The sequence below is a fragment of the Peromyscus maniculatus genome, chromosome 1, assembly GCF_049852395.1.
Source record: "Peromyscus maniculatus bairdii isolate BWxNUB_F1_BW_parent chromosome 1, HU_Pman_BW_mat_3.1, whole genome shotgun sequence".
NCBI classification, from domain to species: Eukaryota; Metazoa; Chordata; class Mammalia; order Rodentia; family Cricetidae; genus Peromyscus; species Peromyscus maniculatus.
Window position 1 is genome coordinate 4,414,998 of NC_134852.1, and position 71,397 is coordinate 4,486,394.

Genomic DNA, 71,397 nt, shown 5'->3' on the forward strand with positions numbered 1-71,397 from the left:
CAAAATTCAGTGTTTCCTGTGCCTTGCTACAATTTTAATCATTTTTAGTATGTTGGAGATTCCATGCCCGCATGTACATATGTACAGAAAATGTACCCTAGGTTTTTCCAAAAATCATATCAGGGCATTGGAACCCCTGGAAATGGAGTTCTGGGTTGTGGTAATGTACCACCTGGGTTCTAGGATTCCCAGGTTCTCTGCAAAAAAAAGCAAGTGCTCTAAGCCATGGGGTTATCTCCCAGTCCCCAGGTGTTCTGTCACTTGGGTTTTCTTTCTGCTTCTTATGTTGTTCTTTTCCTTGTCCTCTGTAGACACACTGGACTTGGTCACCTGGTGATCCTCCTGCCTCAGCTCATGGAAGTGCTAATCCCAGGCAAGAGTAACTGCCCCCAGCAGTTATTCTTTGAAGAGGCCATTTTCTTTTCTTTTCTTTTCTTTTTTAAGATTTATTTATTTATTATGTACACAGAAGGGGGCACCAGATCTCATTACAGATGGTTGTGAGCTACCATGTGGGTCCTGGGAATTGAACTCAGGACCTCTGGAAGAACAGCCAGTGCTCCTAACCTCTGAGCCATCTCCCAAGCCCCAAAGAGGGCATTTTCTATGGTGGGAGCTTTGAATCAAGGCCTCACACTAGCCCCTCATGTTTGGTTCTGGCCAAGTCTGGTCCCAAACTCACCATTTCCCTGCCTGCAATCGAACCATCTTGTGTGAGCCCTGGCCACGTATCTTTAATAAAATCCAAGTGTCTTTCCCATTCTCCTTGTTTGGGGTTGTCATTGGGTGTGGGGAGGGACAGGGGGCAGGGAGAAAAAGGCCCAGCCAAAGCCCATCAGCTGCTGAAGTTCTGGGTCAGTTAACCATTGTGACTGTGGAAAGTGGAGGCAGGATTCTTTTCTAACAACAGGTCAGAACACTCTGCACCCACAAGAGGGTGCTGCACTTCTTGGTCAGAAGTGGCCCATAGGAGTCCCCAGTGCAAGTGAACACAAGCCAATGAGGCCAATGGGGTTATTAATAGGATGCTAAAATATCGATTAGTTTTAAGTGTGGGGTCTTTTTTGTTTGATGAGCTTGTGCCATGTCCAGTTCTAGTGCCCTGGATACTATGGATCTTGAATTACAGTGAGCACCTCATTTAGGTGCTGGGAACTGAACTCGGGTCTCTGCAGCAGCCCTGTGCACTGTTCTGCAGTGACTTTCATCTTGGGAGATAAAACATTCACATCTTTTGATAGTATGTGCTTGGATATAGTGCTAACATGTGCCACCGCCGCCGGATTAAAATCTTTTTAGAATATGGATTAGCCAATAGAAAAATGTCTGCCGGGCTGTGGTGGCACACCCCTTTAATCCCAGCACTTAGGAGGCAGAGGCAGGAGGATCTTTGTGAGTTCAAGGCCAGCCTGGTCTACAGAACGAGATCCAGGAAATGTGCAAAGCTACATAAAAACCCTACCTTGAAAAACAAAAACAAAACAAAAAAAAGTCTGCTGTAAATCAAACAGTGAAGGGGAAGATGAACAGGACCCTCACTTCCATAACTTAAGTAAAACATAGCTCTCTGAACAGATGAAATTAGGTTTCTTCTGTATCATAGAATCTAATCAATATTTATATGTATAATTCAGCTATCATTTGGCTTAACAGGGCTTAGTGGGAAATGTTATCATTTATACTATTTTCCTTTTTTTTTTTTTAATGCCAAATGCCATTTATTGAAGGAAAGAGGAGGTCTTAAATACATATATACTATTTTCTACAGAGGAATTTTTTTTTTTTTTTTTTTTTTTTTTGGTTTTTCAAGACAGAGTTTCTCTGTGTAGTTTTGGTTCTTGTCCTGGACTCACTCTGTAGACCAGGCTGGCCTTGAACTCACAGAAATCCGCCTGGATCTGCCTCAGGAGTGCTGGGATTAAACTGTGTGCCACCACCGCACAGCCATAGAAAATATTTTACTGTTTAAAATAACACTGGACTTTTAAATTATAACCAGTTTTTATGTTTAAAAAAAAAAAAAAAAAAAAAAAGTCCTCAGGAGGAAAAAACACTGGAAAGCCGAACTCTGAAGTCAAGGTCTGTGGCCTGTCTGCTGTCCAAAAGCAGTTTTAGGATACCCACCCAAAGCTTCATGCTGAGATCTTGTCTCAAAAACCAAAATTATTCAAGGGCAGGAGGAAGAGGGATTGGTGGTAGAGACTGGGGAAATAAGGCTGCGAGGTAGCTCAGCAATGTAGCCTATGTTTAGCACATTGCCATCTCTGGGGTTCTGAATTCACACGAAACAGAAGGTTTACAAAGGTTTTGGGTCTCAGGGTGGAGGGAGGGAGAGGTTCCTGCCTCAGTGGGAGGCCTTGGTTTCTGAGACTATGCCTGCCAATAACAAGGTTCCTGAAGTACCATACTAAGATGGAAAATTGAACCAGCCTGCACCATCCAGGCCAGTTAGAAGTATTAGCTAACTCTGAGGTATGCCACGGTGAGGCTGGAGGGTCATGAGAGGAAAAATCATCCGGCTTGGGGCAGGAGAGATGGCTCAGTGACTGCTCTTCCAGAGGTCCTGAGTTCAATGCCCAGCAACCACATGGTGGCTCACAACCATCTAACATGAGATCTGATGTCCTCTTCTGGCCTGTAGACATACATGCGGGGATACATGCAAGCAGAACATTGTATACATAATAAATAAATAAATCTTAAAAAGAAAGAAAGAAAGAAAGAAAGAAAGAAAGAAAGAAAGAAAGAAAGAAAGAAAGAAAGAAAGAAAGAAAGAAAGAAAGAAAAGTCATTCGGTTTTAACTTACACGGTGAGACCGCATGTCAAAATAAAATTGAAGACTAAAGTTACTGCCACACTCTTGCATAGAATTCAGGAAGCTGAGTGTCCAGATCCGGTCCCAAAAGTGGTTGTAAGGGGTTGGAGATTTAGCTCAGTGGTAGAACGCTTCCCTAGCAAGCAAAAAAAGAAAAAAAAAAAAAAAGCGGTTGTAAAGGACTGTGCTGTTTAGACTCGGACTTAACAAAAAATGTGTTTGTCATTTCCAGATGCTGGAGTTCTGAAGGACAAGATCTCAGCCAGGAGCACTCAGCCTTGGAGGCGCTTGCTGTTGTCAGGACCCACAAGTGCTGTCCCAGCTGAGCGTCCCTGACTGGGGCAGGACTTCCAGGGACACGGAGACGGGCGCCCCCTGCTGTCACTTCAGGACAACACCGATAATGCGGCCTCTGAGGCAGGAGACTGCTTGGAGTCTGGATCCACTGAAGCCATGGGGCTGGGTACAGAGCTCAGTGGTGGCCATGCACAAGGTCCAGGAGTCTTTACCGAGGACCATTTTCAATAAGCCATGCATGGGATGGAGCCAGGATTCCTGGCTGGGCAGCGGTGTTCTCTCAGCGAAGGCTCTAACCGGCCCGGCCCTAAAGCAGGAGTGTTTCGACCTGCAAGAGAGGGTTTCGACCTTGACCTTCAGTGTAAACCATTTGTCTGGATCACCAGGGGAGCCTGGCTCTGCCTGGGCTCCTGAGGCTCAGCTTCTCCAGGAGTCTTCTCCCGCAGGAGCTGCTTTCTCCTCTGATCCGGTTCTGCCCACTGGGGCCCGGGCCTGTGGGGTCCTGTGAACCTGCATTGTGCTACATCCTGGGAGTGCAGGGGTGCTGGTGTGTTTGAGGGGTGGGGTGGCTCAGTTCCTCACCTCTTCTGAAGGCTGTTGTCTGCCTGGTCCTCTGCTTGGGAAGGAGCTTGGCTCAGGCTGTGATTTCAAGCAGGGAGGATGTTTCTGTTGGTTTGGGAAACACCTCTGAGGCTTGGACTTCACAATCTGAGGCAAAATGTCATTCTTCAAGATCTCTGAATACTCTTTTTTATTCCTGTATTAAGTTCTTCATCAAGTAGTGATATCCACAACTGCAAATGCGCATTTGAGAAAGAAGAACTTGGAAGGTTTCCAGGACAACCCCACACCACCTCCCTGAAAAAGTAAGAGCCTAAACAGGAAGCCATCAAAGAAAGTGTGAAAGATAACCCCCCACCCCCTCCCCCACCCCAAGTTGCTTATCAATCAAGATACCTGGGTTCAATTCCTGGCACCCTCATGGTGTCTCACAACTGTTTATGGGTTCTATGGGACCCAACATTCTCACACAGAGATATATACAGAAAAAAAAACAATGCCTGCATGCACGCCCGGGCCCGCGGGAGTGCACGCACGCGCACACACACACACACACACACACACACACACACACACACACACACACACAAGGGTATTAGCCGGGCGGTGGTGGCGCACGCCTTTAATCCCAGCACTCAGGAGGCAGAGGCAGGCAGATCTCTATGAGTTCAAAGCCAGCCTGGTCTACAGAGCAAGATCCAGGACAGGCACCAAAGCTATGCAGAGAAACCCTGTCTCAAAAAAAAAACAAGCAAACAAAAAAAGATATTAAAGTGTAGCTCTCCAATCAATTGCTTCAGGTGGGCGAGCTAAGGGAAGGACTCAGTTCTATTTAAGAGGCAGTCCACTGAGAGTTGGACCACCAGCCAGAGAGAATATAGATCACACAATCTGGATTTCTTTGGTTTGGTTTGGTTTTTCAGGGTTTCTTTTTGGTTTTGTTTTGTTTTTTTGTTTGTTTGTTTGTTTGTTTGTTTGTTTTTAGTTTTTTCAAGACAGGGTTTCTCTGTGTAGCAGCTCTAGCTGTCCTGGAAATCACTTTGTAGGCGAGGCTAGCCTCAAACTCACTGATATTTGCCTGCCTCTGCTTCTGGAGTATTGGGATTAAATCAAATCGTGTGCCACATGCCCGGCCTTGACTTTTTTTTTTGTTATCAGGGTGGGGTGTGGGGGGTTGAGACAGGGTTTCTCTATGTAGCAGCCCTGGCTGTCCTGGAACTCGCTTTGTAGACCTCAAACTCAAAGAGATCCGCATGCCTCTGCCTCCCAAGTGCTGGGATTAAAGGTGAGCATCACCGCTGCCTGGCTTGTATTTTATATTATTAATTTTTTTGATGCTTTATTGGAGTCTGGGGGGCGGGGACTGACATGGAAGAACTGGGAACTGTGATGTATGATGTCATAGTCCCAAAGAATCAATAAAATATTATGTTGAAAAAACAAAATATGGGGCTGGAGAGATGGCTCAGCGGTTAGGAGCACTGACTGCTCTTCCAGAGGTCCTGAGTTCAATTCCCAGTAACCACATGGTGGCTCACAACCATCTGTAATGAGATCTGGTGCTCTCTTCTGGCGTCCAAGCATATAGGCAGGCCGAATACTGTATACATAATAAATAAATAAATATTTAAAAAAAAAAAGAAAGAAAAGAAAAAACAAAATATGTGGGCTATTCCTGTCAGGACACACCTTTCCTCACAGGACCCAGGGAAGGAGGGAGGCAGAGACAGGTAGAACTCTGAGGTCAAGCCCTGTCTGGTCTCCAAGAATAATTTTAGGCTTCCCACCTTCAGCTTCAGGTTGACATCCCCTCTCAAAAACCCAAAATGTCATTTTGGAAGAAAAGAATATCTCAGTGGTAGAAAATGGGAGACTTTCCCCCATTTGGGGTTATCCCTCAGCAATAAAGCCTATCTATAACATGGCATCTCCAGGGGTCACAGTTCACACCCAACACCAACATTGACAAAGGATTTAGATCTCAGGATGGAAGGAGGGAGAGCATGCAGCCTCAGAAGGGACTTTGGTCACAGAATCTCCCCAGGTTAGGGCAACTCTGTCTGCCAATGACAAGGTTTCTGAAGTGCTATTTTGAGAAGGTAAATTGTACCAGCCTACACCATCCAGGCCAGTAAAAAATATCAGGTGATTACAGGGTGTGCTACTGCGAGGCTTGAGGGCTATGAGGTGAAAGTCACCTCGTTAATATCTACATTGAGAACCGAGTCAAAATAAAAGAGCACAGAAAAGCTTATGCCGGAATCATGCCTTGAGTTCAGTGAGCTCTGGGTTCAAGCTTCTGTTCCAGAAGTGATTATAAAGATCTACGCTCTTAGCTGGTGTGTGGTGCTGCACGCCTTTAATCCTAGCGCTCAGGAGGCAGAGGCAGGTAGATCTTGTGTTTTAACTCCAGGCTGGTCTACAAAGCAAATTCCAGGATAGCCAGGGCTGTTACACAGAGACACAGTGTCCTGAAGAAAGTGGGAGAAAAAAAAAAATGACTTAACAAAACTTTGCTTGGCATTTCCAGGTGCTGGAGTCATGTGGATCAAGAGCTCAACCAGGAACACTCGCCCTTGCTGGAACTTTCTGTTATCAGGGCCCGGAAGTGCTGACCCAGCTGAGTGCCTCTGACTGCAGGAAAACTGCCAGGAATGTGGAGACGTGCGCCACCTGCCGGCCCTCCAGGACATTGCTTGTGCAACAGCCTCAGGCAGGAGGCCGCCTTGGGGATACTGCCCACATGTCTGGGGTGCAGTCTACATCCAAGGAAGCCATGGAGCAGGGCGTGCTTATGGGGTGTTTGTGGGGGTCTCAGTTCCTAACCTCCTCTGAAGGCTCTTGGCTGCCTGGTGCTCTACTTGGGGAGGAGCCTGGCTCAGGCTGTGATTTCAAGCAGGGACGACGTTTCTGTTGCTTTGGGAAACACCTCTGAGGCTTGGACTTCACAATCTGAGACAAAATGTCACTCTTCAAGATCTCCGAACGCTTTTTTTGTTCCGGTCTGGTGTTCAGTCGAGCAGATGGTCCTAGCCAGAGGACTCTGGCAGGGTGTGCCCCTCCAGTGGGAAGTGCCCCCTTTGCTTCTCGGGGGATGAAGGACTTCCCTCTTGAGTGTCCAACCCTTTAAAGCAGCAGCCTGGAATCCAATACAGGCAAGCAATTAAGTTCCAGCTCAGGACTTGCCTGGGTTTACACTATTACAAGTCTTCAGCAAGCCAGGTATCAGAGCTGAGTGAGGGGCAGTGGGGGGAAGGAGCAGAGGACTCTCCTGTGTGACCCTTTCTTTTTGATTGTGGATTTACAGAGGCCCACAGCCTGATATTGGGACATGAGGACATGAGGCGCTGACAATACTACAGTCATAGCGACTTCTAGCCCACGTGGGATGTCAGGTGACATCAGTCATTTAATACTTCTAGGCAGGAAACTCAGGTCACCACCAGGGGGGTGTCAAGACCTCTGTCAGCCATATTGCCCGTACTGTGAAACACAAGGTGTGTCTCCCTGAGCTCTGCAGCCTGGACTGAGGCACAGCCCACCTTCTCCCGATGTGGGGCTCGGATTGTACAGCTTTACCACCAATCTACAAAATTCAGTGTTTCCTGTGCCTCGTTACGGTTTTAATCATTTTTAGTTTGTTGGAGATACCACGCCCGCATGTACACATGTGTAGAAAATGTACCCTGGGTTTTCCCGAAAGTACTATCAGGGCATTGGAACCCCTGGAAATGGAGTTCTGGGTTGTGGTGATGTACCACCTGGGTTCTAGGATTCCTAGGTTCTCTGCAAAAAAAAGTAAGTGCTCTAAGCCATGGGGTTATCTCCCAGTCCCCAGGTGTTCTGTCACTTGGGTTTTCTTTCTGCTTCTTATGTTGTTCTTTTCCGTGTCCTCTGTGGCCACACTGCACTTGGTCACCTGGTGATCCTCCTGCCTCAGCTCATGGAAGTGTTGATCTCGGGCATGAGTAACTGCCCCCAGCAGTTATTCTTTGAAGAGGCCATTTTCTTTCTTTCTTTCTTTCTTTCTTTCTTTCTTTCTTTCTTTCTTTCTTTCTTTCTTTCTTTCTTTCTTTCTTCCTTTCTCCCTTCCTTCCTTTCTTTCTGTCTGTCTGTCTTTCCTTCCTTTTTCCTTCTTTCTTTCCTTCTTTCTTTTTTCCCTATGGACATGGAGTTACACAGTGAGTCTATGTGTTCTATCCTATGCAATGTTAAACGTGTGTGTGTGTGTGTGTGTGTGTGTGTGTGTGTGTGTGTGTGCAGTCCATTTATTTGGGATCCATTTACTTGGGATGCAGAGGCAGGAGCATGACATCAAGTTCCTGAAGCTTGATCTATGTATCAAGTTCCAGGCCTTCCAGACTACATATTGAGACCCGGCATAAACATAATTTCTAAGGAAGTTGTTGGTCATTCTCCTTTCAACTACACTTTGGAAACCAACTTTGTGAACACTTAGTGGACCATGGTCCCTGCAACAAAGCAGTGGCCAGGAAAAAAAAAAAAAAACTAGTACCGTATTCCCAGGCATGGAAAGCTGTGGGCTGGCCTGGGAATCCAGATGTGGGGCCTAGATCCCTAGCTGGACCTTGGTTGTGGAAGAACAGCAACTTCAGGACCTACCTAGGCTATAATGCAAGATTGAAGCCAGCCTCAGCATGATAAAACTCCCAATTAAAAAAAAAAATCGAGTTGTGGGCTAGAGAGGTGGCTCAGTGGTTAAGAGCATTAGTTGCTCTACCAGAGGTCCTGAGTTCAATTCCCAGCAACCACGTGGTAGCTCAGAGCCATCTATAATAGGATCTGATGCTTGCTTCTGGTGTGCAGACCTACAGGAAGACAGAACACTTATATACATAAACACATCTTTTTTTTTTCTTTTTTGGTTTTTTGAAATAGGGTTTCTCGGCCGGGCGGTGGTGGCACACGCCTTTAATCCCGGCACTCGGGAGGCAGAGCCAGGCAGATCTCTGTGAGTTCAAGGCCAGCCTGGGCTACCAAGTGAGTTCCAGGAAAAGGCGCAAAGCTACACAGAGAAACCTTGTCTCGAAAAACCAAAAAAAAAAAAAAAAAAAAAAGAAAGAAAAAGAAAAGAAATAGGGTTTCTCTGTGTAACAGTCCTGGCTGTCCTAGAACTTGATTTGTAGACCAGGCTGGCCTCAAACTCACAAAGATCCGCCTGCCTCTGCCTCCCAAGTGCTGGGACTAAAAGCGTGTGCCACCACTGCCCAGTCAATAAATAAGTCTTTTTAAAACAATGGAGTATGAGGCAGGTTGATGGCACACACCTTTCATCCCAGCATTGAGGTGGAGGTGGAGGCAGGAGGATCTCTGAGTTCCAGGCCAGTCTGGTCTACAGAGCGAGTTCCAGGATAACCAGAGCTACACAAAGAAACCCCATCTTCAAAAACCAAAAAACAAAAACAGAAACAGGATTGGGCCTGCATGTGCCTAGTGGCTCGTGTCTTTAATCTCAGCACATAGGTGGCAGGTATATATGGGGTAGTGGCCAGCCAGGCCTATATAGTGATAGGATGTGTTGGGGAGATGGCTCTGTCATTAAAACACCTACTTTACAAGCAAAAATGTCACAAACAGGAACCCCAACATGCATTTAAACACCAGGTGACTTGCCAGCCGGCCTGCAATCCCAGTTTTTAAGTTACAGCAACTGAGAAATGACCCCAAACGAACGAAAGAGAGATTTCAGCATGGACATAAAGCCCAATGCGCTTTTTAAAAATGTGGTCTGTTTGACTTTCTTCCTACCACTTGGGAATTACAGGCAGGGGGGATCTCTGTGAGTTCCAGGCCAGCCAGACCCACATAGTGAGATCCGGTCACAATCACACAAAGCATTCCTGACTGGAAACTGTGAGGGGACCTCCCGGGGCAGTGACAGGTGTGAAATTCTGACCCAGTGGCAGGGACCCTGGGGAGAAGCAGGAGGCCTCTCTGAGTCAGTTCAGACCGGACTGAACTGGGACTTTGGAGCCAAGCGCCTCACACTTCCCTCCCTTATTTTCTGGAACCTGGGCAATCTGATGACAGAGAAAGCTGCCTGCGGCAGAGAAAGCTGCCGGCGGCCCAGGTCTCCTCCCTCTATCAGCTCCGAAATCTGCAGCGTTGAGCTCTGGCAGGAAACCCTGCCCTGTGGAGAGACCAAATGCCTAGATTCTTCCCAGAAGTGTGGAGTTAAATTAACAAGACTCCGGACCACATGGCTGATGGGGGCAGGGGCTGCCTGCCCGGCGGAGAGAATGAGGGAAAGCCCTCCTGCTGCAATTTGAGTCTGGTCTGCAAGGTGATTCCAGGTGTAACCCCAGCTCTTGGGAGGCAGAGACCAGAGGACCCAGAAAAAAAAATTAGGAGAAAATAAGTTTGAGGCCAGTCTGGATCACATAATGAGAAAGACCTCGTATCTTCAAAAAAAAAAAAAAAAAAAAAAACTGGGGCCAAGTGTGGTGGCACATGCCTTCATACCAGAATTTGGGAGGCAGAGACAGGCTGTGAGTTCAAGGCCTCTTGCTCTGTATAGCAATTCTAGGGCAGCCAGGACTACACAGAGAGGCTTTGTCTCAAAAGGAAAACAAACTACAATAACTACTCGGTGACTTCGTATCTTTGATCCTAGCACTCAACAGGCTGAGGCCGGAGGATTGCTGTGAGTCCCAGGCCAGCCCGTGCTACCAAGTCAGGCCTTGTCTGAAATAAAGTGTATGTAGCAGGCATGGTGGCCCGGGCCTGTGATCCCAGCATTCCTTGGCTAGTTTGAGGCCAGGTAGATGTATATGAGCTCTCCTCTCACAACACAAAGCAAAACCACAACAGCAAACCTCCAGGGATGGCGGCATGTGTCTTTAAGCCCAGGAGCCAGAGGCAGGCGCATCTGTGTGAGTTCTAAGCCAGCCTGGTCTTCGGAGCCAGTTCCAGGCCAACCAGTGCTACACAGTGAAACCCTGCCTAAAAAAAAAAACAAAGGGAGCCGGGCAGTGGTGGTGCACGCCTTTAATCCCAGCACTCGGGAGGCAGAGCCAGGCGGATCTCTGTGAGTTCGAGGCCAGCCTGGGCTACCAAGTGAGTTCCAGGAAAGGCGCAAAGCTACACAGAGAAACACTGTCTCGAAAAAAACAAAAAACAAAAACAAAAAAAAACAAAGGTGGGGGGATTTAGCTCAGTGGTAGAGCGCTTGCCTAGCAAGCACAAGGCCCTGGGTTCAGTCCTCGGCATGAAGAGAAAAAAATTAAAAATCTATCTGGAGAGGGATGTCCCATTAAGCATTTGGAGCACAGAAACTGCTAGTCAATATCAGACATACTTTGCAGAACAAAAATGCTCAATTACCACGCTTTCTCATACGTTACCTCTTCATTCACAACCCTCCTGTTTTGTAGGGGCACAGGAGACAGGGTCTCGCGTAGCATGAGCAAACCTGAAAATGGCTGCGTAAGCCACGACCTTGAACTTCTGTCCCCGATGCCTCCACCTCCAGAGGGCTGGGATGACAGTCATAGACACCCTATCCAGTTCCTGTCATGCTTGGGGTCACACCCAGAGCTTCACACATGCTAGGCATGCCGCCACCAACAGAGCGGGAGCCGCACCCCAACCCTGCCCTGTCCTGTTGAGGAAGGAGCTGGAAGTAATAAACCAGTGTTGTAAAGGATTTAACAATCAACTTGCTTAGGAAGTAGAATTCAACTGAGGGGCCTCATATATGACTGCGAGATACATAGCATCGTGAACTAACCAGACTTCTTAGAAACTAGAGAAAGAAAGAAGAAAAAAAAAAGTAGAACTGACAGTCTGGATTAGTCTATGGTTACCACTAATGTATCTCCCCCCACCTCCCCTTAAGACAGGGTTTCTCTGTATAGTCTTGGCTGTCCTGGAACTCACTCTGTAGACCAGGCTGGCTTCAAACTCAGAGATATTCCCCCTGCCTCTGCCTCCCTAGTGCTGGAACTAAAGGCATATGTCACAACACCCTGCTAAGATTTTTTTTTTTTTTTTTTTTTTTTTGGTTTTTCGAGACAGGGTTTCTCTGTGTAGCTTTGCGCCTTTCCTGGAACTCACTTGGTAGCCCAGGCTGGCCTCGAACTCACAGAGATCCGCCTAGCTCTGCCTCCCAAGTGCTGGGATTAAAGGCGTGCGCCACCACCGCCCGGCTAAGATGTATTTTTTTTTGCAAGATTTCGTTACCAAGACTGTGACCTATTAGGCTTTGTTCCCATATCAAAAGCAGTGTGATTCTGCCTGCCAGCCAGGCAGAAAGGCCCTGGTCCTCTTATAAGGAAGGACAACCCTGGTTAACAGCCACCTACACAACAACACCAAGAACTTTGGCCCGTTTAAAATATATATTGTTGCCTAAGAGTAATGGCACATGCCTTGAATCCTAGCACTCAGGAGGCAGAGGTAGGTGGATCTCTGAATTTGAGGCCAGCCTGGCCTATAGAGCAAGTTCCAGGACAGCCAAGGCTACACAGAGAAATCCTGTGTGAAAAAATCGAAAACCCAAAAAACAAACTGATACAGTATCTCTGCTATGCAAATTTCCCATTTGTCCAGAATGGCCGAGCTTGCAGTTTCTGTGTCTGTGGAACAGGTTCCATTGTTCAAAGGGTTACTTGGGGACCGTGACCTGGAAATGATTTACAGGTGACAGCACGTGTCTCTCTACAATTGTAGTCTAAAATCTACACAAGCGGCAGAGAACTTCTGTTCAAGATGGGTGTTTAACATCTTGTGTTGTTGAACCAGAATTGGATGCCTTCTATTATTGAAAGTTTTATTTCCATTTCCCTGAGTGTTTGGAGTCAGTTCTCAAGGTGTGTATAGGGGTGGGAGGGTGGTACATTCATCTGCTGCTTCATGGTCACCTCCCAAACGATTTTAGATCTAAGACCTTCTTCAGGCCTTTATTTTCTAATGAAAAACCCTATGCACACCTGAAATTTGATCCAGATCTAAAGCCCTTCCTTCCTTCCAAACATTACAAGGTGATCCACCATCAGCAAAGCAGTATCAAGGAGACGCAGTTTTTCATTCGAACACTAGGGGCAGACAGAATGAGGCCGTCTCTGGAAAAGTCTGGAAGAGGCCTTCACTTTTCTCTATCCGGCAGTCAGGGGCCCGCGCTTGGTGGAGCGTGGAGGTTCATGGGGGAACGCAGCTAGGGCAAGATTCATGGGTTCAAAGCCTGGTTGCCCCGATCGAGCTCTCTGTACCTATCTGCTTACACGGTTTTCACAAACACTGACCGTATAGGGGGCTGGAGAAATGGCTCAGCAATTAACCGTGATTGCCGGTCTTGCAGAAGAGCTGGGTTCGAGTCCCAGCACCCACGTACCGGCTTACCACAGTCTGTAATGCCACTTCCAGGGGATCCTGAACCCTCCTCTGGCCTCTGAGGGGTGCTCACCCACACTTACACATACACAGACCCCCAACATACACACACAATTTAAAAAAAAGAAAAAGCAAGCAAAGGTGGTGCACACCTTTAATCCCAGCATTTGGGAGCCAGAGGCAGGGAATCTTTGAGTTCGAGGCCAGCCTGGTCTACAAAGTCAGTTCTAGGACAGCCAGGGCTACACAGAGAAACCCATCTCAAAAAACCAGAAGCAAACAAACAAAAAAACAAAGATGGCCGGGCGGTGGTGGCCCACACCTTTAGTCCCAGCACTTGAGAGGCAGAGGCAGGCAATCTCAGTGAGTTCAAGGCCAACCTGGTCTACAAAGCGAGTTCCAGGACAGCCAGGACTGTTACATAGAAAAATCCTGTCTCAAAAAACAAAACAAAACAAACAAACAAACAAACAAACAAAAGATGGAGATGGAGAAATGGCTACTCAGCAGTTCAAAACAGTTGCTGTTTTTTCGAAGGACCACGGTTCAGTTCCCAGAACACATATGGCAACTCCAAACCATCTGTAACTCCAGTTTCAAGAGATCTGATGTCTTCTTCTGGACTCTGGGTCACCAGACATGCAGCCACTCCCACACACCCATAAAATAAATCTTAAAAAAATTAATCAATCAAGAAATAGGCAGGTAGGCTTTTAGTTCAGCACTTGATAGGCAGAGGCAGGGTGGGGGGTGGGAAATCTCTTGGTTTTCGGCCAGCCTAGTCTACATAGTGAGTTCCAGGACAGCCAGAGCCACATTAGTGAGACCTTGTCTCGTAAATAATAGATTTTTTTTTTAAGAAGACGAAATAAATGGTGTTCACTAAGACACATATGATTACAGAATGGGTGTTCCATACTGGATCATGGGAAGTCAAATTAATTCTGCTTCCGTGGCTGCTTGCTTCTGAACTCCTTAATTGTCCACTCCAACAGCACCCCTCTGCGTGACTCAGGCAACGTGTTACCGGAGCTGTTAAGGCCAGACCCTGGGCCCTGCAGCCACAAACAAGCGAGCCTGAATACATGCCTGAATTAGGGGAACTCAATGGGCAGAGCAGCCATTTTAGAAGGGATGAGATTCCCCACCTTCTCTAACCCATCATTGACTTGGCTCCTGCAAGGTGGCCAGACATGCTGACAGAGCTCTAAGGAATCTCCAGGAGACAGGTTCCCTCCTCTGGCTGACGCCAGCCTGCTGCCCTTCCCTTCGCCCAGCAAGAGATTCCTGGGGAAATTCCATTCCCTTGGGGACCATTGTCTCAGTGATCTGATAGTCAGAGGGAAGGGCACAGGTGTCTCTTTAGAATATCTTCCTTGGGATCAGGACTGTGAACAATGCTTTGCCCTTGATGGGGGCAACCTCCCAGTGTGAAGGAGAAGACAACCATAGTCCTGCTGCTCACAGCAATCTCAAGGAGGAATTCAGTTCTCCAAAGCTGCCACCTGCCATCTCAGCACTCTGGAAGGGGAGGCACTCCCGCTCTGCAGTCCAAGGCCAGCACGGGCCGCGTAGCAACTTCCAAGCCTGAGAGGACGACATCCAAAGACCGTGTATTAAAAATAATAATCAGGGGTTGGGGATTTAGCTCAGTGGTAGAGGGCTTGCCTAGCAAGCTCAAGGCCCTGGGTTCGGTCCTCAGCCCTGAAAGAAAAAATCATCATCATCTAGCCGCCAACGACGGGCTGAGGATGTGGCCAGTAAGAGAGTCCTCGCCCAGCAGGCTGCAAGCCATGGCTTCCTTCAGGTTTCTTCAAACTGATGTAACACAGTTTGGCTTCAGGCCATTTCTTGAATCTGTAAACTGGGAGCTGCTTCTGGCAGCCATAAATAAATTATCTTATCTTTTTCTCTCCCAGATCTGTCCATTGTAAGTGAAGTTTTCAGGCCTGCCAACTATTTAGGGGTGGGGAGAAGAATTCTCTGCCATCTGTTCCCCCCTGAAGATTTTTAATGACAAAGAGCAGTTAAGAATAGCTCATTCTTTTAAACTGCCAGAATCTCTGGGGGCAGGGGGTGCAGAACTCCACATCCTGTGTACCTAACTCTTTTTTTTTTTTAAGCTATTTTTCTTTAAAAAGGAGGTGTGTGTGTGTGTGTGTGTGTGTGTGTGTGTGTGTGTGTGTGTACACATGAGCACATTAGTTAACAATATGTGCCCACGAGATGTGAAGGTCACAGGCCAGCCTTCAGATGTTGATCCTCTGGAATAGCCAAGCAGGCTTTGAACTCCTGACAATCCTCCTGCCTCCTCCTCCGGGTGAGATTACAAATGGGAGCCACCTTGCCTGGCTGAAGACCATTCTGGTTTCCAACTTGGGCCATTCAGCAACCACTAGGTTGGAACTAAAACCAATATGGCCAGAACGGGAGACCAGACCAGGCCCCACCTTTAACGAGACAAACTATGGGAATCCTTAAGAAAGGGTCTTTGCAAACCAACAGGGTCCCTGGAGGTGTAACTCAGGGAGCAGAGTGCTTCCTTATCATGCATTTAACCTTAGGTCAAGGCCCCAGCACTCATAAAACCTCAGTGGGGGCACATACCTGCAATATCAGCATTCTGGGGGTGGAGGCAGGAAGTCCCAGGTCAAGGTCACCCTCAGCTGCTGAAGCCAATTTGAGCACTAGGAAATCCTGTCTCAAAAAACAAGCCGGGAATGACATAGCATGACCTTGATCCCAGAACTCTGGAGATCCAGAGGCAGGCTGATCCCTGTGAGCCTAGCCTGGTCTACATGGTGAATTCTAGGCCACTTAGGCCTGCGTATTGAGACCCTGTCTCAAAAAGAAAACAAAATAAATCCAGAGGGGCTGGGAACCTCACTGTGTAGTGCTAACATGCCAGGGTCCTGGACTTGGTCCCCCAAATTGCAAAGGAGGGAAGAGGGAGGGAGACAGAGGAGGGAGGGAGGAACCCTACTTGGGAGGCTCAGACAGGGGAATTGCTTTGAGTGAGCCTAGGAAAGAGATACAAGCTATCCTGAAATAGAATGAGATCTTCTCAAAATAAAAAAGTAAGAATTCTTGGAAACCAAGTCTACTTCCACTGGCTGTATTTAAGGGATTTTCATGCTCTGGTTGTTGTGGGTTGTTTTTTTTTTTGGGGGGGGGGGTAATTCGAGACAGGGTTTCTCTGTTTAACAGCCATAGCTGTCCTGGAACTCACTCTGTAGACCAAGATAGCCTCAAACTCACAGAGATCGGCCTGCCTGTGCCTCCCGAATGAATGCTGGGATTAAAGGTGCCACAAACCACCACAACCACCGTGCCGCCACTGCCCAACTATCGTGGATTTTTTAAAGATTTTTTTGTTGTTTTGTTGTTTGAGACAGGGTTTCTCTGTGTAGTTTTGGAGCCTCTCCTGGATCTCGCTCTGTAGACCAGGCTGGCCTCGAACTCACAGAGATCCGCCTGGCTCTGCCTCCCGAGTGCTGGGATTAAAGGCCTGTGCCACCACTGCCCGGCCTAAAGACTTTTAAAAACTGTCTATGTGAGTGTATGGGTACCCACGGGGGCCGTCAGATCTCCTGCAGCTGGAGTTCTGAGCCTGGCAATTGCGAGTTGTACAAAATGGGTTCCTAGAGCCAAACTCGGATTCTCCGCCAGAGCAGCAAGTGGTCTCTCTTAGTCACCTCTCCAGGCTTGTCCCTTTTTCTCATCTTTCTTTCTTTGTAATGAGACAGACTCTGCACTGTGTAGCCCTGGCTGGCCTGGAGCTCATTCTGCAGACCAGGCTGGCCTTGAACTCACAGAAACCGACTTGCCTGCTGTTGCCTCGCTGGTGCTGGGATTTAAGATGTGTGCCACTGCCTGGCCCTGTTTTTGTTTTAAGGTAATCTTATCATGTATAAGTTTCAGCTGGCCTGAAACTCACTATATGAACTCCTTGATTTTGTGGTGATCTTCCTGTCTCATGCTCCCAAGTGCTGGGGACAGGCATGAGTCACTTGTAACTAACTGTCCAGGCAAGAGAGAAGATATTATTAAAAAGAGAGACTTGTGGCCCTCCCTTGAGCCCAAAGAAATCATCAGAGTCACCCTCAGGAATCTTATGCTGGGAGAAGGGAAAGGCCGAAACCCAAAGATTTCACACAGTTCTGTCAATTTGTAAGGCCGCCTCGCTGGAGACACTGGAGCCCAGTGTCAGCCCAGTCAGTATGCCGGTAATCAGGGATCACACTTTGACCAGCTGGCTATGATTGCTTACCAATTTCATCTCTGGTCTTCCGTTTAAACCTAAGCCTCATGGCAGGACCTAGGAAGTTGGACTTGGGGGTCACTGGACCTTGTTACTGGTCCCTCTTCCCACGTGGCCACGTTGAATCTTTCTCTCCCCGTTCACTATCCCAGGCCTGTTTAATTGGCCTATTGTTAGCCAAGCTCAGATTGTTGAGCCACCAGGGCCCAGGCCTAACCACTGTGGTAAGTCAGTCTTTTTTTTTTTTTTGAGTTTTGATTTTTCGAGGCTGGGTTTCTCTGTGTAGCCTTGGCTGTCCTGCAACTCACTCTGTAGACCAAGCTGGCCTCCAACCTCTGCCTCCTGAAGGCTGGGATTAAAGGCGTTCACCCCCACCGCCCAGTTTGGTCTTCCTTTTTTATCTTGTCACCCTAGGTCCATTTTATAGTTAAGGAAATAAATGTTAAAGAACATTACTGCTGAGCAGCGGGGCTTGGTGGCACACACCTTTAATCCCAGCCCTCGGGAGGCAGAGGCAGGTGGTGGGTCTCGGAGTTTGAGGGCTGCCTGGTCTACAACGTCCTTCCCAGGACAGCCAGGGCTACACCAAGAAACCCTGTCTCAAAAAACAACAAAACAAAAAAGACCAATGACTGGTGTTGTTACCTTCATGTTCCTCCAACTAAAACTGTGTCTTTTTTTATTCTCTGGACATTTTCAGTGCTGTTTGTCACTTTGGATTTTGTTTTTATTTTAGAAATCAAGTTACTACTTGGGGTCGGCTGGCCCTGTACTCAGTAAGTAGACCAGGCTGATGACCTGTGCCTCTCAAACGCTGGAATTGAAGAAAGATACCAACACTACCAGCTTAGGTTTTTTGTTAATTTTTTTCTTTGAGTCAGGTTCTCAAGTATCCCAGGCTAGCCTCCAACTCTGAGGATGACCTTGAGCTCCTGATCTTTCTCCACCTCCCAAATATTGGGATTATAGGTGGGTATCACCGCACCCGACTTTTTTTTTTTTTTTTTCTTAAGGACCTTTCTAGAAAATGTGTTTTCATCAGATAGGCCCTAGCCAGCAGACCTTAGCAGCCTTCAATCTTTGACCAGCTCAATTTAGTCTCAGCAAAGAATCTGCTCCCATTCTAGGTATCTGATCTCTGGTATCTCCAGGAGTCACTCTGTCTCCAACCTTTGAAGTGTTAGAGAAAAGCCTGCCTGCCCATTTCCAGAATCCTGCTGGGTCAGTTTAAGCAAGAATCCGGCTGTCTTGCTGGCTCTTCCTAGTAATTTTCCACACAACACCCCCAACCACCATCCTCAGTTCATTTTCGGTTTCTCTGGATAAAGTCCCTATTTTGCAGATTTGTTCAGATAAACTCAATCCATTTCCCCTACTGAGATAAGCTTTCTTTCTTTTTCCTTTTCTTTCCTTCTTTCTTTCTTCCTTTCTTTCCTTTTTCGTGTTCTCTCTCTCTCTCTCTCTCTCTCTCTCTCTCTCTCTCTCTCTCTCTCTTTCTCTCTCTCTCTCTCTCTTTCTCTCTCTCCCTTTCTTTCTCTTTCTCTTTTTCCAGGACAGAGTTTCTCTGTGTAGCCCTGGCCGTCCTGGAACTCACTCTGTAGACCAGGCTGGCCTCAAACTCACAAAGATCTGCCTGCCTCTGCCTTCCCAAGGGCTGGGATTAAAGGCGTGCGCCACCACTGCCCGGTTTTCTTAAGGCAGAATCTCACTTTGTGTCCCAGGCAAGCCTTGAAATCATTATGTAGACCAGGCTGGCTTCTAAAGTGTGGCAATCCTCCAGCCTCCGCCTACACTCATGTTCTGATTATAAGCATGTACCAACTCAACGATCTCTTTTATTTTTGAGACGGGGTCTCATCATAATATAGTCTGACTCACAACAACAATATAGCAAAGAATGTCCTTGAATTTCAGATTCTGCAGCCCCCACCTTCCAAATACTTCCAATATTCTTCCCGCGCTTCCCCCCTCCTTTCTGTCCTCCAGCCAAGAAGGAATGCTGGCCCGACCACGTGTCCCATCAACCGTTCTACACCTCCAGCCTTTCCTCATGAAGCTTGAAGGAGTGTCGGGATCCTTTCTCAATAACAAGCCACATTGTCATAACAGAATATTATATTTAGCACAAGGCTTGATAACATAAGCCCCATTGGAAGACTGCAGTGTGGGCTGCCATATACTTGTCTGACATGTGAGAAGAGCTCCCTGGGTTCAGTCCCAAACACACACACACACACACACACAGCGGCTCTTACCCAGCCCCCTATCCCCCCTCACGCTGGCTTCCACAGGACAGGTTTTCAATAAAGGATTGGCTAGTGAATAGTTTGCTAGGTCACAAGGTATCCATCACAAAGACTCAATTCCGGGATCCGAATAGAAAAGCAGCTTTAGACAATAGAAAGAGGAATAGGTGTGGCCTGTAAAGGGTGTTACCACCCGCCGGCAGCAGCTACGCAGAAATTGGAATCTCATGGGTCAAAAACTTGTGTTTTTTTTTTTTTTAATTGTTGTTTTTATTTTTCGAGTTTTCAAGACTGGACATTAAACCCAGGGCTTCAGGCGTGCTAGGCAAGCATGCTACCATTCAGCTAGATCCAGCTTAGTTTTTATTATTTTCTTTCTTTATTAATTCATTTCTTGTTCTTGAGACAGGGACTCACTTTATTCCAGATTGGACTAGAACTGAAGTTCAGGCTGGCTTCCAGCTCAAAGCAAGCCTTCTGCCTCAGTTTCCCTGAGTGCTGGGATTATAGGTGTGGGAGGCCACACAAGGCTACGTTTTGTTAAAAACTGTTAATCAAGCAGTTATTACTGCGGGTGAATTTCTGCTTCAGTTAAAGCTAAATATAAAGTTCTCAAACGGAGAGTTGGAGGCGTCCATCCGTGCTTAGACGCTTGCTTGCATAGCCAGGGCTGGGGAAGGGAGGTGACCTGTTAATAAAACCACCATGTGGCCGAGGTATCCCATATCAGGGTCTACATTTAAAGGAAATTAAGTAACTCACACTTGTAATCCCAACACTTGGGAGGCTGAGACAGAAGCCATTGCTATGAGTTCAAGGCCACCTTGGTCTGTATAGTGAATTTCAGAACAACCTTGGCCGCATAATTAGTCTCTCAGGTCTAGGCCTCTGGAGGACCGGGACCGGACATGTGTGCTACAACACCTGGTTCAAATGCGTGCAATTTAGCCTGGGAATAATCTCATAATCAATAATTTTCTGATGCTGACCTAAGTACACCAGGGCAGGTGTGCCACTCCCAAAGGAAGCTTTTTCTCCACTTTTTCTTATAGAAAGAAGAAAATATGGATAAAACGGCAGTTTATTCTTTAATGTCTTAAAGAAGACTTATCTTCCAGCCCTGGATAAACATTTGATTGACAGGCCCAAGGGATTACAGCAATGAATTTTGTGCATAAAAGGATTTCAAACACTGTAGGGAACTTGAAGGAAGCAAGTATTCTTATTGTTATGACCAGACCAGGCAGACAAAGCCAAGGGCTGGGTGGGGAAGGGAGCGAAGACTGGGTCATTACCATGACAGCCAGGTCTGAGGACTTGCAAATGACAGTCCTCCAGTGCAGCCAGGAGAATTTCCGAAGCGGTAAAATGGCTGTCCTCTACGGGTCCTTCTTTTGCAAGCTGCCCCCTCTCGTCTCTTAGTTCTGTAAAGTTTTCCAGTACCTTCTTTCATAATCGCTTTGAGGAAAAAAAGAAGCAGGTGGTGGTGGGGGAGCCGGTGAGATGGCTCACGGAATAACATCACCTGCTCGTGCGCCTGGCCATCTGGTTCCATCCCCAGGGCCGCAAGAGAGAAGGGGAGATTCCTTTAGGCAAGCTATCTTTTCACCTCCACAGGAGCACCCTGGCATGTACACATACAGCCCAACCCAAACAAATAAAATAAAACGAAAAGCCCAGCACTCGGGAGGTAGATATCTGGGAACTGGAGGCTGGCCGGGTATTCATAATGAGTCCCAGGCTAGCCAGGTGTGTTCAGAGGGATCTTGTTGGAAAAAATAAATAAGCCAGGCAGGCATGGCTACAGACACCTTTAATCTCAGCACCTGGGAGGCAGAGGCCTGCAGATCTCTGAGTTTGAATCCAGCCTGGCCTACATAGACAGACTGTGTCTCAAGATAAATAAATAACCCACTCTCCCCCCCTAAGCCACAAAGGAATAAAAACATAAACGGAATCATTTTATACGATGTAGTGGATGACAAAGAAGGAGCAGCAGTATGTTAGGAGCGAGCAGGGGCAGCTGGTAGTCTCGAGGCCAGGGAAGGGGGTCATTAGTTCAGCCCAGCGGCAACAGAGAGAGAGGTCATTGCATGAGTCCGAAGGCATCAACTCAGCTCCGTGACAATGATCATTCTGCAAGCCTCAGCGCCACGCTGGCTCCAGATAAGGAAAGAGGTCTGACTATTCTGCAGATTGGCATTCCCTTTGACTGGGGAGAATGCATCTTGGGACTGGAGGGTGGGGGGACGACAGGACTGGGGAACAGACTCAGTGCCTGGCCTGGTGCCTTACTTCCTAGCTGCATTATGAGCCAACTCGTTCTCTTCGTTGGGGGTCGCTGATGCTCAGCCCCACATGAAATCTGTAGGAAAGAGCACTGTGATAAGGACATGCAGACAAAACCAATATTTTTGCTAATTTTCATATATCCCAGGTTGTTCTGAAATTCAGTGTAGGGCCAACTTCCTGGTCCTGATTTTCTGATTTTCTGGTCCATCCCCTAAGTGCTGAGATGGCAAAGGTCACCACACCCTGCATATACAGTGCTGGGGAGGGTTCAGCATGTGCTAGAGAAATACTTTTCATTCTAAGCCACATCCTTAGCCTCAAGGCGCTGCTAGTTGGATGCAACTTTCTTAGCCAAATCCCGGACTTGCTGCGAACTCAGTTCCTCTAAGGACCCTTTGTAACAAATGTCTGCTTCGTGGTCTGCATAGGAAGGCCTTAGTCAGCTCCTTAGAAGGCAGCTGGCGATGATGAAAGCCGTGAGCGTGAGCAGCCCTCCACCTCGACCCCTCCTCCCTTTCTGAGTTTCCTGCTAGGCCTCGGGGACAAAGGTAAACTCAAAATAGGCCTTATCATCGAGGCCTGCAGAAAAGTTCCTCCACTTTTACCCTAGTGACTTTCTCAGAGCCTGTGTGCTGTTTTAATCAGGTAAAGGTGCTTGCTGCCAAGCCTGAAGACCCAGTTCAGTCCCTGGGCCCTGTCGGTGGGAGAGAGAGGGTCCACTGCTACAAGTTATCTTCTGACACCCATGTGCTCCCCCCGACACCTCCTGATACAACACACACACACACACACACACACACACACACACACACACACACACACACACACCAAAAACAAGTAAAATGTAATTCCGTTCTTCAAGACAGGGTTTCCTCTGTGTAGCCCTGGCTGACCCGGAACTTCACTCTGGCCTAGACCATGCTGGCCTGGAACTCTCTGCCTCCAGAATGCTGAGATTAGAGTCATGTGCCACCACCACCCAGATCATAAATGTGATTTTATTTTTTTTTTAATTTTTTTTTCATAAATGTCATTTTAAAAAACTCATTGTAGGGTAGCTTGGTGATGCAAGCCTTTATTTTGGGAGGGAGAGGGAGTTGGATCTCTATGATTTGGAGGCCAGCCTTGTCTACATCGAGAATCTAGGCTAGCTAGGGCTACATAGTAAGATCCTGTCACACACACACACACACACACACACACACACACACACACACACACACTAAAATAAATTCTCACATACAAAATAAAATTGAAATTCTGAGGATGGCCTGGCGAAAAGACATACAGAGAAACCCTGTCTCGAAACACAAAAAAAGAAAGAAAGAAAGAGGGAAAGAAGGAAAGACAGGAAGGAAGGAAGGAAGGAAGGAAGGAAGGAAGGAAGGAAGGAAGGAAGGAAGGAAGGAAGGAAGGAAGGAATTCTGAGGATGAAGGTAAGTTGGTGGAGTACTTTGCCTGGTTAGATTCAGCACAGACAAGGCATAATGACCAAGGCCAGACTGGCAAAGTGGAGACAGGAGGATGATTCAAGGTTATCCTCAGCTATGTAGAGAATGGAAGGCTAGCCTAGCCTAGAAAGACCCAGTCTCAAAATAAATAAAGGAAGAAAAAAATAAAAAGGAATCCACTATTCTAGACTATAAAACCTGCATTCTTGTTGCTATTATTCATTGAGACAGGGTCTCTCCACGTAGTCCTGACCCTGAACTCAAGAGATCTACCTGCCTCTGCCTCCCAGGTGCTGGGATTAAAGGTGTGTGCCACTATAAGGGACCAGGAGCCAAATCCATATCTTTTTATCTGCTTCCCCAAACTTAAGACCTTGCTAAGTGCTGACTGGGATTACTCGTCAACAAACAATACATCTAAAATGCATTAAAATATGCCTGGAATTCAAGCTGGGCTGTGGTGGCACACACCTTTAATCCCAGGACTCAGGAGGCAGGTGGATCGCTGAGTTCGAGGCCAGCCTGGTCTACACAGCGAATTCCAAGACAGGCTCCAAAAAGCTGCACAGAGAAACCCTGTTTCGAAAAACAAAAAACAAACAAACAAACAAACAAAAAAAACCCCAAATGCCTGGAATTAATGACTGAATTGGGCATGATGATATGTGTCTCTTATCCTAGCATTTGGGAGATTGCAACAGAAACAAAGGAGTCCAAAGTCATCCATGGATCTTTAGTGAGTTTAGGGCCAGCTTGGCATGCCTGAGACCCTGTCTCAAGAAACCATAAAACCCAAGCCTGCAGCATGGTTCAGTAGCTTTGCCCCTGTATGCCTGGAGATCCGATTTCAATCCATGGAACTATGAAAAGGTAGGAGAAAACCAACTCCATCTGGTTATTTTTGACCTCCCTCCACCCCATATCCAGTTTGGTAAAGGAGGCCGGCACATACACACACGAAGAGAGAGTAATACGGAGAAAGGACTGCAAAACTCAGTAAGAAAATCAAAACAAAACAAAAACTGAGACTCCTAGGTAGTGATAACTTCTTTACTCATTGTATTAATATTTTTAAGAGCAATAAGCACTCTTTTTTAAAAATATAATTTATTTATTTATTTTTTCATTTGCATTGGTGTTTTGCCTGCATATATGTTTGTGTGAGGGTGTCATGTCAGATCTTGGAGTTACAGACAGTTGTGAGCTGCCACGTGGGTTCCGGGACTTGAACCCGGTTTCGCTGGAAGAACAGTCAGAGCTCTTAACCACTGAGCCATCTCTCCAGCCCAGCACGATTTAAAAAAAATATATATATATATAATTTATTTTTATTTTATTTGCATTGGTGTTTTGCAGCATGTATGACTGTGTGAGGATATTAGATCTTGAGTTACAGACAGTTGTGAGCTGCCACGTGGGTGCTGGGACTTGAACCCAGGTCCTCTGGAAGAGCAGTCAGCGCTCTTAACCACTGAGCCGTCTCTCCAGTCCCTGTATTAATATTTTTTAAGACTGAAGCTCACTATGTAGCACGGGCTACTCCGGAATTCACTACCGTAGCCGCGGCTGACCTTGAACTAAATGATTCCCGGCTCCCAGCCTCTCCCTTACCAAGTTCTAGAATTAACTTGGGCCCTAGCTGTTTTAAAACAAACAAACAAACAAATAAATCCATTTCCTCTTCTAGGAAGGGGAAAAAAAAAAAAAAACCAGTGAAGGTCATTCTGCCCCAAGGAAGCTCCTCGGAGGAAGCAGGGTGGGTTGGGTAAGGATGGCCCCAGGTGGGGGAGGGGTACCAGAGCCTCCCTAGCCAGGGGGCCAATGAGCCCTCAGACTATATAAGAACCCAGAGCCCAGTCCCTTCTCAGAGGCTTCTGCGGCTTCCTTGAGGATCCTCTGCTGCTCCGCTTCTCCTCCGATCCACCTTCCGACGTTCTCTGTAGGAAAGGTAATTCATCTAGCCGTGTGTTTTCTGGGTTTTCTTCCCTTTTTCAGTTCTGTGGTCAGAACCCGGGACCCTCTCCTTGGCTTTGGCCGTTTATCTTTATTGATGTCCTTCATTTTTGGGAGCGGCTACCTGAGCCAGACTGAGTGTCTCAGATCTGCCTGCTGCCTCCAAACCAGAGACCACCAAGGTCTGGTATTTTTCAAGAACGTTTTTCAGAGCTAGAACTTTGGGTCAAAATGTTGGATTCGGCCTCTTGAGCCCCACACTCAGTTCAGCTGGCTTTAATTCCAGGAGGTGGAGGCCGGCAGGTCAATATGGCGTCTCAGCAAAGATGTAAAGTAGTGTGATTTTTTTTTTTTTTTTTTCTTGTATGTTTCAGACCAAGGGGTTGGAGTCATTGAAGAGAAAGTCAAGAGGGCCCTAGGCAGTTCTCTGCAGTGCGGCTCATTTGGAGAAGCTGAACTAGTCAATGGGAGGCATTAGTTTTGGTAAAACTTCGGTCAAGTTTGGAGCCGGATCCTAACTAAAGCCTCTTTCCCGATTTCTTATATCATTCAGGTGTTCCGCGCCGGTCCAAGTGGTGGATCCAGTTTCTTCAGTTCCTGCCGGGTAAACCATCTCAGCCTGTGATACTCAAACTATGGGGGCACTTTGTGTTCTCAGGACTAAAGTGCCGCCAAGTTTGAGCGTTACGGGTTGAGGAAGCGGCGATTACCTTCGACCAGCCAAGTCCGGGCCATTTTGGTGGCTCGTCTGGCAGCGCTCTGGTGTGGGACACCATCCCGTGGGGTACCACGTGTCTGGGTCAACTGCGGCGGCGTCCCGGGAGCTGGGATTCCTGGCATGGGCGGGGGTGGGGAAGGCTGGGGACTTCAGACATCCCTTGCACAGCAGCCGGTACCTACAGCGGCCGTGTAGGGAAGATAAACCTGCGGAGACGGCGTGCGCCCAGGCTCGGGCCCGCCCGCCGCCCGCCCGCACAGTGGCCATCAAAGTGGAGGCCCTCTCTGACCTAGAACTGAGAAAGTGCTTCCACTTTGTGCGCCGTTGTGTGGGGAAAGCATCGGCCTTAACAGGTGACGGCCGGCCACTGGAAGAAGCAGTTTTGGCATAGGCACTCGGTTCGGGCTTGGAGTGGAATGGATGCTGCCCTCACTTTAACGGGCAGGGCCAGTTCGGGTGTGTGGAAATACGGTTTTCATGTTTGGGACTAGTGGTGAGCGCTAAGCAATAAACTGTCCAATATTTAAATAAAAGTTCAAGGTTAACCTTGGCCATTAAGGGGGCACAAGAGACAATTGGGGTGGAAGGAACATTTGAATTCGGGTGTTAATTCATCTAATGTAAATTCATCTAATGCATATGTCCTTGAGTACAAAAAATAATCGTATTTGCAGGACCAGTAGGTATACTAATCTTGGACCCTCAACCTGTGATACTCAAACTGGTGGCTCTTTTGTTTTTTCTTGGAAGAAAAGTGCCGCCAGGTTTTGAGTGTTACCGATTGAGAAAACGCAACAGTTCACAGCTGCAAAAATTTCTGGAGGCTGGGTGGTTTTACCTCTGACCTCTTCCGGGCATGCGCTATGTTGGGTGGGGTCACAGGGGCACCATGTGTTGCTGAGTCAGGACACCTGGCGCAGGAGGGGAACGGGTCACCTGGGATCTGGTGAACACAGCGGCCATCAAAGTGGAAGCCCTCTCCGAGGCTTGTCCGGAAAGTGCATCCATTTTGTTTGCCTCTGTGTACAAGGCATCTGAAAAACACAATATCCACCAACGGCAACCACGAGATTCCTTAATCTGTGGGGGGCTGGGGGTGGAGGTTGAATTCTTTTCCACTGGACACATAGCTGATGCCATGAGGTCTCGAGGCCCGGGAACTTGTAATCCAGGTAAACAGGGTGGATCTCCGGTGGGGGGCGGGGAGATTTCTGAAATCTAGTGGCTGCCATATTAAACTTCAAATTTTTTTGCCAGGTCTTCCACAAGGGTCTCACTAACCGTTTTTTCTACAGGTTATTTGCCAGAAGTTCTCTTGTAGATCTCAACCTGCAATACTCAAACTATGGGGACACTTTCTGTTCTTTGGAAGAAGTGCCGCCAAGATTTGAGTGTTGCCGATTGGGAAGACGCACCTGGGGAAAGTGGTCCGGCGACAGGGAGGGCCTCGGCTCTTCATGGAGCCTTCCGGGGGAAATATGGTTGTGAAGTGGATAGGGAAGCTGCTGAGCCTTCCAAGGCCAAATTATCTCATCTACTTGCCCTGGGGCAATAACTAAAACCTGCAAGCCTTGAAGCAGGAAGCCAGCTGCTTGCCCAGGAGGCAGCCATTTGTCTAATGGCAGAAGTTACCCTTACTGGGGATGGGGAAAGGTGCCTCAACCACCAAGTTACCTCTGACTTATTAGTGTTTTATGATCCTGTTTTCAGAGGCTACCTGCCTTTGATACTCCTGGGATTCAAGTTGGGCACCACCACACAGGGCTACAATATTTAACTACATTGCATGTATGTCCAGACAGGGATTTGAATTTGGCTCCTAACACTCTTCCACAGTCACAAGACAGTCTTTGGACTCTTAGAATTGCAGGTTTTGGAGTGTCCCAGATAGCCATACTCAAAATGGAGGCCCTCTCCAAGCCTTTGAAGTGGAAAGTGCTTCTATTTTGTGTGTTGCTGTGTGGAGAAGACATCTGGAACTTCTGTCGACCAGGAATTACTCACCTGGTGAACTCAAATGTGCAGCACTATTCTGGATTGAATGAGTGGAAAGTGCTAGACATTTGAGTTTCCCCTGTGAGTACCATTCACAGGCCCGTCTGTCCCTTAAGGTTTACATTCTATTTAGTGTTGCTGTGAAGACATCTGGAACTTGTGTCGACCAGGAATTGCTCATCTGATGAACTCAAATGTGTGTAGCACTATTCTGGATTGAGTGGAAAGTGCTACGACATTTGAGTTTCCCCTGTGAGCATCATTCACCAGCTCCTGTCATTTAAGGTTTGCATTGTTTTGTGTGCTGCTGTGTGAAGACATCTGGAACTTGTGTCGACTAGGAATTACTCACCTGGTGACCTCAAATGTGCAGCACTATTCTGGATTAAGTGGAAAGTGCTAGACATTTGAGTTTCCCCTGTGAGCGCCATTCTCCAGCCCCTGTCCCTTAATGTTTACGTTTACGTTCTATTTAGTGTTGCTGTGTGGAGAAGACATCTGGAACTTGTGTCCAGGAATTACTCACCTGGTGAACTCAAATGTGTAGCACTATTCTGTCTGGATTGAGTGGAAAGTGCTAGGCATTTGAGTTTCCCCTGTGAGCGCCATTCACAGGCCCCTGTCTGTCCCTGAAGGTTTACATTCTGTTTTGTGTGTTGCTGTGTGAAGACGTCTGGAACTTCTGTTGACCAGGAATTGCTCATCTGGCGGAACTCAAATGTGCAGCACTATTCTGGATTGAGTGGAAAGTGCTACGACATTTGAGTTCCCCCTGTGAGCGCCACTCCCCGGCTCCTGCCTGTCCCTTAAGGTTTGAACTTTGTTCTGTGTTCACTTACTATCAATACATTAGATGTCTGTTTCAGCTTTAAAAAGACTTTATTTTTAACTTGATGTGTCTGCAGCACGAGCATGAACCCAGATGAAGGCATCATCCCCTGGATGTGGGTGATTTAATTCTCATGCTGGCCATTTTTGGGTTGCCACATTAATTAACTCGGTAAAGATCAATAAAGTCTGGTTCTCTTGGCACTTGGCTTTTGGTATTTTATTTGGTGTGTGGCAGGGTTGGGTATGACAGGTTTGCTTCCATGCGATTTCCTGGTACTCAAGCCATAATGCCTGTTTGCTGGGTCATCTCAAGGGCCCAGTTTGATTTTTTTTTTACAGCTTCTGATATGTAGCTAACTGTACGGGCCTCAAATTTCCATGTAGGTCTGAGTCACTACCCTTCCAGGCTGGCCATTTCAACATGTGGATTAAATCAGTGCCAGGGAGACTTCTGGTCCACCTTCCATTTGGCATGCCCCCACCCCCACGTTAACCGGCTGCCCTCTTCCTCAGACTGAGGCTAGTTTTCTAGCCCAGGCATCTCACCTGAAGGGCCGGTTCTCCTGTTAGGGTCTGTAAGTCCTCACCAAATTAATGGTTTCAGGTACTGTGAAAAAATCTGCAGAGATGCATCGTGGTATTTAGGGGCAGGGTGGGAGGTATCTAGGGGAAAGGTGAGCCAAGGCCCTTAAACTACCGCGAAGGTAGAGTCCAAGCCACCTGGGAGATGCTGTTGCAACAGGCTGTAAGGTCCAGGTGGTTGAGCAATCTTGGAACTTAGGCCGACCAGGTGGTTTAGCTGCCTTAGAAATGTTATCAGGCCAAGTCTTACGGGAGCCTAAGTTCACCTGGCTGGCCTGAGTGCCCCCTGGCTGCTAGCATTGTAAGTTTTTTAATTTAAGCCTGCTCCTTTACAGGTTTCAATCTTTACCATATTAACACCAGACCTGGGGTTACCATAGTTATAAGCGGTCCTGTAGGTACTGGAGTTACAACCCAGGTTCTCTGAGCCTCTACCATAGTGATTTGTTTTATAGTGATATAGTTCCCTGGTCTTGAGTGGCCGCCCTTTGCCTCCTAAGGGCATAAACCACCATGCACAGCACTTTCCAAACCCAGGTGTCATTTTTTTAACCATGGGCCCGTCACATTCAAGCTCTACAGTGCCTGAGGACAGAGTATAGGTATGGTACATGCTAGGCAGCCAGTATGGAACTGATCCATATGCCCAGCACACTGCATGTTCTGAGGCCTCATTGTGCATAGTGGATATAACCAGTTCTAGAGTATCCTAGACCTGGCGCCTCTGGAACCTTGGATTTGCAGGCCAGCCCACTTTGGACCCTTAGCTTCTGGGGACAAGTGTATAGTTTCCCAGGTTGTAAGTACATTGTTGAGTCATGAAGTAGGAAATGAGAAAATTTTCCATGGTATCAGCTGATATCCAGACAGGGAAGTATGGGCCACCCCTCCATCTGTAAGGATTCTGGAGTCATTGCTATTTCTTAAATTGCTTCTGGACAATTCACTTGCACTGTGCACAAATAATTCTGGGTCTGGCAGCAGAGGCAAGCAGAACTGAGTTTGAAGCCAGCCTGGTCTACAGGGAAGATCCAGGACAACCAAGGCTACACAGAGAAGCCTCTCAACACACACACCAGGCCAAACCCTCTCTGGGCATATTTTAATCTGTTGTAGTTCCATACTTTGGCCAGCAGGTGGGAGTCTTAGCCCAGTGGGGGAAATGTCCGGGACTCCCAGATTTTTTTAAAAATTTCCCCACGTATTCTCTATTACCGCTTATCAAACCTGCTAACCAGCCAGTCCACATCCTAAATGATGTGCATGGCGTTGGCATCCAAATCCAAAGAGCTTCGTCAGAGGTTGAGTGTTTATGATTTAAGCAGAAGGAACATTTTTGTCAACCTGCACTTTCTGGGCCTCCTTGCCCCAAGACAGTCTCATGGAGCCCCCTCTGGTTTCTGAGCACGACCTTGAATTTCCAATCCTCGACTCCACCTCACCATGTAGCAGAAGCTGTCCTTAAAAAGTTCTGCCTCTCAAGTGCTGGGTCACAGCTGTCTGAGGGATTCAAGGTTGGGATCGCTTCCATTGGGATCGCTTCCATTATGCTGCAGGAGGGCTCAGCACCCAATATCCAAGTACGGTTTTGTGACTCGAAGTGCTGCCAGCCTCTTGTGGGTCATTTTGTTCAGGTCTATTCCAAACAGCCTGGGGACAAAGCATGGGACTATCGTCACTACGGTGACTAAAAAGACAGCATCCTGGTAGCCTGCGTTTTTGGCTGATGGAAAGAGTAATTTTCCCTACTCCTTTCCAAACACCCTTTGGGCCTGGATCGAGTGCTTCCTGCTCTTGCACGGGGTCAGAGTTCAGTTCCACATACGACCATAACTCTAGCTCCAAGGGATCTGACATCCTTTTCTGGTCAGTATCACCAGAATGCACGTATATGCACGTACGTACGTACATACCCACACATCATTAACCATCAAAATATCATTTATCTGGTTGGTTTTTCAACAGGGTTTCACTATGTGGCCTTGGCTGTCCTGAAATTCACTCTGTAGACCAGGCTGGCCTGGAATTAAGAGCTACAACTGCCTCTGCCTCCTGAGTGTTGAGATTAAAGGTGTGCTCCACTAACAATGCAAATCTCCCCCACACACACCCTCCTTTGGTTTTTTCAAGACAGGGTTTCTTTGTGTAGCTTTGGCACCTGTCCTGGATCTCTCTCTGTAGACCAGGCTGGCCTCAAACTCACAGAGATCCTCCTGCCTCTGCCTCTCCAGTGCTGGGATTAAAAGCTTGCATCAACCCCCACCCCCCACCCCCAGCAGCAATCCAAATCTTCGGGTATGGGCAACTGAGATGACTCAGGATAAAGTCTCTTGCTGCCATGTTTGGTACCCAGAGAGCACTGATGTCAAGTTGGCCTCAGACTTGTACAAGTGCCGTGGAATTCAGAGATATAAGTGCAAAAAAATTAAATCCTAGTTGCAGTGTTGGGACTTACAGCTCTCTGCAGGCTAGGCTAGGCTAGGCAGGCAGGCAGGCGTCACCTTCCTAGCTCACATTTTGAGATAGGGTCTCACGAAGTTGCTCAGGCTGGCCTTGAACATGGGATCCTCTTGCCTCAGCCTCCTGTGAAGCCAGGATTTTTTACTTGTTTTTGTTTTTACTTAATATTGTTTGTCAGGGTGTGCTTGTGGAAGCCAGAGATCAGCCTGTGGATGTTTTCCTTCCTACCCCACCAGGGTCCTGAGGGGTGAATTCTGGTCACTAAGCTTGGCAGTAAATGCCGAGCCAGCCCACCAGCCCTTTATTTCTGTTTTATGCATGAGTATTTTGCATACATGCATGACTGAACCTCGTATTGCAGTGCCAATGGAGGTCAGAAGAGGTTATTGGATCCCTTGGAACTGGAGTTGGGTCCCCTGGAACTGGTTGTGAGCCACAAAGTAAGTTCTGGGAACTGGGTCTTCTGCAGGAGCAACAAGTACTCTTAACCACAGAGCCATCTCTCCGGCCTCCTTACTCCCAATTTTTTGTTTGCTTGTTGGAGACTGAGTCTCTCTGCAGCCTTGGCTAGCCTGGAATTCTGAAGAGATCTACCTGCCTCTGCCTTCCAAGTGCTGGGATCAAATATGTTCCCAACCACGATGGGCTCCTTACTCCCAGTTTTAAATGTCTTTAGTCACTAATAAGAAACATGGGACAATCCAACATGTACTGTCATTTATAGAAGCAGAAACCATGGTATGGAAAGCATGTCATGTGGGTAATAGAACTTCCAGGTTCCGGCTGAGGCTGGCTTTATTCCTATTTAAAAGAATAGCAGACAAAGGTGTACTGCATGTGTTTGCAATGGCAGCATTCAGGAGGCTGAGGCAGGAGGATGGAGAGTTTGAGGACTACCTGGTGTGTCCAATTCCCAGCTAGCGTGCTTCGTAAGTGCTGGTCTCAGGCATTACACCCAGTACCAGGAGTGAAATAGCCTCACCTTTTATCTACCCCGTCTATTTTATTATTTACATATGTGTATGTCTGTGTGGGGATGCCCAGGATGGCTAGAAAAGGGCGTTGGATTCCTGGGAGCTGGAATTACAGGTGGATGTGGCCACCTGACGTGGGTGCTGGGAATGGAATTCAGGTCCTCTGTAAGAGCAGCAAGTGCTTTCTCTCTCCAGCATTATTTATCCAGTTTTCAATGCATTTCAGTTATTTAGTATTCCTCCTCCCAAACCTGAGCCCAGCGTTCCCGAATCCCCGATTCTCCCCAAGCAATCCGGATCCACCGCTCACCACAGGACTCGAAGTTTGCAGCCTGGATGTCTCAGCCTCTTGCACAGCAGCCGGACCCCTGTGTCCCCCAGGGCATTGTTGGTCAAATAAAGCTCATTTAGGGTCTGGTTGGCTCCTAGGATGGAAGAAAGGTCCTCACACGCTTTCGACGTGAGGCCACAGCTGTCCAGCCTACGGAAGACAAGCTGAAAGTGGATGAAGTGGGCTTTTCAGGGAAGTGGGCGGCAATTTTATAGGTGACCAGGTTTTATTTTTGTTTTTTTGTCTTTTGAGACAGTTTCTCTGGGAAACAGTCCTGGCTGTCATGGAACTCATTCTGTAGACCAGGTTGGTCTCGAACTCAGAGATCCACCTCTCTTTGCCTCCTGAGTGCTGGATTAAACGCGTGCACCACCACTGCCTGTCTGGTGACCCAGTTTAAAGGAAACACCGATGAGCCCATCCAGTGGTTGCTGGACACACTCCTTAGTGAGTGGTGTAGCCTTTAGCAAATAGTCTCCTTACCATGCTCATGCTGGTAACCCTAACTAGCTTAACTTGGTGGGCAGAGGCAGTCAGATCTCTGAGTTCAGGGCTACACAGAATAACCATATGGGGTGAGGGGAGGACTTGGGGACAGAAAAATAAATAGCAAGTTATAGTAAGGTGAGTTATTATAGATGGGATCCCCGTCAGGGTTTGGAGTCAAGGATCAATGATTTCCTTTTGCAGTTAATTGGCTCCTCAGTTTTAGCCTGGAGCCAAGTTTGGCCTCAAAGAGTAGAGATAGGGGGGGCTCCAGCCCTCCACGGTTCTCTGTCTCCAGAGAGGCACCTTCTTTAAACGATGAGTCTAATGCCTGCAGGATGTTAAGGATGTGGATTTGAAAGGCTAGATGTAGGGGCTCACACTTGTAATCCCAGCAGAGAGAGGCAGATCTCTGAGTTTCAGGCCAGCCTGGTGGACAGAGTTCCAGGACAGCCAGGGCTACAGAGACCTTATTTCAGGAGGAAAAAAAAAAAAGTAATGGGACAGAGCATAACTGCAGGGATTCCACCGTGAAGCAGAGTTAGCTTGAGAGCGGAGCCAGAATAGTACCACCGAAACCCCAAATCCCCAAAGCAGGAACTGGAGAGACGGCTCGGTGGTTAAGAACCGCTCTTCTAGAGGACCCAAGTTTCCGGCACCAGGCTGGTTGGTTCACAACAACCTGTAGCTGATACCCTGAGGGCTTCTGGTGGCATCTTCTGGCCTCTGTGGACACCAGCAGGTCCAAGTGCACATCCACATAGATGAAAAGATGCCCAAATCAAGCTGTGCCTGAAGCCTTTCAGTTACGCAAATTAATAAATGCCTCATTTTTTCTAGAAGTTTCTAAACACCACCAAAGTTCGTCACCTGTTTTTATTTATTTATTTATTTATTTATTTATTTATTTATTTATTTATTTATTTATTTATTATGTTTACCGTGTTCTGCCTGCATGTATATCTGCACACCAGAAGAGAGCACCAGATCTCATTACATGCAGATAGATGGTGAGCCACCATGTGGTTGCTGGGAATTGAACTCAGGACCTTGGGAAGAGCAGCCAGTTCTCTTAACCTCTGAGCCATCTCTGCAGAGTTCTGCCTGCCTCAGTCTCCAGAGTGCTGAGATTAAAGGCGTGCACCACCACTGCCCAGCAAATATACTGTCTCCTATCCAAGTACTAACTAGGCCCGACACTGCTTAGCTCCTGAGATCAGATGAGATCAGTCGCATGCAGGATAGTATGGCCTTGAGTTTTATTTATATTTCAGGTATGTGGATGCTGTTCCCGACGGATGTGTTTGCACCATTTGCATGTAGTTCCCATAGCTGCCAGAAGAGGGCATCAGATCCCCTGGAACTGGAGTGGTGGATGGTTGTAAACTGCCGTGTGTGTGTGTGTGTGTGTGTGTGTGTGTGTGTGTGTGTGTGTGTGTGTGTGTGTGTGTGTGTGTGTGTGTGCTAGGAGTGAACCTGGGTCTTAACCATGATCTTAACCACTGAGCCATCTCTCCAGCTCCTCTTAAAATTTTAAATTCTTGTTCTGCATATATACGTGTGCATAGGAACCATGGCCCAGGTCAGAGGACAGCCTTACGGACTTGATTCTTTCCACCTGAACTCTGGTTCTGGAGATCTAAGTTGCTAATGGGCGGACTCCAAATTCGAGGCCAGTCTGGGCTATATTGTAAGACCCTGTTTCAAAGCAGGAGGCTGGGGATACGCCAACACTTGTCCAGCATTTGTGAAGCCTGAGTTCAGTCCCCTAGTTCTGTGGACAGAGACAAGCTGGCTGTCCGTGTATAACAATTCAAAGGGAAGAACCTATGAGAGCAGTGCCTGATGGGAAACAGAAGCAATCTGGGTCCCTTAAGCACAGTGGTTGGGTCTACGCCTGGCACACTTTAAAAAGAAAAAGAAAGCCGGGCGGTGGTGGCACACGCCTTTAATCCCAGCACTCGGGAGGCAGAGCCAGGCGGATCTCTGTGAGTTCGAGGCCAGTCTGGGCTACCAAGTGAGTTCCAGGAAAGGCGCAAAGCTACGCAGAGAAACCCTGTCTCGAAAAACCAAAAAAAAAAAAAAAAAAAAAAAAAAAAAGAAAAAGAAAAGAAAAAGAAAAAAAGCCAGGTGTGGTAGCAGGGAGATCTCTGAGTGTGAGTACAGCCTGATCAACATAGTGAGTTCCATAACGAGTAGGGCTACATAGTAAGTCCGTCTCGAATAACAAATAAAATAATTTAAACCTTTATTTATTCACTTCTGATTCGCCTGCCTCCACCCCACCCCACCCCCCCAAACGCTGTCATCACTGGGTAGAAGCCATCAGGCCCAACTTTTTCAGCGCTGGGGATGGTACCCACAGCTAGCTTCCGTCTGCTAGGCAGGGAATTTCTGAAAGGACTCCCCTCCCCAGCCCACACGCTGTCTTTTCATCTGTGTTTGCCTTTTCCAAAGGGTTTCGGGAAGCAGCACATGAACACAAAAGGAAAAGCTGTCCCCTCCATTAGCATCCCCGCTCTACTCCTGTCCCCTCTCCTCCCAAGGAAAGCACTCACCACAGCTTCTGGAGTCTGCAGGACGGGTGCCGCAGTCCTTCCCCCAGCAGCCACAGGCCCCTGTCTCCCAAGTCATTGAAGCTCAGGTCCAGCTCTCGGAGGCAAGAGTTGACCTGGAGCACTCGGGCAAGCCCTGAGCATGCGTCTGCGCCCAGCCGGCAAATGCCCAACCTAGAAGGGAGGAATGGCCAAACCGAGTTTGCCCTATGCCTTTAGGTAATGTCACCGGGGCTGGGCTTAAGCGGCAAATTTGTATGCTGGGTGCAGGGGAGTGGCTTTGCCCACCTTTGAGAGAGAAAGGGGAGACGGCAGAGAGGAAGACAGGACCAGAAGCAAGGGCCTAGGCAGATCAAAATTGGCTGTAACTCCAGTCCCAGGCAATGGAAATCGGACTTCTGGCCTCTGTGGTTACCAGGCATGCCACTTGGTCACATGCATACATATAGGCAAAAAGCCAAATATATAGCACTTTTTAAATTTAATGAAGAAAGGTAAGGGCTGGATAGAGTACGTGCCTAACATACACAAAGCCCTAACACACAGGAAGTGTGTGTGTGTGTGTGTGTGTGTGTGTGTGTGTGTGTGTGTGTGTTCATCTGTACACATGCTGGCTTGCCACACATGCTGGTGAAGAGATCAGAAGACAACCTGTGGGAGTTCTCTTTTTCCACCTAGTAGGTCTCAGGATTTGAACTCAGGTCTTTAGGCTTGCCAGCAAAACACCTTTTCCCTCTGAGTCATATAGCCCTGGATGTTCTGGAACACTCTGTGTAGACCAGGGTGATTTATTTATTTAGAGACAGGCTCTCACTATGTAGGCCAACATTCTGTGTAGACCGGGGCAATTTATTTATTTAGAAACAGGGTCTCACTACACAGCCCTGGCTATCCTGGAACTCACTATAAAGATCAGGCTGGCCTGGAACTCAAAGACATTCGCCAGCCTCTGCCTCCCAAGTGCTGTGATTAAAGGCATGCGCTACCATGCTAGGCTAAGAACACACCTTAAAAAAAAAAAAAACAACCATGTATTTTTACTTTAATGTGTATGAGTATTTTGCCTACATGTACGTGCATCAGCGTGCATGCCTGGTGCCCTCCGAGGCCAGAGGAGGGTGTTAGATCTGGAACTGGAGTTACAGGTGGTCAGTTATAGACAGCTGGTTGTGAGCCACAATGTGGGTGCTGGGAACAGAACCCAGGTCCTCTGTGAGAGCAACAAGTGCTATTAATTGCTGAGGCTTCTCTCAAGCCACGGTAGGTATTTTCATGATGGTTAAATTGATGCAGGAGCCCATTGTGGGTAATCTATCCCTAGGCCAGGAGGCCTGGGCTGTATAAAAACAGCCAGCAGAGCAAGCCGGAGGGAACCAGCCAGTAGACAGCGTTCTTCTGTGATTTGTTTTCTGCTTCAGGCTTCTGCCTTGGCTCCCCTCGGTGATAACCTGTGGGCTAAAATTAAACCCTTGCCTCCCCAAGTTGCTTTTGGTCATGCTGATTATCACAGTAACAGAAAGCCAACTAGAGTAGAGGGTACACTCGGGTCAGTAGTATTTGTTCTGAGACCTGAAAGATGAGTCAGTCTTCCCTAGAAACTGAATGGACAGCAGAGCAGAAGGGCATTGTCCGCGGATGTCAGTGACTTGGGTCAGGGCCCCGTGGCAGGAAATCTGGACAGCAAGATTCTGTAGCTGGAGCTGGTGAAATGGGAGGCACCATGGCCTCCGTGAAGAGAAGACAGGGCAGGGATGCTGAATGGGGAATCCCACTCACCGGAGGGTCTGGAGTTTGCAGTCTGGGTGCCCGAGGCCCTTACACAGCAGAAGCACTCCGGGATCCCCAAGGTCATTCAGACCTAGGTCCAGCTCCATCAGGCTCTGGTTCATGCTGAGGCTGAAGGCCAGATCTTCACAGGCAGCCTGGCCCAGGCGGCAGATCTTCAGCCTGAGAAAGAGCCAGCTCGGTAAGCATGATGGGCGGATTTCCTGGGGACACTGAATCTGTCCTCTGCCCCTCTATCTTCAGAGGCCAGTGTTCTCAGCAAGCTGTGTGGCACACACCTGTAACACCCACCAGCACTTGGTAGACAGAGGCAGAAGGATGCTCCATTAGAGACAAGCCTGGATATATAGTGAAGCTCTGGCTCAAAAAGCCGGGGGCTGTGGGTGTGGCTCAGAATTAGGATACTTGCCTGGTGAGTGCAAGGTCCTGGGTTTGATTCCCAGCACCTCCCCCTCATCCCCCCCCCCAAAAAAAAAAACACAAGGAAAACACAAAAAAACTGTTTAAGGCTTCTGGTGGTGATACACATCTTTGATCCCAGCACCTGAGAGGCAGAGGCAGGTGGATCTCTGTGAGTTCAAGGCCAGCCTGGTCTACAGAGTGAATTTCAGAACATCCAGGATTATACAGAGAAACTCTATCTCAAAACAAACAAACAAACAAACTAACTAACTAACTAACTAACTAACAAAACACCCGTTCAAGATGTAAATATGATATTATGTATTGGATTACATAAATGTATACATGATTTTCAAATTACACTTAAAATTATTTTCTGTGAGCTGGGCATGGTGGCAGCTTTAAGGCAGCATATACCTTTAATCCCAGCATTCAGGAGGCAGAGGCAGAAGGATCTCTGTGAGTTTAAGGCCAGCCTGGTCTATATATCAAATTGCACATTAGTCAGAGATGTACAATGAGACCCTGTCTCAAAAAATCCTTCGTGGGTGTACCTTGTGTGCATGCACACCGCGTGCTCTTCACCACCGAGCCATCCCTCCCGCCCCTGTGGGCATTTTCGTGATGGCTAATTGATGCAGGTGTCCGCTGTGGGCAGAGTTCCAGGACAGCTTGCAAGAGTCCATCTCTCCTTCCACCGTGTGGGCCCCGGGCACTAAACCCAGATTGACAGGCTTGGTGACAGGTTCCTTTACCCACTGAACCATCTCACCAGCCCCTACAGTTATTTTTTTTTCATAAAACTTCTTTTTATTGGCTAAACAAACAAAAATAAGACTGGCATGCATCTCAAGCCTTTAATCCTAGTACTTGAGGGGTATGTATGTGGAGATCATTTTTTCCTTCCTTCGTAATGATCCAGGGGGTTGAACTTTGTCATCAGCCTTGATGGTCAGTGCCCTCACCTGGTGGGACATCTTTCTGGGCCCTGATATCAAATCTCCTTTTTGTTTTTATTTTTAAAATTATTATTTTATGGGGGTTGGAGAGATGGTTCAGGGGTTAAGAGTACCGGCTTCTCTTGCAGAGGACCTGGGTTCAATTCCCAGCACCTACATGGCTGTTCACAACTGTTGTGGAGTATTAAAGATGTGTTACATTCTTTTATGCTGTGGAATATTTGTCCAATGATGCAAAGATGTGTTGCATTCTTTTATGTTGCATTTGTTTAACTCTGTGAAGCTGTGTTACTTTGTCTAAGACACCTAATAAAAAGCTGAAGGCCAATAGCTAGGCAGGAGAGAGAATAAACAGAAGCGGAGAGAGGACACCAGGGGCCAGCCACCCAGCCAGCAGCAACAGAGAAAGAAGGAAAGAAAGAGATATAGACTAGAGAAAGGTAAACACCCAGAGGCAAAAGGTAGGTGGGATAATTTAGGAAAAGCTGGCAAGAAATAAGCCAAGCTAAGGCTGGGCATTCATAAGTAAGAATAAGCATTTTTACTTGTTCTGTGTATTTATTTGAGAGCTGGGTGGTGGGCTCCCAAAGAGTAAAAAAAAAAAAAAAAAAACAACAAAAAAGCAAGCAAACAAAAAAAACCCAACTATACACAACTGTCTGCAACCAACTCCAGTTGCAGAGCACCCAGCATGCTCACACCATGCTCATGAAATAAAAATACGTAACATTTTACAAATTATGTTATGCCTATGAGTGCTTTGCCTGCATGTATGTCTGTGTACCACATGCATGTCTGGTGACCAGAAGAGAGTGTTGGATCCCCTGAGACTTTACAGACAGTTGTGCTCTTAGCCGCCAAGTCATCTCTTTAGTTCCCTTTTATTTCATGTTCAAGATGCCAAGAGCATGTAGTGGCGGCATATGCCTTTAATCCCTGTACTCTGGGAACAGAAGAAAGCGCATCTCTGAGTTCAAGGCCAGCCTGGTCTACAGAGTGAGTTCTAGGACAGCTAGGGTGGTTACATAGAAAAACTCTGCCTCAAAAAATCAAAACAAAACAAAACAGAACTGGAGAGATGGCTCAGAGGTTAAGAGCATTCACTGCTCTTCCAGAGGTCCTGAGTTCAATTCCCAGCAACCACGTGGTGGCTCACAACCATCCGTAATGAGATCTGGTGCCCTCTTCTGGCCTGCAGTCATACATGCTGTATAAATAGTAAATAAATCTTTAAAAACAAACAAACAAACAAAATGCCAAAGCCTGAAAACACCCCACTAGCAACAGTGTTACCTCAGCCTCCCAAATGCTGGGATTAAAGGCATGTAACTACATCACCGGAGGCATTTCTCTGCTTGGATTGCATGCCGACCGACCTGCTCTCGGAGTCAGCCCCTGAAGAACTCACCACAAGGTGCGCAGCCTGCAGACTGGGTGTCTCAACCCTTGACACAGCAGCTTCAGTCCCAAGTCCTCCAAGGGGTTTCCTGTCAGGTCCAGCTCCACCAGATGTGAGTTGTTGCTGAGAACAGAGGCGATCGCTCCTCCAGCTGTGGCCTCCAGAAGACACTTCCTCAGCCTGGGAGACCGTGAAGAGGCTGCCATGTCCTGACCCATATGCCCTGTCCTCTTTAGTCACCTAACATGAACCTATGTGGTTTTTTCTCTTTCCTATGTGGTTGGGTTTTTTGGTTTGTTTGTTTTGCTTTGTTTGGTACCACCAGGCTAGTGTGGAACTCGGAGATTCACCAGCCTCTGCCTCCCAAGTGCTGGGATTAAAGGTGTGCACCACCACACCTGCCTTCAAACGACTTTTAAAGAATCTGTTGGGCCTGGGTGTGATCATGCACCCCTCTAATCTCAGCACTGGGGAGGCAGAGCTCTGCACATCGATCTCTGTGAGTCCAAGGCCAGCCTGATCTACTTAGCAAGTTCCAGGTTAGCAACAGCTACACAGTGAGACCTTGTCTCAAAAGACCAAGTCAAGTTTAGCAACAAAAATTAAAAAAAAAAAATCTATCTACCTTTTCTATGTTTTTTTTTTTCTGTTCTTTTCTTTTTTAAATGAAGCTTTTGGGGATAGTGGGAAAAGGGGGACTGGGTTTTGATCTGTGCAAGTGATATACACACGGAAATATACGGAAGGCTCAGTGAGGTAACACACTACCAGCATATATACAAATAAAAGGATGAGTTCAATGCCAGCCTATTCTGCTTAGCAAGTTTGAGGTCAGCCTGGCCGACATGAGACCCCCGTCTTAATAAACTGAGACAGAGAGAGCAGGGATGTGGTGGGGGATGAGACACTGAGTTCCAGAAATAGTTACAATTGGTATGCTAATATTACGCTAATAACAACAATGTGCTAGTAGGATTTAAAGAGGAGGGGGAGGAGGAAAGGGGGGAGGAAGAAGAGTGTGGGGGGCGGGCAGAACACCCCTGCCTAGTGCAGAACCACTCACTGGATCATCTGCAGCCTACACCTGGGGTGCCGCAGGCCCTCGCAGAGCAGTTCCAGGCCTGGCACCCCAATGCTGTTGCCACTGAGGTCCAGCCTGGTTAAATTCCTGTTGGTGATGAGAGCCGCTGCCAGGTCCTGGCAGGCTGATTCGGAGACCTGACACCTCTTCAGCCTGAGGGGAGAAGGAAGAAGGAACCAAGTCATTACTTTGGTAGCTGGGGTGGGATCCTCTGCCTTACATTTCTGTCTCTGTCTGTCTCTCTGCCTCTGCCTCTGTGTGTCTGAGTCTCTGTGTCTCTCTCTCCCTGTTTCTGTCTCTCTCAGTTTTTGGATTTTTGAGACAAAGTTTCTCTATGTAGCCCTGGCTGTCCTGGAACTGGCTCAGTAGACCAGGCTGACCTCTGAACTCACAGATGCCTCTTGAGTGCTGGGATTAAATCTGTGCACCACCATACCTGGGTTGTTCCTCCCCCTTTTATCTGATATCAAATAAAGGAGAAGTTCCTAGCTCTTTGGCAGAGCCCTTGAACTGCACATTTCTAGTCCTGGGTTTCTATCCTCAGGACAAAGAAAAATAAATAAATAATTAGGGCTCAGAGGTTAAGAGCACTGGCTGCTCTTCCAGAGGTCCTGAGCTCAGGTCCTAGGAACCACGTGGTGGCTCATTAACTATAATAAGATCTGATGCCCTCTTCTGGAGTGTAGGAAAACATGCAGACAGAATTATATATATATATAAAATAAACCTTTAAAGAAGGAAAGAAAATAAAGGAGACGGCTGTTAAAGCTTGCGTGGTAGTGGCGTAGTATGAGATTTTTCCTTCCAGATCAGCCAAGGCTACAGTGAGACTCTGTCTTAAACAAACAAACAAACAAACAAAGAAAAAAAAATCATAACCATGTTATGGGGGGCTAGATAGATAGTACAGTGAGTAAACTGAAGACCTGAGTTCTATCCTCAGTATCCAAGGGAAAAAGAATCAGGGTGTTGCTCAGTGGTAGAGCTTCTGCTTAGACCCCTCCAGCGAGGGGCTGGGGGTGCAGCTCAGTGGTAGAGCTCCTGCCTAGCACCTAGGAGGCAGAGGCAAGTGGATTCCAGGGGTAAGCTCCAGGTTCAGCTTCAGAGCTTGCTTCAAAATGTAAGGTTATGGGGCAGGAGAAATGGCTCAGTGGTTAGGAGCATGTATTGCTCTTGCAGGAGACCCATGTCAGGCATGGTCATACCTGCCTATAACTCTAGTTCTGGGTGATCTAATACCCCTCTGTCCTCCTCAGATGCAGACATGCACATTAATAATAATAATAATAATAATAATAATAATAATAATAATAAATGTTAGCATTCAGGCATCGGTACTGGCCTGCCCTTAGGGTCCCGATAGGATACATCCTCAGCTGCAGCCACTAAGAACACCCCTGTGTACTGTGCATTTCCTACATTCCCTTATAAAGGGCAGGCCCTGCCTGGCTCTCATCTCTTTCTCTTCTGTCGCTTTCGTCCCCAGGGACCAGTCTCTACCCGCTTCTCTGCCTCTTCTCTCTCCCCTCCCCTCAATAAACTTCCCATGTGGGCCGTGTTATATGGCATGACTCCTTGTCGCTTTAAAAATTCCAGAACAACAACAATAATAATAAAAATAAATGTTTTTAAAATGCTATAATACAGGCACTGGTGGCACACACCTTTAATCCCAGCGCTGAGGAGGCAGAAGCAGGCGGATCTCTGGGTTCCAGGCCAGTCTGGTCTACAGAGTGAGTTCCAGGACTGTTACACAGAGAAACCCTGTCTCAAAACAAACAAAAGTGGAAGGAGAGGCTGCCCATTGTAGTAAACTGCCACAGGAGCCATGGCACACAGATTCACCACCCTGTGTGTCCTTGGGTGAGCCTCATGGGAGCAGGTGGTGGGGACCACGAGAATCATGTTGCCAAGGCTGGGACTCACCTCAGGTTTTGAATCTTGCAGTTGGCATGTCTGAGGCCCTGGCAGAGCAGCCGCACACCCCGGCTGCCCAAGGCGTTGCGGTACAAGGCCAGCTCGATCAGGTTTGGGTTGGTGCAGACAGCTGCCGAGAGATGTGCACTGTAGACATCAGGAAGTGTGTTCCTCTCCTGTCTGTGTGAAGGCCGACATGTAGTTTAGTAGTCCACATAATCATTATGGGTGACACAGAGATTTCATTCAACAGCTCAGGAAGCATCTTGGCCTTTGATAGACTATTTCTTTCCTCTTTGCTATTTTCAGGCTTATCTTAAACTCCAACAGTCTTAGATTATTCTTTAGTGTGTGTGTGGTCGGGGGTTGCGGGGGTGGGGGTGGGGGTGGGGGTTCTCATGTAGTCCAGGCTGGTCCTGAACTTGTTGTGTACCTGAGGATGGCCTTGAACTCCAGATCCTCTGTCCTTCACCTCCCAATTGCTGAGATTAAAGCCATATGAAGTATCGTGCATTATTTCAGAGAGACAGTTCTTTCATTTTATTTATCCATTTTGTCTTCCTTCCTGCTTTCCTTCCTTCCATCCTTCCTAACTTCATTATTTTTGTTTTGTTTTGTTTTGAGACAGGGTCTCACTATGTAGCTCTGGCTGTCCTGAAACTCACTATGTAGACCAGGTTAGTCTTGAACTCACAGAGAGAGAGAGAGAGAGAGAGAGAGAGAGAGAGAGAGAGAGAGAGAGAGAGAGAGAGAGAGAGAGAGAGAGAGAGAGAGAGAGAAATCCCCTTGCCTCTGCCTCTTGAGTGCTGGGAATAAAGGCGTGTGCCACTATGCCACCTATCTTGTTTTGGCTTTCAAGACAGGATTTCTTTGTGTATCCCTGGCTGTCCTGGAACTCTCTCTGTAGACGAGGCTAGCCTCAAACTCAGAGATTTGCTTGCCTTTGCCTCTGGAGTGCTAGGATTAAAGGCACGCACTTTTTTTTTTTTTGTAACAGATTCTCCCTATCATGAGCCCCAGCTTAGTACCAGTGAATATTGCTTAAGAGTATGTAGGTCCCAGCTCTTGCACTATTGGTCTTTTTTGTTTTTGTAGGGACAACCCTGCATGTTTGGGGGACCACCTTATATGGACCCACTAGGTATTTAGGGGCCATCTTAAATTTGTCAGGAACCACCACCATAAGGCAGGCTGCCTGTGTGGGCAGATTCGAAGCATCTCCCACTTCTTACCACTAGATGTCAGTAGTATCACCCGGCTTCCCAGTGTGACAACCAAAACAATCCCACAGATTTCCTGGATGTCTGTCTGAGGGCTTGGGTGAGAGGCAATGAAATCCTTGGTTGGTGGTCGTGGTGACTCGCACTTGCAATTCCGACATCCGAGAGGCTGAGGCAGGAGGACTGACAGAGTAAGACCCGGTCAAAACAAGCTGGGCATTGTGGTGAATGTCTGTAATTCTAGCACTTGGGAGGTGGAGGCTAGAAGATCAGGGGTTCAGCATCAACCTCTGCTACATGTTGAGTTGTTGACCAACTTGGGCTACATGAGACTCAAAAAAAAAAAAAAAAAAAAAAAACCCACAAAAGTAGGGCCAAGGAGATAGCTCAGCATGTAAAAAAAAGTTTGCTACAGCCGGGCTGTGGTGGCGCATACCTTTAGTCTCAGGACTCGGAGGCAGAAGCAGGCAGATCTCTGTGAGTTCGAGGCCAGCCTGGGCTACCAAGTGAGTTCCAGGATAGGTTCCAAAGCTACAGAGAAACTCTGTCTTGAAAAACAAAAACAAACAATAAAAGTTTGCTACATAAGCCTGACACTTGAATTTATGAATCTCCAGAATTCACCTGGAGGCAGAGGACCTGCTTCTAAAAGTTGTTTTCTGACCTTTACACCTGCATTCAAGACAGACAGACAGACAGACAGACAGACAGACACACACACACACACACACACACACACACACACACACACAGGATGCAGAAAGAGACAGAGCCTGCCAGGTGGTGGTGGCGCACACCTTTAATCCCAGCACTCTGTAAGCAGAGCCAGGTGGATCTCTGTGAGGTCGAGGCCAGCCTGGGCTACAGAGTGAGTTCCAGGACAGGCTCCAAAGCTACACAGAGAAACCCTGTCTCGAAAAACAAAAACAAAAACAAAAAACCAAAAAAAAAAAAGAAAGAAAGAAAGAAAGAGAGAGAGAGACAGAGCTTGGAGGTGGTGGCACACACCTTTGATCCCAGCACTCAGCAGAAGCAGAGGCAGATAGATCTCTTGAGTTGGAGGCCAGCCTGCTCTACAGAGTGAATTCCAGGACCACCATGACTACACAGAAAAGTCCTGCCTTGAAAGAGAGAGAGAGAAACATGGCGACACACACATGGCATGGACCACATGGCATGGACCACATGGCGACCATTGCTGCCTCACAGAGTTCCAGCATCTCAACATTGCAGACCACAACTCTCCACCACCTTTTAATTTTCTATTTAATAGCTCTCACTATGTGTTATGGAGTTTCCTTATGCCTTTTCCTTTGGGAATTTTGTCTGAGCTTTGGTATGGGATGAGACTATCTACAATGGCAGTCTCTTTAAACAAAATAATTCTTTGGAGAGAATCCCCGCCACTGTGGAACTATCTAGTCTGATAACTGGCCCACTCCCCATACAGGACTTCCCATTGTGCCCCTCCACTCCCAATCACAGCAGGAATAGAGAAGATAAAGATTTACTGACTGCACCTATCTGATCCCAGGGATGAAAAAACACACATCAGAGAGAAACAATGGCCCCAGCCCCAGAGCCTGAGGCCATTAAGGGCAAAGGCTCAGTTAATAAGTATAGAGTAGTATCTATGATCAGAGACTTACTGGATGAATGGCAAGATCTGGTCTGCCCCACGGGGAGCAGATTCCACTAAGAAGTTAGACTGAGGGCTGGAGAAATGGTTCAGCAATTAAGAGCACTGGCTGTTCTTCCAGAGGACGTGGATTCAATTCCCAGCCACCACATGGCAGCCTGTCACTCGAGTTCCAGGGGATCCAACACCCTCACGCAGACATACATGCAGGCAAAACACCAATGCACATAAAGTAAAAAATAAATAAATCATTTGAAAAAAAATAAGAAGTTAGACTGGCTTGATCTCCCTCTGCCATACATAGAACATACGGAGCAAGGTAACAGGACCTGCTTAAGAGGGAAACAAGCCCATATTGTAAGACTACAGCACAAAGGAATGCAATTAGGAAACAGCCCAATGTTTGCCATGCTACACGGTACAAACACTACATCATGCCCCTATTTTTCAGTAAATGGGCAGCCATCCTGATTCACCCTCGGATCATACCAGTCTCCTTCCCTGTCCAGCTCCATACATCCTCTTTGGGACCTGAATCCTGCTGGAGCTGGACTCTGGCACACACACACACACACACACACACACACACACACACACACACACGATACACACATAGAGAGAGACACAGAGACACACACAAAGAGAAAGAGACACACACAGATACTAAAAATGTATAAAATAAAATTTAAGGGTTGGCAGGATGGCTCAGTGGATGAATGCGCTTGCACCAAGCCGTATGACCTTAGTTCAATCCCTGAGACCCACCAGCAAATGGAGAGAACTGAGCCCCAAAACTTGTCCTCTAACTTGAACCCATATCCCATGACACTGCATTTAAATACATATAGAGACACATACAAAATAAATAAATGTTACAAAAGTTTTTTTTTTTCTTTTCTTTTCGAGACAAGGTTTCTGTGTATAGCTTTGTGCCTTTCCTGGAACTCGCTTTGGAGACCAGGCTGGCCTGGAACTCACAGAGATCCGCCTGCCTCTGACTCCCAGTGCTGGGATTAAAGGCATGCGCCACCGCCTGGCTGTAATCAAAGTTTTTTTTTTTTTTTTTGTTTTGTTTTGTTTTGTTTTTTTGAGACAGGGTTTCTTTGTGTAACAGACCTTGCTGTCCTGGAACTCACTCTGTAGTGCAGGCTGGCCTCGAACTCACAGAGATCCGCCTGCCTCTGCCTCCTGTAATTAAGGTTTTTAAATAAAAAACTAAAAATTCCCAAATCACTGAGAGATGGATGGCTCAGTGCTTTAAGAACTCTTCTAGGGGCTGGAGAGATGGCTCAAAGGTTAAGAGCCCTGTCTGCTCTTCCAGAGGTCCTGAGTTCAATTTCCAGCAACTACATGGTGGCTCACAACCATCCGTAATGAGATCTGGTGCCCTCTTCTGGCCTGCAGGGATACATGCAGACAGAACACTGTATACAAAATAAATAAATATATCTTACTGTGGGCATGTGCACTCATATGCACATACCTAGACTCAGACACACACACACACACACACACACACACACACACACACACACACACACGCTAAAAATAGAAATGGGCAGGCAGTGGTGGCACATGCCTTTAATCCCAGCACACGGGAGGCAGAGGCAGATAGATACTTGGTCTACAGAGGGAGTTACAGGACAACCAAGGCTGTCTTCTTGCCTCAAAAAATAAAAAGTGGTTTAAAAAAATAAAATCCTTTTATTCATTTTTATTTTTTGGCATATTGGTGTTTTGCCTGCGTGTGGATGTTGGATCCTGGAGTGACAGACAACTGTGAGCTGCTATATGGGTGCTGGGAATTGAACTTGGGTCCTCTGGAAGAGTAGTCAGTGCTCTTAACTGCTGAGCCATCTCTCCGGCTCCCTAAATGATTGATTTTGTTGTTGTTGTTTTCCGAGACAGGGCTCCTCTGTGTAAAAGCCCTGGCTGTCCTGAAACTCTCTTTATAGACCAGGCTGGCCTTGAACTCACAAGGTCTGCCTCCTAAGTGCTGAGATTAAAGGCACGTGCCATCACGCCTAATAAAATCATTTTTTTTAAAAAAAATCCCCAAGCAAAACAAAAGCTCCTGCCCCTCGCCAGATCACCGGGCAAAGGCATGAAATCAGAACACTCTTCCCCAAGGGTACTTACAAGGGTTCGGACAGAGGCGGGCCTCCTGAAGGTGCCGCCGGGTCGTCCTCTGTGCCTGGACTGTAGGTACTGGCGTACAAATGAATCACCACCGCGCTCCTGCAGTACCTCAAGCAAAAGGAGCATACCACGTGCTCCATCTTGGTCGTGATGTTGCTGACTACCACCACTTCAAAGTGGCTCAGCGCCTGCTGGATGAAGTCTTCCTCCTGGATCTCATACAAGCAGCTGAGGAGCTCCAGGGACCCACGCTGCAGGGTGGATCCTTCACTGTGAGCTTTGTCTCGGATCCACGCCAACACTTCCTCCTTGACCTGAGGGGAGATGGTCCAGCCCAGATTCTCCTCCAGGTAACATCTCATCTCCTCATTGAGGAGGCCGAACAGGAAGCGGACGGTGAGGGCCAAGAAGTTCCTTTCCGAGAAGCCGTACTCAACCAACGCTCTCCTCACTGTCTCTCTGCCATGCAGGGCACAGTACATGGCTGCGAAGAATTCCTGGAAACTCAGGTGGATGAAGCTGTAGAATTTCTCGCACTTGATGTCCTTCTGGAAGATATTCACGTTGAGGAAGGTGGAGACATCCGCTCCATCTAGGCCGTGTTTACCAAGGTCCTGTTCCTCAAATAAGATCTTCTGATTCCAGAGGCCCTCTGCAGCCAGAGAGACCAGGCCTCTGTGGCTGGCTGGGACTTTGAAGGTCGGGGTCCCTGGCTTGGGCTGCATCAGACTCAGAAGGTAGAACATGTAGACCGCCGTGGTGGTCCTAGACGTTTGTCTTAAAAGCTCCCCGCTTTCCAGCTGCTGCTTGAGGCAGGTGCAGACCACCCAGGACAGCATGGGCACAAAACACATGGTGAAGAGGGGCTCGTTGTCCATCATGAAGCTGAACACTTGGTTCGCTTGCCCAGTGTTATGAAAATACTTGTAGAAGTACTCCTTCCTCTCTGCCTCGGAGAAGCCCAGGATCTCCACGTGCCTGGGGTGTTCCAGCAAGCCATGCAGCTTCTCCAGAGCACAGGGTCGTGTGGTGATGAGCAAAGAGAGTCGGGGCAGAAGCGACCTCCGAATCAGGCTGCCGAGGAGGAGTTCTGTGGGTCGTTTCTCCTCCCAGCAGAGACACCAGGGACCCTTAGCATCATGGAAAGAAGGATGCAGCTCATCGAAGCCATCAATGATGACTAGGAGGCGATCGGGAGCCCGGATGAGGTCCTGGAGGGGTGCACCCGGCTCGGGCCAGCAGCTGGAGATGAGGTCGCGTGCGCTGCACTGGACATGGCTTCTGTTCAGCTCCCTGCAGCTGATGTAGAAGACATAATCGAACCGACCTTGGAAGAGCCTCCCGTCGGCCCAGTCCAACATCACTTTGTGGGCCAGCATGGACTTCCCCATCCCTGCGGCCCCTTGTAACACCACCGTGCCTGGTGGCTCGGGGCGCTCTTCGTCTGGCTCAAAGAGGGTCTCCATTTGGATAGGGCTAGCCTGGTGGCCCCTGGTCCTAGCGTATCCCCATCCTGTACCCAGAAGTTTCTGCTGTGCCCAGACAGGATTTGAGTGTTCCTTTACTAATAGAGGCCGGGTGTAACGGTGGCTCAGGTTGACACATTCACCGAGTCGCGCATTGCGGTCTTCTATTAGCCGGAATTTCCTCCGGACATAGTCTTTGTAGGTTGCCTGGGGATCTAGTAGAGAGAAAGGGAAGGTCAGTAAAACACCCATTAGCAACTTTTTGAAAAAGATTTACTTTTAATTTTTTGTTTTGTTTTTTGTTTTTTGTTTTTTTGTTTTTTGTTTTTTGTTTTTTTGTTTTTTGTTTTTTGTTTTTTCGAGACAGGGTTTCTCTGTGTAGCTTTGCGCCTTTCCTGGAACTCACTTGGTAGCCCAGGCTGGACTCGAACTCAGAGATCCACCTGCCTCTGCCTCCCGAGTGCTGGGATTAAAGGCGTGCGCCGCCGCCGCCGCCGCCGCCGCCGCCGCCGCCGCCGCCGCCGCCACCACCACCACCCAGCAAAAGATTCACTTTTAATTTGGTTTAATTTTTAGAATATGTGTGGGTGGCTTTTCCTGCGTGTACGTCTGTGCACCTCACATACGCCTGTGCTTGCAGAGGCCAGAGGCAGGCATTGGATCCCCTGGGACTGACGTTACAGACTTGCCATGTGGGTGCTGAGACTCGAACTCAGGTCCTCTGGAAGGCAACCAGTGAGTGCTCTTAACTGCTGAATCCATTTCTCCACCCCCTATTTTTAGTTTTGAATTATGTGTGGGTATATGTATGGGTATATGCATATAGATTCCAGTGCCCACAAAGGCCAGAAAAAGGTGTTGAATCGCCTGGCACTTGAGTTAAAGGCTGTTGGGAGCGGCTTGATATGGGTGCCGGGATCCAACTTCTAGTCCCCTGATAGAACAGTAAATGTTCTTAACCACTGAGCCATTTTTCTGACCCCAGACTTTTTTTTTTTTTTTTTTCTTGAAACAGGGTCTCATGTAGACCAGGCTAACTTCAAACTTACTATATACTCAAAGATGACTTCAGATCATGACTCCTGTCTCTACCTCACATGTGCTGGGATTCCAGGCGTGCACCACCACATCCAATTTATACGGTGCTGGGGAATTGAACCCGCGACTTCAAGGATGCTAAGGCAAGCATTCAAACAACTGAGCGGCATGCCCCATGCCCCTCCACTTTTTGTTGTTTGTTTGTTTGTTTGAGATAGGGTTTTATATTGTTCAGACTGGCCTCAAACTAGCTGTGTAGCCAAGAACAACCTTAAACTACATCCTGTTGCTTCTATTTCCCAGGTTTTGGGAACTACAGGCTAGAACCATTCTGCTTTTCTCCCTTGCGCCCCCCCCCCCTTTTTTTTTTTTTTTTTTTTGGTTTTTCGAGACAGGGTTTCTCTGTGTAATGGACCTGGCTGTCCTGGAACTTACTCTGTAGACCAGGCTGTACTTGAACTCACAGAGATCGGCCTGCCTCTGGCTCCCAAGTGCTGGGATTAAAGGAGTGCGCCACCACCACCTGGCCCACTCTTCCTTCCTTCCTTCCTTCCTTCCTTCCTTCCTTCCTTCCTTCCTCCCTCCCTCCCTCCCTCCCTCCCTCCCTCCCTTCCTTCCTTCCTTCCTTCCTTCCTTCCTTCCTTCCTGTGGCTCAGGCTGGTTTTTAACTTCTGTTGATTCCCCTGCCCTCCCCCCACCCTGCCCCAGCCCTGGGAATACTGGTGTAAGCCACCAGTCCCAGATGCCATCGGCAATTTACAATGAGTTCAGTGACTGGCAAGCATGGTCTAATTTTCTACTTGTCCCACCAGGTCCTCATTCCGGTGTGCAAGTACAGACGCCTTGCATCTGTTGTGCAGCAATTGATTCTTCTGACTTAAATCATGTCTTCCGCTAGAGAGGCTCGCAAGACTCAAGTGGTTGCTTTTTCTGCCTCAAAACACGTCCTCCTAGAGAGAGGCTCATAAGACTCCAGGAACTAATGCCACTAGGATCAAGGAGTTCATGAGCCGGACGGTGGTGGCGCACCAAATGGCTGACACCAAGAGAACAGTTGATTGAATCAACAGAAACAAAGTTGGGATGAGATGCCTCAGCCAGTGATGGTGCTTGCCACCAAGCTTAACAACCTGAGTTCAATCCCCAGGATTCAATTGATTCCTTCAAATTGTCCTCTGACCTTCACACATGCACCACGGCACGCTCCCCACCACCATGCACCCAAAATAAGTTTAATTGATTTTTTTTTTTTTTTTAAGGGACCGGAGAAACGGCTTGCAGAGGACCCAGGTTGGGCTCCTTGCGCCTACACAGCAGCTCACAACCACCTATAACTCCAGTTCCGGGAGATCCAAGGCCTTCTTCTGGCTCATCAGGCATGAAGGTGGTACACATACAGACAAACATACATATAAAATTAAAACAAGTAGATATTTTTAAAGTGTAAACAATTTTAAAAGAATCGAAGTCTTTGATGTTGTTTATCTCCCACATAAACTCTGCAGCTATTCACCCAAGACTCTTTGCCATATGCCAACATTAAATACTGTTTCTGGCTGTGTGTGGTGGTGCACACCTTTAGTCCCAGCACTCAGGAGGCAGAGGCAGTTGGATCTCTGTGCATTCAAACTACATAGTGAGTTCCAGAACAGCCAGAGACAGGGCTGTGTAGAGAGACCCTGTCAAAACACACACACACACACACACACACACACACACACACACACACACACACACACGTAATATATAAATATATGTGTGTGTCTATGTGTTTTTTTATTATATATGTATATGATATAATACTGTTTCTGTGTCACCTGCCTTCAGCAAGGTAATTGCTTATATGCAGCTAGTACATCCTCATAGGTACAGGGCTCATAGCTCACCTTTCCTTGGAGCACTAGCAGAGACATCCAGAAGGCAATCTGACTGGCTCTCAAGCGAGCATGCGCCATTATTCGGAGTGACTGGAAGAGACATTTTGGGAGGACAGTTAGCACTCAGCACTATATTTTATTCTTCCTTTATTTATTACTAGGCAGCATCCAATCCAGGGCCTTGAGTGTGCTGGGCAAGCACTTTACCCCTGAGCTACACCTCCAGTCCTGATACCAGCTCTTGTTACATCAGATGCCTTTGTAGCTCCTGCTCACCCATGCCAGAATGTCCGGCACTCACCTCACTGTGCTGTGTTGGAAATGGACAGTCGATGGTGCGGGCAGAGCAATGTATGAAAAATAATCAGTCGAGTTTCACACACTGAGTGATGAGAGATGGGCCCAAAGTCAAGCAAGGTGAAGAATGGAATTGTGTCTGGGGTGAGATACTGGGGGGGGGGGGGGGCTGGGCAACAGTGGTGCACACCTTTAATCCCAGCACTCAGGAGGCAGAGGCAGGCGGATCTCTGTGAGTTTGAGACCAGCCTGGTCTACAGAGTGAGATCCAGGACAGGCACCAAAACTATGCAGAGAAACCCTGTCTCGAACAACAAAAAAAGATATTTTGGGGAGGTAGCTAATAAATAATTTTCATATATATATGGAGAGAGAGAGAGAGAGAGAGAGAGAGAGAGAGAGAGAGAGAGAGAGAGAGAGAGAGAGAGAGAATTCCAGCACTTAAGAGGTAGGGTCAGAAGGTCCAGGATTTCAAGACATTCTTGGTTGGTTACATTGGGATTTCAAGGCCAGCCTGGAGCACAGAAGACCCTGTCTCGAACCCTCACACATACAAATAAATAAATATAACAAAAATGTAAATAAGAAAATCTTTTATATACATAAAAGATACTTTTCTTCATATGCAGACATATAATTTATATTTTTTCTTTGTTCTTTTGAGACAGGTTCCCATTTGTAGCCTTGGCTGGGCTGGAACTTGCTATTTGGACTAGGCTAGCCTTAAACTCACAGAGATCTGTCTGCCCCTCTCTCTCAAGTGCCAGGATTAAAGGTAAACACCAACATACAACACACCTAGCTTGACACACACACACACACACACACACATATATACATATATACATATACACCTATATACAGTTTTATTATATTGTTTTTTCATTTTTGTGGGGGTGAGGTGTGCATACCTCAGGGAGTGTGTGACAGTCAGGGGACAACCTTGGGAGTCAGTTGCCTCCTTTCACAATGTGGGTTTTGAGGATAAACTCAGGTCATCAGGTTTAGTGGCAGGAGCCTTTATCCTCTGGGCCATCTCACCAGCCCACGTGTTAGGTTTTTGGGACGGGTTTTGCCGTGCCGTCCAGGCTGACCTTCAGCTTGCTGTGCTCCTAACCTCTCAGTTTCTCAAAGTGCTGGGGTTGTAGGTGTGTGTGCCTTGATATCTGAAGAAACTCTTGTTTTATTATTGCTGTTGTTATTGTGTCTATATAGGATGTGTGTGTGTGTGTGTGTGTGTGTGTGTGTGTGTGTGTGTGTGAGAGAGAGAGAGAGAGAGAGAGAGAGAGAGAGAGAGAGAGAGAGAGAGATCAGAGGGCAACTTCCTGGAGATGATGTCCATGTTTATGTAGATTCCAGAGAATGAGCTCAGGTTGTCTGGATTGAGCACCTGGTCAAAAAAAAAAAAAAAAGATCCAACACAATAGTTCTCAACATGTGGGTCTCAACCCCTTTGGGAGTCAGACGACTCTTTCACAGAGGTTACCCAGACCATCAGAAAATATAGATGTTTATGTTCTGATTCATAACAGTAGCAAAACTACAGTTATGAAGTAGCAATGAAAATAATTTTATGGTTGGGGTCACCATAATGTGAGCTGTATTTAAAGGGCTGCAGCATTAGGAAGGCTGAGGACCACTGCTCTAATGAAATGAACAGACAGTTCACAAAAGAATGAACACAAATGGCCAATAACTATTTTTAAAAGTATTCAGTATCCCCAGTAATCAGGGAGAAGCATATTATTATTATTATTATTATTATTATTATTATTGGTTTTTTGAACCAGGGTTTTTCTGTATATAGCTCTGGCTGTTCTAGAATTCACTCCATTGTTGACCAGGCTCACTTTGAACTCAGAGATCCGACTGCCTCTGCCTCCTAAGTGCTGGGATTAAAGATGGGCACCACTATCACCCAGCAGAAAACTTTTAAAAAATGATTTAGTCTTATGTGCATTGGTGTTTTGCTTGTGTGTGTGTCTGCTTGAGGGTGTCTGATCCCCTGGAACTGGAGTTACAGACAGTTGTGAGCTGCCATGTAGGTGCTGGGAGTTGAACCCTGGTCCTCTACAAGAGAAGCTGGTGTTCTCAACCACTGAACCATCTCTCCAGCCCTAAAACTGTTTAGAGATGTACCACTTTACCCCAGTCGGAATGGCTGTCCTCAACAAATGTGACAACAAATGCTGGAGAGGACAGGGAGAGAGGTGCCCTTTATTCGCTCATGGAGGGGGTGCAAATCAACACAGCCATTGAAAATCATTGTGGATGCTCCTCAAAAAGTTAAACGTAGAACTACCTTATAACCCAGCTGTTCCACTCCTGGGCATATACTCCGAGAACTTCATACCCTGCATGGAGATGCTCACACTCCATGTTTATTGCTGCTGTGTTCACTATAGCAAGGAAATGGAACCAATCTAGATGTCCATGAACAGATAAATGGGTAGTGAAAATCTGATATGTATATAAAATGAAATTTTAATCATCCTTAAAGAAAAATGAAACCATGAAAATTTCAGGAAAACTGATGGAATACAATGTATACTATTAATCAATTTATTTAGATTTATTTTATTTAGACATCAGAAAGAAAAATCTTGTATATTCTCCCTCTTATGTGGGTCCTAGTTCATAACGTATGCATATACACGTACGTGTGTCTGTGTGTGTAACAGCTGTAAATATGGGGATAGTGTAACATATAGAAAGTGTCGGAGACCAAGAGAGGTTAGTATTAGATGACAGGGAAGGACGGATGCAGGAAGAAGAACTCATGACTCAGGAAGAGGAGACAAAGCGCATTGTTTTCCTGGTTTCAACTCTGTCACAGTGTTTCCTTTTGGTGGTGGATAAGTACATTAGAATGTAGTTGATAGTGAAAAGTATAAACCCGAAGCGAAGCTCCAGGGCTTCTGAATGGCCATTCTAACTAATGCATAGAATGTCACTGAGATGTATAGAGTTCAGGACTGGGCCAGTGTTTGAGAGGCGTCTTTGAACCAGCTGTGAGTTTTTATTTGTGAGTTCATTACAATGAAGTGACATTACATTAAAAATAGTCTTCCCTCTGTTGCCAGCCCACACAGCTGTTACACTAGGCTTTACAGATGTGACTAGAACACTGGCTCATCCCTGCAACTCCAGTGCTCAGGAGGCCCTGGTGGGAGGTTCCCCATGAGTTCCAGGCTAGCCTGGACTCCAGAGTGACACCCTGCCTCCAAACAAGAAGGGCCGGAAGAGATGGCTCAGCAGTTAAGAGTGCTTGTCACTCTTCCAGAGGGTTAGCTTCCAGATCGCTCACTGATGGTTTACAGCTGCCTTTAAATCCAGCTCTAGGGGACCCACCCTCTTCTGGCCTCCACATGAACATACCACCTCCCAACCCCCACAAGCACACAGATACACATAATTAAAAAAAAATTCAAAAGAAATCTTTTTTTAAAAATGAGATCAGGCTGGAGAGACGGCTCAGTGGTTAAGAGCACTAACTGCTCTTCCAGAAGGCCTGGGTTCAATTCCCAACACCTGCATGGCAGCTCACAACGGTCTGTAACCCCAGCTCCAGGGGATCAGACACCCTTGCACAGACATGTATGCAGGCAAAACACTAATGCACATAAAATATAAATAAATAAATCATTTAAAAAAACTGAGGTCAATACCCAGTGCTGCTAAATAGATAAGTAAATAGCCTACAGTGGTGACTCACTCCTGTAATCCCAGCACTCAAAAAAGGGGATCAACGCCGGGCGGTGGTGGTGCACGCCTTTAATCCCAGCACTTGGGAGGCAGAGCCAGGCGGATCTCTGTGAGTTTGAGGCCAGCCAGGGCTACCAAGTGAGTCCCAGGAAAGGCGCAAAGCTACACAGAGAAACCCTGTCTCGAAAAACCAAAAAAAAAAAAAAAAAAGGGGGGGGGGGATCAACAAGGTTTTGAGGTCATCCTGGCTACATAGTAAGACTGTATTTCAAAAGTCCAGAGAGATAGATATATGAAAGAACAGATGACGGCCGGGTGGTGATGGCGGTGGCGGCGCACGCCTTTAGTCCCAGCACTTGGGAGGCAGAACCAGGCAGATCTCTGTGAGTTCAAGGCCAGCCTGGACTACCAAGTGAGTTCCAGGAAAGGCGCAAAGCTACACAGAGAAACCATGTCTCGAAAAAAAAAAAAAAAGACAGATGGATGGATAGGTAGATAGGTGATCGATAGATAGATAGACAGACAGACAGACAGACAGACAGATAGATAGATAGATAGGGCTCTGTAGTAATAACTTTTGCTTTTAAAAATTATTCTCATTTATGTATATGTGTGCAAAGAAGCATGAGTTTACATGCACCCCATACATGCAGGTGTTCATAGAGGCCAGAGGTGTTGGATCCCCTGGAACTGGAGCTGTCCTGTGACTCCACACACAGGCAGTGACACTCAAGTGACTGCACTCACTCACATGTGCCATACATACACCATACACAATAATTTTGCTTTTTTTTTTTTTTTTTTTTCCGAGGCTGGGTTTCTCTGTGTAGCTCTAGCCACAGTGTTGGCCTCTAACTCGGGGATCTACCCGCCTCTGCCTCTCAAGTGCTGGGATTAAAGCATTCACCACCATTTCCTGGCCATAAATAGTTTTTTTAAAAGACATCAAAGTAAGAAGAAGACTATTTGGAAGAGGGAGGGGTCAGCTGGAGTGAGAGGGAGGTAGACAAGATGAGTAATGAGGGGTGAGCATGATCAACATACATTATGCGCACATGTGAAAATATCGTGATTACAGTCAGAGACATGGCCAAGCCTGAGGACCTGAGTTTGATCCCTGGGCCCCACATGGTAGAAGGAGACAATGGATTTTTGCAAACTGTGATGTTTGCGCGTGCGCGCGCACGCGCACGCACACACACACACACACACACACACACACACACACACACACACACAGTGCTTAAGAAAGAAGAGAGGGTGTTTGTAAGCAGAAGATAGCATGAACAAAGACCGCTGGGCTGGTCTGAATCCAGCTCACAGACATTGTCCAGAGAATGAGTGTATTCCAGGCTGGGCTCTCCCTCCCTCTCCTTACCCATCACCAGGTCTTCTCTCTGTCCTCGCTCCCACAGGTCCTTCCTGTGGATCCTCTCAAAGGTGCTGAGAGCCAGCAGCCAAGCCCCCCTTGTTCCCATATGGGCCACCATGAGCTGGGCCATTTCCAGAGGACCAGCCGTCTCCATTCGTCCCCAGGGGATCTTATCCGGGCCCGGTTCCTCTGCAGTCCCCAGGTATAATTTGAATTTCTTCAGTTCCCCAGCCTCGAGCTCTTCCAGGTAGGTGGACAGTCGACAGAAGACATCCCGAGCTGTAGTCGGCAACATGGGGATGCAGTCTCGGGGCCAGGCGCTCTAACGTTTCTCGGAGGGGGCAGTGGGCACTGTGGCATGCTGCCACCGCCTCATTGACAAGCAGAAGGGAGCAAGGGGTAGAGGAGTGAGATCGAGACAGAGGCACGATCCTTCAAGAAATCACACTGGCTTCTCTGATGCCTGCCCCTCTCAAAAATAGTGTTTGCTTTGAAGCAGGGGAAGTTGGTGTGAGGTAATCCTGGGCTCCCTTGACTGTAAGCACGACCTGTGTTGAGCAAGCTTCTGCTCTCTCTTCCCGGCTTCCTTGACATAACAGCCACTCTCTTCTTGTCATCCTCACCCAGGAAAGGTGTGTGAACAGTGCCTTGGCCCTCTTCCAGGGATATGTATCCAGAACCTTGCGGCACACGCCTTTAATCCCAGCATTTGGGAGGCAGAGGCAGGTGTGAACTCTGTGAGTTCGAGGCCAGCCTGGTCTGCAAATCAAGTTCCAGGATATGCCAGGACTGTTACACGGAGAAACCCTGTCTCAGAAAAAGAGGGGAAAAAAAAAGAACCTTGCATGGGGTTGGGGGGTTGGGGTAGGGGTTGGCGCTGAGAATGTGGCTATTAGCAGTATGCTTGCCTAGCACCAGTGAAGCCCTTGGCCCCATCCCCACCACTGCATGGAGAGGGTGTGGTGATGCATTCTCCTATAAGCCCAGTATTCCTGAGATAGAGGAAGGAGGGTCAGAAGTTCAAAATCATGCCCAGCTAAATAGTGACTTCTAGGCGCATAGTGGTACAAAACTCCAGGACAGCCAGGGTTCTGTTACACAGAGAAATCCTGTCTTGAAAAAAAAAAAAAAAAAAAAAAACCAAGCCAAGGGCTGGAGAGATGGCTCAGTGGTTAAGAGCACTGGCTGCTCTTCCAGAGGTTCTGAGTTTGATTCCCAGCGACCACATGGTGGCTCACAACCATCTGTAATGAGATCTGGCGCCCTCTTCTGGCCTGCAGGCATATATGCAGACAGAACACTGTATACATGATAAATAAATTTTTTTTTTTTTTTTTTTTTTTTCGAGACAGGGTTTCTCTGTGTAGCTTTGCGCCTTTTCCTGGAACTCACTTGGTAACCCAGGCTGGCCTCGAACTCACAGAGATCCGCCTGGCTCTGCCTCCGGAGTGCTGGGATTAAAGGCGTGCTCCACCACCGCCCGGCTGGTGTGCATACCTTTAATCCCAGCACTTGAGAGGCAGAGGCAGGTGGATCCCTATGACTTTGAGACCAGCCTGATCTACATAGTGAATTCCAAGTCAGCCAGTGATACATTGTGAGACTCTGTCTGGAAAAAAAAAAAAAATCTTAGATGGGTGTGGAGGCACATGTTTGTAATCCTGGTAGGAGGATTGCAGATTCAGAATTAGCCTGAACAACACAATGAGATCCTACCTCAAACACAAAACACAACAAAAGCTTCCCTAGAGCTGGAAAGATTGCTGAATGGATAAAGGGCTTGCTTTCTGTGCAAGCTTGAGGGTCTGAGTTCAAGTTCTCAGAACTTAAGGAAGCTGGACGTGCGGGTGGGGGAGGTGGAGGTGGGGTAAATTTGAAGGCCAATGCGTCTGAAGTGCACAGCAGCAAACAAGAGACCTTGTCTCAAGCAAGATGGAAGGCAAGGACCGACACCTGATGTCCTCTGCACTACCTCCTGTGCTGGCTAATTTTATGCCAACGTGACACTGACTAGAGTCATGTAAGAGGAGGGAACCTCAATTAAGAAAGTGCCTCCACGGGGAGGGGAGGGTGGCGGCGGCGGCGACTGCAGCAGCGCACGCCTTTAATCCCACCACTTGGTAGGCAGAGGCAGGTGGATCTCTGTGAGTTCGAGGCCAGCTTGGGCTACCAAGTGAGTTCCAGGAAAGGAGCAAAGCTACACAGAGAAACCCTTGTGTCAACCCCCACCCCCCAAAAAAAAGTGCCTTCGTAAGACTGGCCTGTAGGGCATTTTTTTAAACTGGTGATTGATGGGGGCATGCCCAGTCCATTGAGGGTGAAGCCATCCCTAGGGGGATCCTGGGTTCGATTAGTAAGCAGGCTGAGCAAGTAATGGGGAGCAAGCCAGGAAGCAGCACCCTTCTATGGCCTCTGCATCAACTCCTGCCTCCAGGTTCCTGACCTGTTTGCATTTCTGTCTTGACTTCCTTCAGTGGTGGACTATGGTGTGGAAGTATAAGCCAAACAAACCCTTTCCTCCCCAACTTGCTTTTGATCATGATGTTTCGTCACAGCAATAGGAACCCTACTAACTAAGACACCTCCAACATCTTCACAGGTCATTGTAGCCACTGAGTGTCTGTACACAGACACACACATACGCACACACTAAATAAATAAATGCAATTAATTTTTTTTTGAAGTTTGTTTGTGTATGGGTGTATTTATGACTTCATACATGTCAATGCACTACATTCATGCGGAGCCTAGAGGCCAGAAGAGGGTATCCCTGGACCCTTGAGTGAGCTGCCGTGTGGGTGTTGGGAGTCAAAGTCAGGTCCCGTGAAAGAGCAGCCAGTGCTCTTAAGCAAGAAGCCATCTCTCGAACCCTGTAATTAATTACCCTCACCCCTCCACCCCCAGAGACAAGGTTTCTCTGTGTGATAGCCCTGGCTGTCCTGGAACTCCATTTGTAAGCTGGCCTTGAACTCACAGAGATCCTCCTGCCTCTGCCCCCGCCAAGTGCTGGGATTAAAGGCGTGCGCCACCGCACCCATTTCCCTGTAATTAAAAATTTTAAACAAACAAACAAAAAATAATCTACAGATATCATAGGGGGTGACTAGCTTCACAGAGGCCTCCTATAGGCTTCCTCCAGCTACTTGTTAGCTTGCTTGTCTTTTGAGACAAGGTCTCATTTAAATAACTGAGCCTGGCTGTGAACTGACGATGTGGTTCAGGATGACCTTGAACTTCTACTGGGTTTACAGGTGTGTGACACCATGCCGGGGTTATCCAGGCCTGGGAACTGAACTCAAAGCTTTGTGCATGTTAGGCAGTCACTGCACCACCTGACCCACATCGGTAGCCCCACTCACAGTCACTGCTGTCTAGCCCTTCCACACATACAGAGAATCCAACTTCCCACCCCATACTGCAGGCTTCTCTGATTTTAAAGTTCGTGCATGGCAGTTTGTTCACGTTCCCTCCGGGTCTCTCTTGCTCACCATTTGAGGTCCATTCCACATTCTTTCTCATGCTTCTGGTTCCACTCGCCTGATTGCTGAGGTATTTGGACCTGGGACTGCTGTCGAAGCAGTCAAGTACAGAGAATGATCTAGTAGCCCGAGACCCTGTTTGGTTTTGGTTATGTAACCCCCTCTCCGGTAATAATGCACTTGGCAGCCTACTTCCTTCACCTGTAAGTACTGTGCACACTTGCCCTTCTCCAATAATACACCTACCAACATCAGGCTTCCTGTCCCCCAGTCTGCACTGGGCCGTCCCCTCTCTGAACAATAGTATAGGTTTTTCTGCCCCGCCCCCCTCCAACAATTGGATTTAGACAGTTTCAGTTCAATTGTATGCCCAATGTTCTCTGGTAGGAAGAATGAGAACGTTGCTCCGGCCTGAACTGGTTTAGGATACATGTGCAGTAAAGCAAGCTGTATCCTCAAGTGCACTCTTAGGGAAAATTCTGCATATGATTAAAAGCAGTTGCATTATGGGAAGGGGCACATGCAGCAGAAAAGCTATTATGACTGGAGGGATGGCTCATTGGCTAAGAGTATACATTTACTACTTTTACAGAAGACGAGAATTTGGTTACATCTGATGACTCTGGTGATGGGATTAATGGCGTGTGCCACCACCGCCCAGTGTTGTTTTTGATTCTTTGGAACCTAGAAACATCCAGCCCAGACCCTGACCATGTGGTAACACTAAATTCTCAATAAGACAAGGATGTCAGAACTGCTTCTCAGAAGTCTTTGAGTTCAGAAAGATTTTGAATCTGGAGTGATGGCACAGCTGGACGCCCACACTTGGGAGGTGGAGTCTGGAGAATTAAGAGCTCAAAGCCTGCTAGGCGGTGGTGGTGGTGCATCGACTTTAATTAACCCCAGCACTCTGGAGGCAGAGACTATGGATCTCTGTGAGTTCAGCCTGGACATATCTAGTTCCAGGCTGCATGAGACCCTATCTCAGCTACACACCATACAACGCTCTTAGAACTTCCAGAGGACATGTGAAATAAATCTTCGAGTGTCTCAACAGTGGAGGAAAATCACCTTTGCAGGTCAGATCATAACTAGGCAGGTTGGGGAGGTGAGATGCTGCTGAGCTGTCTGGTGGGTTTCGGGGTCAGCTGGAAGCTATCAGGAGATGGGGTGAGATAGGTCATCAGAAAGTGAGTCAGAGCTGGGGTGTAGCTCAGTGGCAAAATAGTTTCCTAGCATGCACAGAGCCTGATTACTACCTCACATCCCTAAAAGAAAGAAAACTCCAGAAAGCTGGTAAGGACATTTGGAAAGAAACTTAGCTTTCAGGCCAAGGATAATGGGAATTAGAGATCTTGTTTTTGTTTGTGTGTGTATATGTGTTCTTTGCTTTATTTTTTTTATTTTTGTTTATTTATTATGTATACAGTGTTCTGTCTGCATGTATCCCTGCAGGCCAGAAGAGGGCACCAGATCTCATTACAGATGGTTGTGAGCCACCTTGTGGTGGCTGGGAATTGAACTCAGGACCTCTGTGAGAGCAGTCAGTGCTCTTAAACGCTGAGCCATCTCTCCAGCTCCAGCTTTTTTTTTTTTTTTTTTGAGATAGGGTTGCACTATGTAGCTCTGTCTGGCCTGGAACTAGATATGTAGATCAGGTTGGCTTTGAATTCCCAGACATCCTCCTGCCTCTGCCTCCTGAGTACTGGGATTAAAAGTGTGCAAACCACAAACCTGGCTCCTTTCTTTCTTTTTTAATGTGTATGAATGTTTTCCCTATGTGAATTTCTGTGCATCGTGTGTGTGCCTGGTGCCCATGGAGGCTAGAAGAGGGCCAAGGATCCCCTGGAACTGGAATTACAGACAGTTGTGAGCTGGCATGTAGGTGTTGGGAATAGTGCCCAAGTCCTCTGGGAGAGCAGCCAGTGCTCTTGAGTGCTGAGCCATCTCTCCAGCCCCTCCTCCTTTTTTAGAGAGGGGAACCTAGTGTCCCATGCATGGTAAACTGGAGCACACAACAACATCATGTGTGCACATGATTTATTACTTTTTCATTGGGTTTCTGAGGCAGGGTCTCATTATGTGGTCCTGCTTGCTGTCTGGAACTCCAGATGTAGACCACGCTGGCTGTGAACTGGCCCTTTTGCTTCCAGCTGCCTCCCTGATGCCAGGAATGTACAACCATACCTGGCAAGAGTTCAGAAAACCTATCGTTTTATTTATGTATTGTGTTTGTGTGCTCACACAACGGTGTATGCATGGAGGTCAGAAGACATCTTTCAGGAGTCGGTTCTCTCCTTTCCACCACGTGAGTCCAGGGATCAAACGCAGGTTGCAAGACTTGGCTGCAAGTGCCTTGACCTGCTGAGCCACCTCACTGGAATTTTAACAAAGTGCTAAATTGTTAATCTGGGTGTAGTGGCTTTCCTGTTAGTCCAGTGCTGGGGGTAAGGCAGAAGGATTAGGAGTTAGTTCAAGGTCATCCTTAGCTACATAATGAGTACCAGGCCAGCTTGGGGAACATGAGTCCCAGTCTCAAAATTCAAACAGCCAGCCAGGTGGTGGTAGCGTACACCTTTAATCCCAGCACTCAGGAGACAGGCAGATCTCTGTGAGTTCAAGGCCAGCCTGGTCTACGGCACTAGTTCCAGGACAGCCAGGGCTACACAAAGAAACCCTGTCTCTAAAAAACGAATAAACAAAAAAATCAAACAAGCAAATTGCAAAACAAAAACCTTACCGTTAACACTCCAGGGTCATCAGTTCACAGCAAATGGCCAGAAAGTGAGACTCACTCCTAATGTACACATAGAAAAACTGAGGCTTGGAGAAAGGTCGGGAGATTAAGACTGTGCATAGTAGATAAAGTTAGCTGGATGTGGCGGTACACACAGGCCTGGCATCCCAGCACTGCAGAGTCTGCGGCAGGAAAACCCTCACACTCAATCAAGCTGAGAACTGACGGCGTAAGAACTCCAAATTTGAGCCCAGCCTGAACTACATACCCAAATCTTACCTCAAAAAAGAAAAATGCAAGGCTGGAGAGATGGCTCAGTGGTTTAAGAGCACTGGCTGCTCTTTCAGAGGACCTGGGTTCAATTCCCAGCACCCACATAGCAGCTCACAACCGTCCGTAACTACAGTTCCAAGGGATCCGACACCATCACACGGACATGAACGCACTAATCACATAAAATAAAATTAATAAAAGAGAGTAGCCTCAAAATTTGAAGAAGAGCAGGAGGGGGAAGAAAAGCTGCAGGGCTGGAGAGAGTTAAGAGAACTTACCGCTCTTGCAGAGGCCTGGGTCTGTTTCTCAGCACCCACACTGACTGGGCAGTTCACTACCTGGAACTACCCTTCCGAGAACTCCAACGCCCTCTTCTGGCCTCTGTGGGCACTGTGTGTATATGTGGTACACAGACAAGCAGGCAAACTCACATACACATAAATAAAAACAAGTAAAACTTTAAAAAGGGGGGCTGGGGAAATGCAGAGGACCGGAGTCCCTTTCCCAGCACCCATGTTGGGTGGCTCACAATTGTCTGTAGCTCCAGCTCCAGGGAATCTGTCTGGAATTGAGTCCTCCTGCCCTGCGGTGCTCATGCACACACGTAGAGACACATAGGTGCAAAATTTAAAATAATTTTCTTTTGTTTTGCTTTTGTTTTTCAAGATAGAGTTTCTCTATGTAAGAGCCCAGGCTGTCCTGGATCTCGCTCTGTAGACCAGGCTGGCCTCAGACTCACAGAGATCCGCCTGGCTCTGCCTCCCGAGTGCTGGGATTAAAGGCGTGCACCACTGCCGCCTGACAAAAATAAGAAATTTCCAGAAAACGAAATGCCTGTGGCTATAATTCAGCTGGTTGAGTGCTTGCCTAGCATGCACAAAACTCTGGGTTTAATCCTCAGCATCACATGAAGCAGGCGTGGTAGCACACACCTGCACTCCCAGGACTCTGACGTAGATGCTCGTCAGCTTCAGAATCTCAAGGTTATACTCAGCTACACAGTGAATTCCAGGCCAGCCTGGGCTACTTGAGACCAGGGGCTAAGAGTGCAGTTTAGCGCCGGGCCTTTAATCCCAGCACTCGGGAGGCAAAGGCAGGCAGACCTCTGTGAGTTCGAGGCCAGCCTGGTCTCCAAAGCGAGTTCCAGGAAAGGCGCAAAGCTACACCGAGAAACCCTGTCTTGAAAAAACAAAAACAAACAAACAAACAAAAAAATGAGTGCAGTTTAGCGGTAGGGCACTTGCTAAGCAGGCATAATAAGGCCCTGGGTTTGAAACCTAGATCCAGCTAGTCAATGGTGGTGCACGCCTTTAAACCCAGCACTAGGGAGGCAGAGGCAGGTGACCTCTGAGTTTGAGGTCTACGGAGGGAGTTCTAGGACAACAAGGGTTACACAGAGAAACCCTGTCTCCAACAACAACAAAAGAAGCTTGTCAGCTGGGTTGGTATACTCAGCATCCTGTTGGTATACATTGAATCCTGTAATTCAAAGATGGGTAAACCGAGGTCCAGAGAGGTCATCACTTGAAGACTATCACACATCCTCCAAAAGCTGTTGGTTGCTGCCCAGAGCTTCCTCATTCCCGCGGTCACACTCATTGCCTCCTCAGGCGGCTGAGGTCAGAGGTTGAGAAACTTCCTGTGAGCTGTGTGCTCACATTTAGGCCACAGGGGCTGTCAGGAAGCCAGCACCTGGCCATCCCCTCCCCCACGGCCTCGTGGGTTTTGGGGACAAACAGAATACACTCCCACCCTGAGTCTCCACCCTCTTGTCCTGATAAATTGGGAGGACTCAACCACTGTGCTGATGTCAAAAGGTGACACCAAGATACAGTGTGCCCCAACTGGAGAAAATACGCCATGCTCCCAACACCTCAGGCCCAGCCACCTCCAGCTGCGGCCTGGTTCTCCAGAAACACACAACCAACAGGAGAGATAAGCAGAAATGAAAACAGAAGCAAGCAAGTGAGAAACCTGACAGGCATAGAAGATTGATAGAAACCAGGTTTGGGGGCGCAGGCCTGTAACCCCAGCACTTGGGAGATGGAGGCAGGATGTTCTCGCTTGCTTTGTTCACTGCTGCTGACCAAAGCTACTTGACTTCCACATGCAACCATACACAAATGTACACACCCATGCAAACACACATATACAAGACCACTACACACATGCACACACACACACACACACACACACACACACACACACACACGCACAGATGCACAGGTGCACATACTCATGCAAACGTACATATACAAGACCACTACACACACACACACACACACACACACACACACACACACACACACACACATACACACACACACACACACACACACACACACACACACACACCCCAAGATAAAGAAAGGTACCTGCCACCAAATTTGACTACTGAAGTTCTGTCCCTGAGACCCACATAGTAGGAGAGAACTGACTCCTGCAAGCTGTCCTCTGACCTCCGCAAGTGTGCCATAGCATTCAGATACCAATATACACACACACAAAATAACTAATAACTAATAACTAAATAATGTTTTAAATGAAGAAGTGTAAATGTAGTCACAGGTGTCTCTTGAAGGGCACCTGGAAAGGTAAGAGCCTAGATCTCAGGGATGCAGGAGGCGTCTTCACTGTAAATAGAAGGGCTTTGTTGTTGTTGTTGTTAATTACATGTGTGTGCCAAAAAAATTAATAATAAAAAAGTCGGGTTGAATGAGCAGACTTTTAATCCCAGCACTCAGGAGGCAGAGGCAGGCAAACTCTGAGTTAGAGGCCAGCCTGGTCTACATGATGAATTCTAGCATTTCCTGTCTCAGAAAAAAAAAGAAAAGAAAAATCAGGTCTGTGTGCATGTGTCCACAGGGAAGATAGATGTCTGACCTCTTGAAGCTAGAGTGACAGGTGGTTGGCAGTTACCTGATGTGGGTGCTGGGAATTGAAGAGCAGAAAGTACTATTAGTCAATAAACCATCCCTTCAGTTGTGGTTTTTTTTTTTTTTTTTTTTTTTTTTTTTTTTTTTTTTTTTTTGTTGGTTTTTCGAGACAGGGTTTCTCTGTGTAGTTTTGGTGCCTTTCCTGGAACTCACTCTGTAGCCCAGGCTGGCCTCAAATTCACAGAGATCCGCCTGGCTCTGCCTCCCGAGTGCTGGGATTAAAGGTGTGTGCCACCACTGCCCGGCTTATTTATTTTTTTGAGACAGGATCTCATATGACCCAAAGAGGCCTCAACCTCACTGTGAAACCAAGGATGACCTTGGAGTCCTGCTCCTCCTGCCTCTTCCTCCCAAGTGCTAGGATTACAGGCATGCACCCCGCCAGATTTTATGTTGTGCTGCAGATCAAACCCAAGACTTCATGCATTTAAGACAAGTGATGTGTTTATCTAGTTATTCTTTTTTTTTTTTTAGATTTAATTATTATGTATACAGTGTTATGTCTGCATGTTTGCCTGCAGGCCAGAAGAGGGCGCCAGATGGTTGTGAGCCACCATGTGGTTTCTGGGACTTGAACTCAGGACCTCTGGAAGAGCAGCCAGATGCTCTTAGCCGCTGAGCCATCTCTCTAGGTCCTAGTTATTCTTTATCAATAAAGACTCGGGAGTCAGATATCGGGGTTAGAACCTGAGTGATCAGAGAAGTGGGGGAGAAGTGGCCAGTGAGTGACCTCCTGCCTCTTTCATTCCTCCATCCAAAATGGTTGAGACCCTCTTTAAGCCCTGCTCTACTACTTCCTGTCGCTCTATCTGTCCTCAGGCCTCCAAAACCTCTATGATTAATTTTGGTCAGGTGGTAGCTAGCTCCCCTCTGATTCAAAGCAAACTTTATTGTCAGAGTGCAATCAAAATATAACAGACAAGCACTCTACCAACTGAGTTCCTAAAGAGAGCTATGTACAGCTGACAGGCCTTGAACTCACAGAGATCTGCCTGGCTGTGTGTCTGGAGGGCTGAGATTCAAGAGGTGCGGCACCACACCTGACAAGCCCTTGGCAGATGCCACGGCTTGAGTGTGGAAGTGAAAGGATCGCTTTTGGGAGTCAGTTCTCTCCTCCTGTGGATTCTGGGGCTCGGACTCTGGTCATCAAGCTTATTCAGCAAGCACTTTTACTCACTTGCCGGCCCTGTACACACTCCTTTAGAAAAGGAAGTTTGTTCCTGGGTTGGCAACCTGCACAGCAAATGTTCACTGCGCTGGAACTTTTGACTCTCCACTGGCCAGGGGTTTCAGTCAAGACTCTACGGCCAGCCTTTTCTCCTCAGGCTCCCAGGAGTCTGCCTCAAAACCAAAGAAGAACGTGCAAAATATGGTAAGATGGGTGCAAGCGTGATGTTTGAAATTCCTGGTGTCCCTGCTGCTGAATCTGGATGGGTATTTTTAGAATTTGAGTTGGATTGGCAGTTAAAGCCGTTCTTGTCTGCAATGAGAGGAGTTTCACTGGATGGGTGGTAAAAGCATGTTTCTAAAATTCGAAACAGATTCGGGCCTTGCATTTGACAGACTCAGTCTACTTCAGGAAGGAGAGGCACCTACCAGTGAGCCTTCAGTGAACTACAGACTAAGAGACAGTGAAAGAGGCATCAGCAGTCTGGTGCTGGGTTTTGTTTGTTTTTGAAACAGTGTCTCATGGAGCACAAGCAGGCTCCAGCAACTGAAGATGACCTAGACCTTCTGACTCCCCTGCCTACACCTCCTGGAGCTGGGATCATAGACAGATTACGTGGTGCCCAACAGAGTTTATGTGATGAGGCCGTGTGCTTCAGCAATTGGAGATAGTAGCTGTTTCTCACTGGGGAGGCTGTCAACCCAGGAGGAGTTAGTTGCTCAATCCAAGGGGCTGGGTGCCTCTGTAGTCCCAACCTGGCACAGAAGATGTGGAAAGTTCCTGAAGTCCTTCTGGTCCTCACTCTGGAATGGAAGCCTGGAAACGCTGGCTGTGCTATTAGGGAAGGAATTGGCCGCAGCGGCATCAAGGAAAGCCAAGGGAGTCATCTTACATCCGCTACACCCTTTCCCTTTCCATCTGAATTGCAACCAGAAAGCGTCACTCACAATCGTCTTCCCACGTGATTTAAGGCAATCAGGACATGCTGAGGGGAGATGCTTAGGTGATTCTGATTCGTGACAATGTGACATGCAGGATATGCGTGCTTGGTACAATTACGGACAGAAGGGGAAGAATGAAGAGTTCAATTGATCCAGTTTCCTTAGTGTTATGATATTGTATCATATGCAGGAAGTCCTGGCAGGTGGAGGTCCTGGCGGGAGGTAGAGCCAAGGTGCCCCATGGTGGGTGAGAGACAGAGACGCCAATGCCATGCAGACAGCGCTCAGTGAAGAGTTTTATTTGGTAGCGGGGAAGATAGGGGGAGAGAGAAAGAGGGAGAGAGAGAGAGAGAGGGTGAGGCACCCTGTGGAAGGAAAGCAGGAGAGAGAAGGGGCGGAGTTTGGGCGGAGTTTTTCCTTTTACACGCAGGGTGGCGCCAAGGGACAGGATTTCGAGGGATGGGTCAGAATATTAACATGTAGTATTTACTAAATTCCTGATCCAGGATTAGGTCACCACCCTACTTGACACTTGTTAATCATGAACTTCAAGGCTCTGCCGGATCATAAGAGTTCTTCAGATCACACTACACATACCCTGCCTTTTTTTATTTTTATATTTTGGAGGCAGTGACTCATGGAGCCCAGACTGACATCAAATTTGATATGTAGTGGCATCAAATTTGATACGTAGCCAAGGGTGACCTCAAAACCTTCGATCCTCCATGGTTATCTTTCTCAGTGCTGGAATTTACAGCCTTGCTCCACCACTAAGCACCAACGTTTAAATGAGTCTAGGTTGTTGGTTTCTGTTTGTCTTCCATACTCAACAGAACATGCCTACATTGCCTGGAGAGACGGCTTGCTGGTTAAGAGCACTTAATGCTCTTGCAGAGGACTTGGGTTTATTTCCCAGTACCCACGCCCGACAGCTCATAACTACCTGTAATTTCAGGTCAAGGGGAATCGAAGGCTCTCTTCTGGCCTCAGAGTGTACCTGCATGCATGTGATTCACATACACTCAAACACGCACTCATGCGTTCACATGAGCTTACTTTAAAAAAAAATTTTTTTTTTTTTTAAGATTTACTTATTTTATTTTATATGTATGAGTGTTTTACCTGCATGTGTGTATGGGCACTGGATACACACCTGGCACCTGAGGAGGCCAAAAGAGGGTGCCCCAAGACCCGGAAACGGGAGTTAAAGATAGTTGTGCCACCATGGGGGTGCTGGAAACTGAGTGAAGGATCTCTGCAAGAATCTGCATTATTATTATTATTATTATTATTATTATTATTATTATTATTATTTTGTTTTGTTTTTCTTTTTTTTTTTTTTTTGGTTTTTCGAGACAGGGTTTCTCTGTGCAGCTTTGCGCCTTTCCTGGAGCTCACTTGGTAGCC

The 71,397-nt window shown here is 47.4% G+C and overlaps 1 protein-coding gene across 1 annotated transcript; it reads right to left on the reverse strand.

Moving 5' to 3' along the window:
- Positions 1-29,756: 29,756 nt before the first annotated feature.
- On the reverse strand, positions 29,757-58,926 carry Nlrp12 (NLR family pyrin domain containing 12). The gene is made up of 10 exons (XM_042262176.2): positions 58,463-58,926; positions 53,092-53,172; positions 48,702-50,382; positions 43,713-43,883; positions 41,769-41,939; positions 40,715-40,885; positions 37,937-38,107; positions 36,164-36,334; positions 33,099-33,269; positions 29,757-31,004 (listed from the first exon to the last, which is right to left on the reverse strand). The coding sequence occupies exons 1-10, from the start codon at positions 58,749-58,751 to the stop codon at positions 30,917-30,919; spliced, it is 3,165 nt and encodes a 1,054-aa protein (XP_042118110.2). The 5' UTR covers positions 58,752-58,926; the 3' UTR covers positions 29,757-30,916.
- Positions 58,927-71,397: the final 12,471 nt, after the last annotated feature.

What these genes read in the sequence shown, in the direction of transcription:
- Nlrp12 (XM_042262176.2), bottom strand. Translation starts at nt 58,751, where the DNA reads ATGTTGCCGACTACAGCTCGGGATGTCTTCTGTCGACTGTCCACCTAC. An exon ending in TGCAAGATTCAAAACCTGAG is followed by an intron (nt 41,940 to 43,712) that starts GTGAGTCCCAGC and finishes TTCTCCCCTCAG; the next exon opens with GCTGAAGAGGTGTCAGGTCT. An exon ending in TGCAGGCTGCGCACCTTGTG is followed by an intron (nt 38,108 to 40,714) that starts GTGAGTTCTTCA and finishes GCTCTTTCTCAG; the next exon opens with GCTGAAGATCTGCCGCCTGG.